At 39.7% G+C, this 51,317-nt stretch overlaps 1 protein-coding gene across 1 annotated transcript; it reads left to right on the top strand.

The window, feature by feature from the left end:
• Positions 1 to 401: 401 nt before the first annotated feature.
• Positions 402 to 30,920, top strand: LOC140467282 (uncharacterized). Its single transcript, XM_072563541.1, has 9 exons — positions 402 to 1,848; positions 7,970 to 8,010; positions 9,501 to 9,576; positions 14,781 to 14,857; positions 18,858 to 18,937; positions 19,973 to 20,118; positions 25,215 to 25,316; positions 26,116 to 26,218; positions 27,496 to 30,920. Exons 1-9 carry the CDS (start codon positions 414 to 416, stop codon positions 27,641 to 27,643), a joined length of 2,208 nt encoding a protein of 735 aa, XP_072419642.1. The 5' UTR covers positions 402 to 413; the 3' UTR covers positions 27,644 to 30,920.
• The last annotated feature ends 20,397 nt before the right edge of the window (positions 30,921 to 51,317 follow it).

Genomic DNA, 51,317 nt, shown 5'->3' with positions numbered 1-51,317 from the left:
CAATCATGGGTACAGTGAGTACAGTAGGGGGCTGAGTACATACCCCTGAGGGGGCTCCAGTGTTGAGTGTTGGTGAGGATGAAATATTATTCGCAATGTTCACTGTTTGTGGCCTATGGGTCAGGAAACTGGCGATCTAGTTGCAGAGTGGGGCTTGGTCCAAGATCACCACATTTTCCCCTAACAAGGATGTTCAGAGATGTTATTACACATCTCTGGAGCAGATTGACCTTGAACACGAGTCTCCTGGCCTAGAGGCAGAGCCATTACCACTTCACCACATTTGCCCTTTCAATATTTGATACAGATCTCTCACTAGGGGCTCAAGCCTCTTCCCCAGATTCTGAGTCTTTTGTCGAGTACGCATGCTCGGGGGCTGGAGTTGCGCCTGCGCACTGGTGACGAAGCTCAAAATGGCGACGACAATGAGCGACAGAGATTTGCGAAGCAAGCTGAAGGCCTTGGGCTTCGCGGCCGGCCCTATCACCGACAGCACCAGGTCCGTGTACCTGAAAAAATTACAACAACTGCAGTCCGAAAAGAATCAACAGGAAAAGAGCAGTCGGGCGCCGCGGGTTCGCCAGAGCCTCCGGCAACGGGAGGTTGAGTTCCCGGCCCCCGCCCCAGCCCCAGCCCCAGAGCAGCCAAGGAGGAGGCCGGCCGCTGTCTCCAACATGAGGGCCGAGTCCAGCCGCCAGCAGGCCGACGCTGTGTCTGACTCTACCACCACACATTATACAGGGACATCGGCTGCATACCTGACAGATAGAATCCATTCAGGGGATGACGAAGACGCGGAGGAATCTGACAGTCTGAGCTCGCATCGATACACGGGGACTTCCAGCAGCTTGCATTCGGATTCGTTTACCAGGAAAGCAGTCAACTCCTATTCAGATCGCTATACAGGAGCATCTGGCAGCCTTACTTCAGATCCATACACCACGAAATCTGTTAGCTCATATTCAGATCGCTATACAGGAGCATCTGGCAGCCTTACTTCAGATCCATACACCACGAAATCTGTTAGCTCATATTCAGATCGCTATACAGGAACATCTAGCAGCCTGACTTCAGATCCATATACCAGAAAACCTGTCAGTTCATATTCTGAGCGATATACAGGGATATCTGGCAGCCTGACTTCAGATCCGTATACCAGAAAACCTGTCAGTTCATATTCTGAGCGATATACAGGGATATCTGGCAGCCTGACTTCAGATCCGTACGCAGGGATATCGGGCGGCCTGACTTCAGAATCACACAGCAGGATAACTGACAGACTGTATTCAGATCGCTTCACTGGGGAGAATCTGAATTCAGATCCATATACAAAGAAATCTGACAGTTCATATTTGGATCCATACACAAGGAAATCTGACAGCCTGTATCCAGATACATATACGGAAAAATCTGACATCCTGAGTTCGGATCAATATGCAAGGAAATATCAGAGTCTAAAATCCAAGCCATACCCAAGGAAATCTGATAGCATATATTCAGATCAACATGCAGGGAAATCTGAGAGCCTAAGTTCAGATCTACATACAGGCAGATTTAGCAGCTTGTATTCTGATCAATTTTCAAGAAATTTGGGCAGCCTCCATTCTGATAGTCGTTACAGAGGAAAGTCTGACAGTTTGTTGAAAAGTGAACGCTACATACGAGGAACTGCTGCTGGGCTCCCTAAGAAGGGGGTGCAAAAACCCAAGAATCGTCTCGACAAATTTGAGTTTTACTTATCATGGTTTCTTTATGTTACTACAATTGTCCTGTGTCTCGTTCTGTTGGGGTTAATCTGCGTCAAAACCTTACAGTTGCTTGAAGAACCTGAAGACGTAGGTGAAAATAGTAAGTACATGTATATAGATTGGTTTTAGAAGTAACTCATCTTTGTTTACAACTTTTGGTTGGAGCACAAAATATAAATATCATGAAAAATACTGAGAAATACAATTTGCTGTACAGCAAGAGATGATTTGACTCAGTTGAGGTGTAAACATAAGTAGAAATGTGAGAATTTAGTGGCTTCAGGAATTGATAAAATATAGAAAATTGAATCCCCAGAAATTTCTCTAATCCTGCCATATGCCACAATGACTTTACAGCTAATTAGATATTCCCTAATCCCTCTCCTAAAAACTGAATGATAAAAGGGGATAAAATATTCAGTAAAATCATTTTCAACCCCCACCCCCTTATGCAATTAAAACTAGTTAGGAGACCACACAGACCTTGCGTTGTCCATTAATATGGATCAATAGATTTTTAGGTGTTGATGGACTGAGGATAGTGCAGGTAGGTGGAGATCAACTGTGACCTTTGGACTCTCAGGGCTGAATTACCTTCTAGACCTTATGTTATCTTAGCAATTATGCAATCTCTGCCTCAGTCTGCTTCTTCATTAAGGCATGTTGAGAGATAGTGTAAACCACTAGTCTGCAATGTATTCCAGAAGCACTCAGCTCTCTCTCAGTAGAGTTGCGAGTTTAAGAGGTACAGTCAGTAAGTTTGCAGATGACATATATCCAGTTTGTTTCACCCTTGGATCATTTCGCCTTTCTCCTGCTCTGGTCCAATATGTTTAACTGAAGTATATCAATGGGGATGCTGTCCAGGCTGATAATTATTTTATATATCAGTGAGCCTACCCTGCTGAAAACTAATTGGATCAAATCCATGAAGAGTAGCTGAGGTCTTTTGCAGTTAGGCATCATTCTTGTAGTTCTTCTCCGAGACTACTGTATCATTCACCCAAATTGGTAACATAAAGGTGGATAACTGCCCAGAACCTGATCAGTTTAATTTAAGTAAATGTGATGTGTTGCATTTTAGAAAGGCAAATCAGGGCAAGACTTATACACCATGAAGAACAGGGTTTTTTTATATTAATATGTGTAGCTGCAGTACACACAGTGCTTGACATTGCAAGCCTGACTGATGATCCTAAATTATTTATCAGTGTAATTCCTTGCACAATCAGAATATCCAACAAATGTTCAATTGCAAATGTTATCCAATTATCTAGTCGGTACTTTCCTTGTTTTGAACAGCCAAAAGGACATGATATTTGGTAGTATCTGCCAGTCTTTGGCTTTGTTGGGCTACATACCTGGCATCACATCACTGAACTCTTTACAATATACTCACCTGTGTGATTTTCAGAGGGTGGTGGTGAAGGAGACATGTGACCAGTGGAGTGCCACAAGGACCGATGATGGGTCCTCTACTTTTTGTCATTTACATAAATGGTTTGGTTGCGAGTTTAAGAGGTACAGTCAGTAAGTTTGCAGATGACATCAAAGTTAGAGGTATAGTGGACAGCAAAGAAGGTTACCTTAGATTAAAACAGGATCTTGATCAGATGGGCCAATGGGTGGAGAAGTGGCAGATGGAGTTTAATTCCGATAAATGCGAGGTGCTGGAGTTTGGGAAAGCAAATCTTAGCAGGACTTATACACTGAATGGTAAGGTCCTAGGGAGTGTTGCTGAACAAAGAGACCTTGGAGTGCAGGTTCATAGCTCCTAGAAAGTGGAGTCGCAGGTAGATAGGATAATGAAGAAGGCGTTTGGTATGCTTTCCTTTATTGGTCAGAGTATTGAATACAGGAGTTGGGAGGTCATGTTGCGGCTGTACAGGACATTGGTTAGGCCACTGTTGGAATATTGCATGCAATTCTGGTCTCCTTCCTATTGGAAAGATGTTGTGAAATCTGAAAGAGTTCAGAAAAGATTTACAAGGATGTTGCCAAGGTTGGAGGATTTGAGCTATGGGGAGAGACTGAACAGGCTGGGGCTGTTTTCCCTGGAGTGTCTGAGGCTGAGGGGTGACCTTATAGAGGTTTATAAAATCATGAGGGGCGTCAATAGGATAAATAGACAAAGTCTTTTTCCTGTGCTGGGGGAGTACAGAACTAGAGGGCATAGGTTTAGGGTGAGAAGGGAAAGATATAAAAGAGACCTACGGGGCAACTTTTTCACACAGAGGGTGGTACTTATATGGAATGAGCTGCCAGAAGAAGTGGTGGACACAAGTACAATTGCAACATTTAAAAAGTATCCAGATGGGTATATGAATAGGAAGGGTTGATGGGATATAGAGAAAGTGAGGACTGCAGATGCTGGAGATCAGAGCTGAAAATGTGTTGCTGGAAAAGCCCTTCAGGAAGAAGGGCTGATGCCCAAAACGTCAATTCTCCTGTTCCTTGGATGCTGCCTGACCTGCGCTTTTCCAGCAACACATTTTCAGCTTTGAAGGGATATGGGCCAGGTACTAGCAGGTGGGACTAGTTTGGGTTTGGATATCTGGTCGGCATGGTCAAGTTGGACCGAAGGGTCTGTGTCCTTGCTGTAAATCTCTATGTTTCTAGTGGCTGACACCCCTTTTGCTGCTACTGCATAGTAAGTGTTCACCTTTTGAGAAACCTTAACTTTGGGTAGATTGGACACTTTTCAGGACCAGGATGTTCGAATGGTTTGCATGATATATAGTGAGAAATAATCTGTTTTTGGTAGCTACTATCTTGCAGGATGGCTCTGATGTGCTTTAATTTAATGTCAAGTTTGCACGGCAGACAAATAGTTCAGGCTGTATTTACCAGGTTTTGGATAAGACCAGTCTTGTAGCAGAATGAACTGCACGTATTCCAAAGTGTATACGGGCCAGTGAGGATAGGTTTTGGTCAACAGACGTAGAAGACACAGTGGCTGCTGAATAAATAGTATGTTGAGGAAAGGGAGTCCATTGCACCATTTCCTTTCAAGTGTGAATTTCAGAGCAGGATGGAGCCCCTTAAGGTACGTAAGGAAATTCTTATATGCAGCTGCAGATTCACATAAACAAACACATCGACATATTCAAAGTATGCAAAGGCTAGGGGTCCTTCGAAGACAAGATTCCCTCAGAATCCAACAAAAATATTTGCATGTACTATTTGGTGTACATGCTGTCTGAGCAAGTTGTATAATTCTTAAGTGCAATTAATACTGATTCACACAATAATGGTGAACCAGGATCACTATAATATAGTATTGCAGCGTAGCTGTCTGTAGTTGCTTCAAGTGTTACATGGTGAATAGACTAGCAATGTCAAATGAGCACATGGACACTGCATTATCAGTCTGCAAGTCCTATCTGGTCTTCACAAATGTCAAGTACTCCTTCACTATGCAAATGGAGAACATACTCAACATTGGTTGAAGCAATTTATTAACTGCAAAGCCCAATTAATGTTGTGCAGAACTAGTTGTAGATAAGATAAAGAGGCATCAATTTTGTGTGTCCGTGCACACAAAGGAGCAATTAGCCTTGAAGAATTACCCTATTGTATGTTACCTGGCAGGTTCTTGCTCTTACATAAGTACAACAGTTTATCTTTTAGCTTGCTTTTGAGTCAGGCTGTCCCTTCATGCTGAGCAGAAGATCCAGTGGGCATATTTGGACTTGTCATAAAAAATGGTGTGCATTTTGTTAAAAATCACACTACTCCCAAGCTATAGTCCAACAGGTTTCTTTGGAAGCACAAGCTTTCAGAGTGCTGCTCCTTCGTCATGTAGCTAGTGGGGCTGGATCATTGGACACAATGTATAGTAAAAGATCAAAGTATCATTCAACTGATGCGATGCATTGAATAAACCTAGATTGCTGTTAAGTCTTTAATTACTTAGAACGGGGAAGCAGTTTTCGATTAATTCATATGTAAATTCCAGGACTTATTTCAAGTAACAGTCCCAAGATAACTTAATATTTTATATTTAAAAAGTGAGATCTCAGCTCGCACGGTGCATTAAAGGTATGAGGTGAGAGTCTGTCTGTATCGCAACCTTGAGACAGGCTGCTTCTATTTCCAAAGTGGGAATTCATAAAATGTAACATGGACTGACTGCCTACAGATTCTGTGCATTTTGAGCAAAATCGAATGTATCTGCAAATGAAAATTCATCTCATAGACTGATGTGTGTATGCATGTGTGTTGTGTGGGAGAGAGTATGCATTGTGCTTGCTTGGTAAAGTGTGTTAGAGTGTGACGGAGTATATGCCTCTGAGAGGTTGTGCACATGAGTGTGTGTCTGAGAGAGAGCATGTGATTGAGAGAGGATCTGTGTGGGTGTGATTATGTGTATAGTGTAGTGGGGTCACCTGTAGTGTGAGATGAGCTCAAGATCCTGATTGTGGCCATCCTCATGGGTACCAAACTTGGCTATTAGCTTCTGCTCAGCAACACTATATTGTTGTATTTTGTTGACGTAGATGACTTGTTAAGGATGACTATCCTGGTCCCTTTGGGGTTTACTGATTGTATGTCCATATTTGTCTTGAGGTCTTGCAATGCTATCAAGCTCTCACAATGAATGTGAAAATTGATTTATTATTTGGAAACTTGCAATATGCTTGGGTAGATCAGCTTGGCATGCCTTCAAGGATTTGCTGTCTTGAATGGAAACTGGTCTGTGGTGGGCTAGCTGGAAGTAGAGAAGTTCAAATTCAGCAAACATCTCTGCCTATTGTTTTGGGATGAACTCGCACCAAAGCAGAAAACTAAAGAACTGCAGATATTGGAAATCAGAAATACAAACAGAAATTGCAGGAAAAACTCTGCAGGTACCATCTGTGGAGAGAAGTCATGGTTAATGTTTCAGGTCTAGTGACCCTTCTTCAGAACCTTCTGACACCTAAGGCGAAACCAGATACAAGGGCGAACACATCACTTTCAGATAATGCATGGTCAGAAAGATTTATCATATGTTTGAAGAGAGAGTTAATTAGGTTGCCAAGCCATATCTGTTTAAGTGAGTTTATGGTGCAATTGTGCTTTACATAGGTAGTGTTTATGGTGTGGTTATCTATTGAAACAATACAGCAGCATAGATTGATGAAATGTTTAATTAATGTCTCCTATGTAAATGTCTAATGTCCTTTTAGGGGGAAGAAGTGTGCCATCCTTATCTTGTGTAGCTACATGTGACTGTAGACTGTAGACCCATAGTAAAATGGCTGACTCTGAATTGCTGTCTGAAGTGGCATACCAAGCCATTAAATTCAAGAGCAATTAGTGCTGAGCAAGAAGTGCTTGTCCAGCCAATGACAGCCACACTCCATGGATGAACTTTTTAATAAGAGGTTAAAAAAATCTATGTATTTAAAACTAAGTGCAGCATAGAACATGGTGTGAGCTAGTAACCCTGTTACCAGTCTGGTCACAAATGTGAACAACAGGTGAAGCTAACTGCTTCACATTGCTGCAGTGCAGTAGAAACACGAGTGGTGTGCTCAATTAACAGGATGCTGTCATCAAATGTAAAGATATGAGTGGTTTTGGCACATTGTGGAATATGCATTTCAGCACTGATATTATGCCAGATGTGTAGGCCATACATGCTATTACTGGTTGATCATATCAGACGGCAAGTCGCTTTGGCTGTACACAACAAGCAAGGCACTGACCATACTGACCAATTTGTACGTGTAAAAATTGCAACATTAAATGTGATTCTGCAATTGGACAATGTTGGCTTCATTACCCAATACAGCTTAAGTGCTGACTACTCTCTTCTAAAGACCTGCATCAATCTTATGGAAACTGGTTCTTACAATTTTTTTTTAATCATTGCATTTGAATGTGTTTTATACCACATTTCTGTGGCCACCATATCATATAATGAAGCTCAAACTCTGATATCCTACCCCACAAGTAAGGACAGTACCATTTTGCCACTTGACTGCAATCTTACTGCTTTAATATGTATTTGTAATTAATCTGTGCAGACACATTATGAAATATCTAAGGGACAAATGGGACTTGGGTCCAGACCTCTGGTCAAGTGGTAGGGACAGTACTTCTCAACAGCTCTCACTCACTATATGGATTCAGTTGAAATACCATTTGTAGCATTAGCTTGGCATATCAGATAGTTGTATTTAATTATCTCGTGATTCTATATATATATAATCTATGGTTTTCTTTCATTTTAGTTAAGATGCTGCCAGTGGATTGCAATGGGAAAACTGACGCAGTGAGTAACTGTTTTCTTCCCAGTTATAGTTAACACTTAGATGGTAAATTTTAAAGTGGAGAATGTTATAAAATTCACAGAAATCTAAGTTTGATATTCACTCCACTCCTTCACAATATTAAGAGGCATTGGCAATATTGCGAAGGTATAGTGGAAGTGCAAATTTTATGTAATCGAGCAAAGTTCTGTCTCCAGTCAACTCCTATATGCTTCACTGTATTAAAATAAATCTTATTTTTGCATTTATAAATGCCAATTTTTTTCCTGGATCTAATTGTTGCCAAAAATAACTATTACAAAGTGCCTGTAGGTGATAAATCAGTTGTAGAATTTCTCAACAGTGATCCTTGTGGAAATCTGTTTTCTTCCTTAGCACAGGAATAGTTTCTTTTTCAGAAAGAGCAGTTATCTTATTAGCAAGACTAATGTTGCATATCGAGTGTTTTCTGAACAGCCGTAGAACTAGTATATATGTCAAATAAGATTATTAATCAGTCTGTTTGGAAATGTTATGGCCACCTCTGGAACAGGTGGGCCTGAACCCAAACGTCCGCCTGGAGGAAAGGGAACTAACAGTTTGCCATGAGACTCTTTATAGACAGATTTTACTTTGACAACTTCGTTCTATTGTTGTTCAAATTATCTTAGACCATAAGACATAGGAGCGGAAGTAAACCATTCGGCCCATCGAGTCCACTCTCATCTTGTTGTAAATGAAGTCTATTAGACAGTTTAAAGCTAAAAACCTAAAATCATGAAAGCATTTGAATGAATAAGCAATGGATTTTAAGTGATTATGACTCCCTACCAGTGGCTGGCAGTTGCAGTATTATGTGGCAAATTCTGATCATCATTAATCTAAATTGAAGGCTTAGTTATCCATTTCACAGATCCACTAGACCCACAATGCTGTACTACTGACCAGATATCAATGATATGTGTATGCTGACTTGTACTGTGTACCTACATGATCAAAAATGTGAAGCCAAAACAGAAATTGCTGGAAAAACTCAGCAGGTCTGGCAGTATCTGCGGAGAGAAATCAGAGTTCACGTTTCGGGTCAGGTGACCCTCCCTCAGAATCTTCTCTTCTGTTTTGGTTTCTGATTTCCAGCATTCGCAGTTCATTCAGTTTTTAGGTTGTCCAAAGATCTGAACATCCACACACACAGGTTTTCCAATGCATTAATAACACACTAGAGGTCACTGTTCTGTACTCAATGTGTAGCACATAATACCAGATGGAGTAACTGGTAAAACGGTATTTGCAGTATAAAACAAAACTGAGGTATTATGCATTACTTTATTTGTTTCTGAAAAATGATAGGCTAGATTAAGTAATTTGTGACTGTAATCACACCAATATATGCTTGATAAAATACAACATATTTCATTAATTAGTTTAGCACTTCTTATTTTTGGATTATGGTACATTTCAAGCATTATTTTTATTATACTTTAATTTCATTTATCAACTCTTTTTTTTCTAGTATTGCCAAGCTGAAGAACGCAAAATCATAATGCTCATGTTGTCTGAAATGTATGAGTATTTGGCAGAAATAGCTGGTGAGTTGAAGGATAATCACAAAGGGGAACGTATTCTTACTGTAAATTACTAGCTACAAAAAATGTAAACAGCTAAGGAAAATATGAAAGATCCACAAAATTCAGTTTAACATGTACCATAATACTGCTTTCCAATAGGAGAATAAATTGTTTAATGTAATCAAAATTGTGGATAATGTATTGAACATTTTAAAGATTGCATTCAGTAGATTTTTGCCAAGTAAGGATTCTGCAAAAAGGCAGAAAAGGGGAGATGAGGTAGAAGATCAACTATGATCTTTTCAATAATTAAGCAAGCTTGAGGGATTGCATAATGTAACCTAGCTCATGATCTTTGCATTCAAATCAGCTTAATTCAAGAGAATATTTAAAGCATTCGTAATGAAGGTAAAGTGTATAAATAATTCTGGCATTATCAATGTTTTTATGTAAAATTCTTCTTTGATTCAATCACCCTGCATCTTTGTACTTCACCCTCTTAAACTCAGTCTGGTTTTAGTTTTTCAGCAATTTCAAATGCTATACTTACATCACGATAACCAAGAAATGTAAGCAGGCAGTGTATCACTGCGTTGCCTCTTGTCAGTCACAGGTAGCTTGAGAGTCAGAGTGATGACTTATGTTTCTCTATAGGAATAGAAGCAGCTGTTCAATTATTTTCTACGCCATTGCATGGATTGTAAAATCTCTAGGATTACATGCATTCGTGAGAAATTGAGGTTATTCTTCAGTCGCTACTCAGGAGAATAAAAAAACAACAAAAAAAAATCTGTTTTTTGGTTGAACCGTTTTGGTTATGAGTTCTGTAAGTGCTGAAGATAGTGTTAACTTCTGCTGTATTGAATGATTGGAGATGAGTGGTTATTTTGATCCAAAATCCAGGAAATGGTCAAGCAAAGTTTATTTTCCAAAACTTTTTTGATTTGGGGAAGGTTCCATTAGACTGGAATACACCAAATGTGATTATTTTATTCAGAAGGGGAGGAGACAGAAAACAGTAAGTTATAGACCAGTTTTTTTTTGATAGCTGTCATACGGAAAATGTTAGAAACTTTAACTAAAGACATTATAGCGAGGCACTTGGGTAAGGTCAATGTAATCAGGCAGAGTTAGTATGGTTTTGTGAACGGTAAATCATCTTTAACCAATCTATCAGCGTCTTTGAGGAAGTAACACATTCAGTGTATAAGGGTGACTTGAGTATATCGTGTACTTCAATTTAAAGAAATAATTTGATAAGGTGCCACAGAAAGTAGAAGCTCATGGTGTAGAAGGTAGCATGTTGGCATGGACAGAGGATTGGCTGGATATCAGGAAGTAGAGTGAAAGCAAAAATTGGTCATTTTCAGATTGACACGTTATGATGAGTGTTGTGCCACAGAAAGTGATGCTGGGATCTTTACTGCTTCCAATTTATTTCAATGACTTGGATGAAGAGATCGAAGATATAGTTGCTACATTTGCTGATATCAAGAAGACAGGTTGAAAAGTAAGTTACAAAGAGAACGTAAGGAGGCTATGAAAAGATATACGTTTAGGTAGTGGGCAAATGGAATATAACATGGGGGAAAAAATGAATGTACTTCCGCTTTGGCAGAAAGAATAAAAAGTAAGCATTTTGTCTAAATGATGAGAGATTGCAGAACTTTGCGATGCAGAGATAGCTTAATGTCCTGGTACATGAATTGCATAAGACGAGTGTGCATGAATATGTGAAACCTCATACAGTATTATTGTGTACAGTATTGGTCAACCTATTTAAGGGGGGGATATAAATGTTTTGGAAGCAGTTCAGAGAAGGTTTGCTAGTCTAATACCGGGAATGGCTACATTATGTTATGAGGAAATACTGGACAGGCTATGCTTACATCTACTGGAATTTAGAAGAAAAAGAGGTGACTTGATTAAGACATTAGATCCTGAGGGGTTTTTGACAAGGTGAATGTCAAGATGATGTTTCCTCTTAATGGAAAATCAAGAACTATGGTCACTGGTTAAAAATCAGAGATGAGATGAAATTTCTTCTACCAGTTTCACAAATCTGTGGAACACTCTTCCTGAGAAAGTGTTAGAAGAGGCATCCTTGAATATTTTAAAGACAGATGGATAGCTTCTTGTTAAGAAAGGTTATCTGGGATAGTGTGGATCTGGATTTGAGGTTATTAAATGGTAGAGAAGACCCCAGGAGCCTAGTGGCCTATTTCTGCTGTTCATACATTTACAACACAAAATGCAACTCACTTGAAAACTTGGGAGGCAGTAAACATGGGCTTTGCCTATCATGTTATGCCTGTTAAATGTGTTGTTCAAAGTAACTAATGGTACTGTTTAAATAATTTAAGCACAAATGTTTATGTAAAAGGATATGGGATAAGCTATTTGTGGGGCATTTTCCCTGGTGCTTCGAAGGATAGGGTGAATACCAAGGTCTTTTCTCTAGGGGAGTCCAAAACTAGAGGGCAGAGGTCTAAGGTGAGAGGGGAATGATTTAGAAGGGATATGAGGGGCAACTACTTCACGTAGAGAGTGGTGCGCATATGGAATGAGCAGCCAGAGGAAGTGGTGGAGGCTGGTACAATTACAACATTTAAAAGGCCTCTGGATGGGTACATAAATCGGGACGGTTTAGAGGGATTTAGGTCAAATGCTGGCAAATGGCACTCGATCAGTTTAGGATATCTGATCAGTGCAGGCCTGTTTCCATGCTGGATAACTCTCTGACTCTGACTGAGATGAGGAAAATTTTCTTGACTCAAAGGTTAGTGAACCTGTAGAATTCTCTACCACAGACGGACGTAGAGGCAAAGGCACTGAATACAGTAGTCCCCTGGTACCCGCAGGAGATGCGTTCAAAGACCTACCGCCGAAGCCCCAAACCATGGATAGGTGCAAACCCGTTCATTTAAATGGGAAATTTACCTTCTTGGCAGCTCCCTGGTCCCCGGTTCCGGAATGTTTCACGTAATTTACTGCGGGTCAAGGTAAAACACGGGTAACTGAAACCGCTGAAACTGATTCCACAGATAGGCAGTTGACCTGTATACTCAAGAAACAGCTTTTCTAGAAATTTTTGGATATTAAATATATCAAGGGATATCGGGAGAAAGCGGGATTATGGCCTTGAAATAACCATGACCATTTGAATGGCAGAGCAGGCTTGAAGGGACAAATGACCTTTTTCTGCTTCTTGTCTCTATGATTCTTCATCATTAATTTTAGGAAGTATTGAAGAATTATCTAAAATCACGTGCTTCTGGATTATAACCAGAAAATAATGTATATAAATGAATCTCTGATGTGTTGTCTTCTTGCACATAAAAGCACGTTCATCTTTACACTGAAAGCCTTCATTAATTACGGTCTTTTTGGATGGTGTTAATCTTGTCAGTTACCTGGTCACTCAAAATGTTGCAGGGTCTTTTATGTGATTGTAGAGGGACCTTTGTAGTTGGCAGTAACCAAGCATAATGTTTCTATCTTGCAGTGTTCTTCATGTCAATCTACTGGCATTTACCCAATTGCATTCTCTGTAACTGCAGCAATGTCATATACTGTGAAAATATAACCTGTTACTTTCCCTTTACACTGCTTGGGTAAAAAATGTAATTCTCTATTTGCAGCTATTTTAAAATCTGTCAACCCAACCTAATGTGCTAATAAATTGAATGCAGTTGGATTTATTCTTTTTCATTATGTCAATTAGAGCCTTTTGGTTTTTATCTATACGTTGTCATTGTCAACAGGAATACTGCCAGAAGACTGACGTGAGCAAATGTTGTCCCCCTTGTTCAAGAAAGGGAGTAGGGACAATCGTGGTAATTGACCCTTACTTTAGTTGTGGGTAAAGTGTTGGAAAGGATTACAAGAGATAGGATTTATAATCCTCTGGAAAGAAATCATTTGATTAGGGATAGTCAGCACGGTTTTGTGAAGGGTACATCGTACCTCACAAACCTTATTGAGTTCTTTGAGAAGGTGACCAAACAGGTAGATGAGGGTAAAGCTGTTGATGTGGTGTATATAGATTTCAAGGTAAGGCTATTGCATAAAATATGCATGGGATTGAGGGTGATTTAGTGATTTGGATCAGAAATTGACTAGCTGAAAGAAGACAGAAGGTGGTGGTTGATAGGAAATGTTCATGCTGGAGTTCATTTAGTTGTGGTATACCACAAGGATCTGTTTTGGGGCCACTACTATTTGTCATTTTTATAAATGACCTGGATGAGGGCGTAGAAGGATGAGTTAGTAAATTTGCAGATGATACTAAAGTTGGTGGAGTTGTGGACAGTGCGGAAGGATGTTGCAGGTTACAGAGGGAAATAGATAAGCCCGCAGAGCTGGGCTAGGAGGTGGCAAATGGAATTTAATACGGAAAAGTGTGAGGTGATTCACTTTGGAAGGAGTAACAGGAATACAGAGTACTGGGCTAATGGTAAAACCCTTGGTAGCCTGGATAAGCATGTAAATAGATCCCTGAAAGTTACCATCCAGGCTTATAGGGTTATTAAGAAGGTGTATGGTGTGTTAAGCTTTTATTGTTATAGGGATTAAGTTTCAGAGCCCTGTGGTCATGTTGCAGCTGTACAAAACTCTGGTGCGGCCGCCCTTTGTTATTACGTAACATTCTGGCTGCCGCATTACATGAAGGATGTGGAAGCATTGGAAAGGGTGCAGAGGAGAGTTACCAGGATTTTGCCTGGTATGGAGGAAAGGCTGAGGGACTTGAGGCTGTTTTCGTCAGAAGAAAGTTGAGAGGTGACTTAACAGAGACACATAAAATGATCAGAGGATTAGATAGGGTGGACAGTGAGAGCCTTTTTCCTCTGATGGTAATGGCTAGCACAAGGGGGCATAGCTTTAAATTGAGGTATGATAGTTAGAGGACAGAGGTCTGAGGTAGTTTCTCTAATCAGAGTAGTAGGAGTGTGGGACACACTGCCTGCAACTGTAGTAGACTTGCCAACTTTAAGAGCATTTAAATGTTCATTGGATAAATGTATGGATGATAATGGAATAGTGCCGCAGAGATGGGCTTCAGATTGATTTCACAGGTCGGTGCAACATCGAGGGCCGAAGGGCCTGTACTGCACTGTAATGTTCTATTAATGTGGAATGTTTGAATCTTCAATGTACTTGGAGATTCATTTTTAGTTACAAAGTGCATGATTGAAGTTAAACAATTTAATTTTTTTGACTTGTAGGTGAGTTTGAGTGTGGATCTGAATATCTGCTGAAGACCAAATGTGTGCCAGTCGCTGATGTACAGAGACATTTAGCAGTAAGTTATACATTTTAATGTAAAATATTTTTAATGTACATAAGATTAGTTAATGGTTATTTGTATCTTGTAAAATTAGAAGTTTTGGACTTCTGCTTGTGGAAATAAAGGAAACAGATGAAAATCAGCTATGTAATATTGCCATAGTGTTAAAACATTCGTTGAAGATTCCTTTGTTAACATTAACATGGTGTTCAGTAACTCTTGGAAAAAAAAATGGGTCAGTGAGATTTTTAAATACTGAACCAAAGAGTTCATAAAAAGGTGCTACAACTGGTGTATACTAATATTGTGCATAACAATTGCATTGCATTTAATGAATGCATTTAATGAAGAGAATTGACATTTAAATAGTGTACTGAACTATTGCTGAGGTGTGCAATGGAACGATAATAACTCGTCTACAATAACTCCTGCACAGTGGTCATCATTTTATCATTGGATTAGTTCCATTGGAGCTCTACCTCGGCAAGAGGTGAATTGGCCATGCTAAATTGCCCGTAGTGTTAGGTGAAGGGGTAAATCTAGGGGAATGGGTCTGGGTGGGTTGCGCTTCGGCGGGTTGGTTGGGTCGAAGGGCCTGTTTCCACACTGTAAGTAATCTAATAATCTAATAGAAAAAAAAGAAGCCAAAGAATATGTACTTTAAACAAATTGGTCTTATTGTTGTGTGCATTTATTTGCAAGATCACATGAGGTTTAGAGCTGGAAATATGTAACAGTGATACTTATTTTTACACAATCAAACTATATTTGCGACTTTTATATTCCTGGTACAAAGGGGTTAAAAATTTAGAGTTACTGATCATAGCTGCATGCATACCAGGAAATGGTACACTTAATGGCAGTGATTTTTCAGTCCATTAACTGTAATAGGTAAAAACATTGTGGGCTGAGAAAGCAAAATTTGCAATATATGCTCCAGGCTCACATGAAGGAGAGTGTTGTTGGAGCTGCACCCTCCATGCAAGTGAAAAGTATTACATCACAATCTTGACCTGCATTTTGAAGACTGGCATTGGAGAGAAGGAGGCAGGTTATTCACTGCAGGATTCTAGCCTTTGATCAACTCATTATACCACAGTATTTATAAGGCTGGGCCAGTTCAGTTTCTGGTTGATGTTAACCCCCAAGATGTTGAGAGTGGGGATTCAGCAATGGTCAGGGTACTGTAGGGTCTCTAGAGGAAGATGGTTAGATTCCTTTTTGTTTGAGATGGTCACTTGTACCACATTGTGCCAGGCAATATTATTTGCCAGTAGCCCAAATCTGGGTGTTGTCCATGTCTTTTTGTATATGAACATGGGCTACTTCAATATCTGAGGAAATGCAAATATTGCTGAGCATTGTCCGTTTGTTAGTCAATATTCCAAATCTGACCTTATGATGAGGAAAGGTCATTGAAGCAGCTGAAGCCAATTGAGCTTAGGAATTCCTGCAATTTCAATCATGAGCAAGCTTTCTGGCCTTATGATAGAAAATTAATGAAGCAGCTGAAGGTAGTTATGCCTAGCTTGAGGAGTTTGTGAGCCATGAGGCCTGAGTTCAAATCCCAAAGTTATGTAATACTGTGTTTGTGCAGATTGATTAGCACATATCTACCCTGAAGAATTAGGGTGCTTATGGTGTCATGGTAATGTCTCTGCCTATGGGCCTAGAGGCCTGGGTTCAAGTCCCACCTGCTTCAGAGTTTTTTTATATTCACTCATAGGACATGGGCATCACTGGCTGGCCAACATTTATTGCCTGTCTCTAGCTCCCCTTGACTGAGTGGCTTCTAGGCCATTTCAGAGGGCAGTTGAGAGTCAACCACAGTGCTGTGGCTCTGGAGTCAAATGTAGGCCAGACCAGGTAAGGATGGTAGACTTCCTTGCCTTAACATTTGTAAGCCATTGTTTCCCCCCCCAACAATCAGCAATGATTTCACGGCCATCAGTAGATTCTTAATTTCCAATTTTTTTTTTTTACTTATGTCAAATTCCACCATCTGCTGTGACAGGACTCAGACCTGGTCCCAGAACATTAGTTGTGTTTGTGATGTGTAATTATATCTCTGAATGGGTTAATTTAAAAAGAAATGCCCTGAGGAATTCTTACAGTGAGGTACTCGGTCTAAAATGAGTGACCTCAAAGAACAGCTGTCTTGCCTTGGAAAATGTGCATATTTTCTACTTCTCCTGTTCAGAGATGTTATAACCCCATTAGCAGGTGGAACTTGAGCCCAGGCTGTTTGATCTGGAGGTAGGGACACTACTGCTGCACCACAAGAGACCTTGCACAAAGTATAGTTATTTTCTAATCAACCTGTTCAGAAATGTTATTACCCGGACGTGTAACCTGGTCTCCTGGCTCAAGGGTGAGTACACTCCCACTTTACCACAGGAGCCCTTGTACATAGTATGTTTCTTTTTTTTTAGCCCATTTTCTAATCAACCTGCTCAGCAATGCTATTACACACTTTTAGAATAGATGGGATTGGAACCCAGGCCTCCGGACTCAAAGGTAGAGATACTACTTCTGTATCACAACAGCCCTCTTGCACAAAGTATGACTCCAATGAGTGGAGAGTTGTTGCCTGATTTGAATTTGCTTTGATTCTATACTCTATCACATACTGTCTTGAAATCAAGGTCACTCTCACCTCATCTCATCTCTGAAGTTCAATAGTTTTGTACATGTTTGAACCAAGGCTGTAATGGGTTCAGGACCCTAGTGGCTTTGACAGAATCTAAACTGAGCATCAGTGAGTAGGTTATTGTTAGTAAGCGCAGCTTGGAGCACTGTTGTTGTACCTTTTCATTACTTTGATTGAAAGCAATTGACTGATTTGGATTTGTTTTATTTTTCCCTTTGTAAACTGGGCATACTTAAGCAAATTTCAACATTTCCAGGTAGACGCCATTGTTGTAGCTGTATTAGAACACTTTGGCTAGGGATGTGGTTAGTTATACGAGCATAAGTCTCGAGTACCATTGCTAGATGTTATTTGGATCCATGCTTTGCAGTATCCAGTGTTTTCAGCCATTTCTTGATACCAAGTGGAGTGAATTAAAATGTTTGAAGGCTGATTCTAGAAACCCCTGGAGGTGGCTGAGATGGATCATCCACTTCTGGCTCAAGGTGCATGTAAATGCTTTTGCCTTCTCTTTGACACTGATGTGCTGCGTTCACCCATTATTGAGAATAGGGATATTTGTAGAGTCCTTTTCATTTGTTAATTGTTTAATGGTCCTCCACCATTTACAATGAATGTGGCAGGACTACAGAGCTTCTGTCAGATCAGTTAACTGTATGATTGCTTAGTCATGTTTGTCAAATGCTGATTTCATAACTTAGCATGTACATAGTCCTGTGTTCTTGCTTTACAAGTTTACATTTTATTTTTATCTATGACTGGAGCCACTTGTAGCATGCTTCCCTGCATTGAACAAAGAAGGGTTGGATCCCCCAGCTTAATAGTAAAGTGGGAGATCTGCCAGCCCATGATGTTCAGATTGTGGTTGAATGTAGTTCTGTTGTTGATGGCCTGCAGCACCTCATGAATGCCTAGTTTTGTTGGATGTTGGATATGTTTGAAATCCGTGTGCAGCCTAGATGGTGATTGTGCTCTAAAGCACGTGTAAAAGCTGATGTAAGAGTTTGATTGGTGGCTTTGGAGGCTTGGTTTATCAATCAATATTTACCTCTGCCATAGCATATGATTTCCCTATTCTGATAATGACGCATGACCACCAGCACATTTCACATACTGTTTTTCTTATTTTTATTAAATGTTGATTTTTGTTATTGAAATTGTAAGGTTCAGGAATAGGAATGTCTTGTCCTCAAATTGTTTCTAGATTTGAATCTTAAATACATTCTGAAATTTTCTCTTAAATTTCAGCACCATCTTGATGGTGGAAAAATGAAACTTGTGCAGTGATGTGAAGCATAATAGCTTGAATATTTTTTTAAAATGTCTTTATTTATATTTGTTTCCTCACTAATATTGCTTTCCCAGACTAATAATATACCTAATCTAGAAAAATTTAATGAGGCACTTCAATGGATCATTCAGAGTACTCGAGACTTTGGGATTAGGTGAGTTGTTTTCTTGTAAATTCTAGCTGAAATTAATGAACAGTATTTGAATGCATAAAGTAGAACATAACCTCCAGTCATTGTGCATGGAATTCTGTTACCTTCCTCTCACTGTGTTGTTGACAATTATTTAAAAGTTTAAAACAACAGGTACTTGAGACACAACTCTTGACCATTTCTTGACTAGATTTAAAATGGTACTTGCAATTTTTGAGAAGATTTGCGGCCTAGGTTGTGGTTCAGGTTGGAAGTTTATTAGCTGAGCTGGTAGATTTGTCCTCAGATATTCGTCACCATGTGAAGTAACATCATCAATGAGCCTCCATTGAAGTGCTGGTATTTTGTCCCATTTTCTATTTGTGTCTTGGTATGTTGTGGTAGGTTAAATCATTTCCGGTTATTTTTCTGGGAGGTTGGTAAATGAGGTCCTACATTGCCTCAATGGAGGCTCGCTGATGATGTTATCTCACGTAATGATGAAACGTCGGAGAACAAATTTACCAGCTCAGCTAGCAAACTTCCAACCTTAAAATGGCACGTCTATCTCATTCTTGGCTATTATTTTTCCTTCTTGAGAGGTCAACCAACTTCCCTTTTTGAAAGTAGATGTCAACTAATTTCTTGCCCTTCATTGCCAAGTAAGATCACCTTTTCATACACCAATTAATTTAAGAGCTGACTGGCAAATGTCTCAGCCAATCACAGTAGCAACATCCTGTTTTATCAGAAACTGCCAGCCAATTGGAGACTGGCAGCTTCTGAATCCTAAAAACCATATTTGTGTATTGATGAAGCTTCTGATTAAAATTACTTTCAAGTTACTTGATGGATAGCATAAACAGTGGGTTGGCTTCAACTGGACTTATAATTCATTCTCTTGTAATTATGGTGGTTATCCATAATAAAAATGTAAAATTTGAATAACAGACTTGAATCATTTTTAAGAGTTTTATACGATTTTAAAAAAATGATTGTTACAGACATTCCCTTGAAGAATGTTTATTTAATTTATCTTCTTTAAATATCTGCTTACAGGCTAGTTGGTGAAGATTCTGAAACATCAGTGACTTCAGTGGATCAAGTGATCTGTCTTGAATCCACTCGTCCAAAGATGAATTTATATTGTCGCCTCCGTCATGCTGTTTATACTATTCTTCACAGAATGTTAATCTTTATCTTGGGTAAGTCATTGATACTGTTAATATATCTATAACTTGATATACTGCTTTAGATTTGAAAATTATCAGCCACAGAGTAATTGATTTTTCCTTCGGATAAGGCCAGTGATAGATTTGGTAACAATTCTTAGAAAGGTAATTGTTGAAATAAATTGTCAAGAACAGCGCTCATGGTAATTTCTAACAAGAAACTAGCAGAAGTCACTCGCTGAATTTAAATCTCAATTTTATTGCATTATGGGTTTAATATGTGGGAAAATGTGATATATCTTTTGTAATTTTGTTATTTGTAGAAGATTATCTTCTGAATTGCTCAAATTATTTAATATTAGCAGTGTCCCAAGTACTTTAATACTTGAAACTAAAAATTATTCTTCTGTTGTTCATTACAACAAATATATTATTCTATCAAGTTATTTTAATTATACAATTTGATTAGTGGAGCAAAATACTCACATCATAATGTTGTAAAATATTTGCATTTTAGCAATAAAACTGGTAATCTAAATAATTAGTAAGTTTCTCACATGAGGTTACTAAAATTGATTGTACCTAGGTTCAGATGTCAGATGACCTTTTCAGCACAGTTGAACACAGTTGTGTTAATGTTACAGCAGACATTATGCAGTCATAGAGATGTACAGCATGGAAACAGACCCATCAGTCCAACTCGTCCATGCGATCAGATATCCCAACCCAATCTAGTCCCACCTGCCAGCACCCAGCCCACATCCCTCCAAACCCTTCCTATTCATATACCCGTCCAAATGCCTCTTAAATGTTGCAATTGTACCAGCCTCCACCACTTCCTCTGGCAGCTCATTCCATACATGTACCACCCTCTGAGTGAAAAAGTTGCCTTGTAGGTCTCTTTTATATCTTAACGCTCTCACCCTAAACCTATGCCCTCTAGTTCTGGACTCCCCCAGCACAGGGAAAAGACTTTGCCTATTTACCCTATCCATGCCCCTCATAATTTTGTAAACCTCGATAAGGTCACCCCTTAGCATCCGATGCTCCAGGGAAAACAGCCCCAGCCTGTTCAGCCTCTCCCTATAGCTCAAATCCTCCAACCCTGGTAAAATCCTTGTAAATCTTTTCTGAACCCTTTCAAGTTTCACAACATCTTTCTGATAGGAAGGAGACCAGAATTGCATGCAATATTCCAACAGTGGCCTAACTAATGTCCTGTACAGCTGCAACATGACCTCCCAACTCCTGTACTCAATACTCTGACTAATAAAAGAAAGCATACCAAGTGCCTTCTTCACTATCCTATCTACTGCGACTCCACTTTCAAGGAACTGTGAACCTACAATCCAAGCTTCTTTGTTCAGCAACATTCCCTAGGACCTTACCATTAAGTGTATAAGTCCTGCTAAAATTTGCTTTCCCAAACTGCAGCACCTCACGTTTATCTGAATTAAACTCCATCTGCCACCTCTCAACCCATTGGACCATCTGGTCAAGATCCTGTTTTAATCTGAGGTAACCCTCTTCGCTATCCACTACTCCTCCAATTTTGATGTCATCTGCAAACTTACTAAATGTACCTCTTATGCTCGCATCCGAATCATTTATGTAAATGACAAAAATTAGAGGACCCAGCACTGATCCTTGTGACACTCCACTGGTCACAGGCCTCCAGTCTGATAAACAACCCTCCACCACCACCCTCTGTCTTCTACCTTTGAGCCAATTCTGTATCCAAATGGCTAGTTCTCCCTGTATTCCGTGAGATCTAATCTTGTTAATCAGTGTCCCATGGGGAACCTTGTCAAATGCCTTACTGAAGTCCATACAGATCACATCTACTGCTCTGCCCTCATCAATCCTCTTTGTTACTTCTTCAAAAACCTCAATCAAGTTTGTGAGACATGATTTCCCATGCACAAACCCATGTTGACTATCTCTAATCAGTCCTTGCCTTTCCAAATACATGTACATCCTGTCCCTCAGGATTCCCTCCAACAACTTGCCCACCACCGACGTCTGTAGTTCCCTGGCTTGTCCTTATCACCCTGCTTAAACAGTGGCACCACATTAGCCAACCTCCAGTCTTCCGGCACTTCGCCTGTGACCATCGATGATACAAATATCTCAGCAAGAGGCCCAGCAGTCACTTCTCTAGCTTCCCACAGAGTTCTAGGGTACACCTGATCAGGTCCTGGGGATTTATCCACTTTTATGCATTTCAAGACATCCAGCACTTCCTCCTCAGTAATCTTGACATTTTGTAAGATGTCACCATCTATTCATATCTTCCATATCCTTTTCCACAATAAATACTGATGCAAAATACTCATTTAGTATCTTCCCCCATTTTCTGCGGCTCCACACAAAGGCTGCCTTGCTGATCTTTGAGGGGCCCTATTCTCTCCCTAGTTATCATTTGTCCTTCATGTATTTGTAAAAACCCTTCGGATTCTCCTTAATCCTATTTGCCAAAGCTGTCAGGGGTACCCTTGACAAGGATGGAGTTCCGGTTGAAGAGATCCTTGAAATGCTCCTTCTTGTGAGTGCTAACCACTTCTCTGTGCTGTACATGCGCCACTCCATTCTTGGCATTCAGTAGTGTAGCTTCTTAAGTGGTTGAGATGATCTTGACTATGCTGAAATATCCAAGCACGTCATGGCTCTCAACCAATTTCTGGATTTCCAGCATTCCTTTCACTTACCATCTGTTCTTTAGGTCACAGGCTATTTTTGGACCTTCGGCTTTTTGTTTGACCTTCCCCTTCAATTAGCAGGAGGGCTGAGAAAACATTACACTCTTGTCCTCATAGTTCCCAGAAAAACAAGCATCACCACCAACATATGGGACTCTGTAGCCTAAGACTCCAAAAATTAAAGAAGAAGCATTTGCAAAGGTGCCAGCCATTCTGAGCATCTCAGAAAGGCTCTGGTGTTATCAATCACAAAGCAGTGGAAGGAGCATGCAAAAGCCCCAGCATCTCATCCATCCATTTTTCTTCCATCATAAAGTTAGAATTGGGGATGTACAGTCATTAGCAAACAATGTTCAGCACCATTCGTGACGACTCAGATGCTGAAGCAGGCAATGTCTGAATGCAGCAAGCCTTGGAAGACATCCAAGTTTAGACTGAGAAGTGGCAAGTAACATTTGCGCTAAATAAATGCCAGACAATGACCATCACCAACAAGATAGAATCTAACTATCACCTCTTGACAAAATAAGGCAGGGCAAGTGACTAGGCATCAATGGGGGAGCACTTTGGGGGCCAGTGATCATAATTCTATTAGTTTTAAAATAGTGATGGATAAGGATTGATCAGATCTAAAAGTTGAAATTCGAAATTGGAGCATGGCCAATTTTGACAGTATTAGGCAAGAACTTTCAAAAGTTTATTGGGAGCAGATGTTCGCAGGTAAAGGGACAGCTGAAAAATGGGAAATGAGATAACGAGAGTCCAGAGACAGTATATTCCTGTTAGGGGGAAAGGCAAGACTGGCAGGTGTAACGAATGCTGGATGACTAGAGAAATTGGGGTTTTGGTCAAGAAAAAGAAGGAAGCAACTGTCAGGTTTACACAGCAGAGATCAAGTGAATTCTTAGAAGAGTATAAAGGCTGTAGAAGTATACTGAAGAGGCAAATCAGGAGGGCAAAAAGGAGACATGAGATAGCTTTGGCATATAGGATAGTGAAAAAGTTGTTTAATTTGACTTCCTTTATTGGTCAGAGCATTGAGTATAGGAGTTGGGAGGTCATGTTGCAGCTGTACAGGACATTGGTTATGCCACTTCTTGTGTGCAATTCTGGTCTTTCTCCTATAGAAAGGATGTTGTGAAACTTGAAAGGGTTCAAAAAAGATTTACAAGAATGTTGCCAGAGTTGGTGGATTTGAGCTATAGTCAGAGGCTGAATAGATTGGGGCTATTTTTCCTTGAGCGTCAGAGGCTGAGGGGTATATACCTTGTGGAAGTATATAAAATCATGATGGACATGGGTAGGGGAAATAGACAAGGTCTCTTCCCTGGGGTGGGGGAGTCCAGAACTAGAGGATATAGTTTTAGGGTGAGAGGGGGAAAAACTTTAAAGGGACCTAAGGGGCAAATTTATATGCAGAGGGTGGTGCGCGTATGGAATGAGATGCCAGAGGAAGTGGTGGAGGCTGGAACAATTGCAGCATTTAAAAGGCATCTGGATGGGTATATGAGTACGAAGTGTTTAAAGGAATATGGGCCAAGTACTGGCAAATGGGACTAGGTCAGTTTAGGATATCTGGTCGTCATGTACAAGTTGAACTGAAGGGTCTGTTCCTGTGCTGTACATCTCTGACTCTATTTACACATGATACCATTATAAATCCCCCACTGGCAAGGTCCTTGGGGCTGTTATTGACCACAAACTGAACTGATCTAACCGTATATATACTGTGGCTGCAAGAGCAACTCAGAAACCAGGAATCCTGAAGTAGTGGTTGTGTCCCTACCTCTAAACCAGGAGGCCCAGGTTCAACTCCCACCTGTTGCAGAAGTGAATAAAATATCTGGATAGGTTGATTAGAAAATACCTCTAATTACTGCATCACAGTACTGTACTGTCAATGTCCATATCATAGCTTTAACTTTCCCCAGTTGTGATTCTTTTCCCCTACCTCATTGTCATTAAAAACATCCTCATTACCCACTTCCAGATGAATGTCCAGTATCGAAGTCCCTAATGATATAAATCATAAATTACATTAGTCATAGATTAACCACTGCATGTAAAGTTCTAGATGTAACTCTGAGATCTTCTGTTCAATTGTGTAACAGTGCATAAATGAATAACATCTGTAACTCCAAGCAATAGCAGATATGATAACCACGCTTTTGGTGAAAGGAGACTTTGAGAAGGCTTTTGCAGTATCAAGAAATGAAAGATAGAGGGATTTAGTGACATACTTTTTGAGAGTAGAGACAGAACAGCTGAAGATTGTAATATCAGACAGCGAAGCACAGAGAGGAAGCAGGACACACAAAGCTAAGTTGAATATTAAATTAATTCCTAGGGTAGAACCCATAACAATTTACCTTATTACAAAAAGCCACCAAAAATAACTGAGTTGATGAGCTTCGATGTATTTTTCTAAAGTTTTAAGCCTTTTGTGGATCATGTTGCTACTTCTGAAATACCAGCTGAAGAAAATGAAGGACCGAGAGCAAGCCGTGTATGAAATGGTGAACAAAATTATAGGTACTGTACATTTATTATTTTCTTGTTCTGCATGACATGTTGCTAAAATCGTGAATTATGAAAGAGTGCTTATGTGTGCAAGTGTTCAAATGAATGCAACTTAGTAGGAGTTATGCTAGTTTTGGGATTAGCACTCAAGTACCCATGTTCCTTCTCTCATGTTTTCTGTTCCTTGCTCTTGTAATAGTAATGCCACATTTGAGTTATTGTGTCAAGTTAAAGTGGCTAGGATGCAGTTCCTTTCTGTTCAGTAGTTAGTGGCAAATTAGGCTCCTTGCAATGTAATTGTGAAACTTAGTACTCAGATATAATTTTTCTAACTCAATAACTCTCACACAGCTTATCCAAGCAATCTTACATGTTAGGAAAATGAAGTTAGTGAGAAGTACCTTATCTCACCCAGGTACCAACATAATCATTCCATTTGTAATCAAATCTTCAATGTTAGGATGGGATGGAATTGGCTACCATCTGAGAGAGCTCTCCTCAGTGGGCTAATACAAACATTCAGTAAGAATGTGATGTGGACTTGAGATTGATTGATTGTAGAAGAGTTGAACATCTTCCTAAACACCCGCTACGAAGTGTTTCACCTGCAAAGTCACCATTTGTTTCAGTGTTAAAGATTGATAAACAATGATATGGTTATCATTAATTAGTCATTATCAAAGAAACAAATTGTGTCTTTCAGTTAATATAGCAAAATAAATTTAATTGTGCTATTTGTCTTATGATTATGTACTATTATCAGATAATTTGCTTTGTAAATAAAGCTCAATCTGTTCTAATTTTAAAACAGCTGTCGTTCGTGCCCATAATCAAGACTGGGAAAAAGATTTAGAACTCATACCATATGTACCTGTCCCTCATGTCCGTGACACTCTGATTCAACCTGAGAACAGGTCTGTTTATTATTACAAAAAAACTTTGTACGATTATTCACTGGTATTTCTTTTTAATTTGCTGGCAAGGTGGCTCAGTGGTTAGCAATGCTGCCTCACAGCGCCAGGGACACAGGTTTGATTCTAGCCTCGGGCGATTGCCTGTGTGGAGTTTGCATATTCTCCTTTTGTCTGTGTGGGTTTCCTCCCACAATCCAAAGATATGCAGGTTAGGTGAATTGGCCGTGCTAGATTGCCCATAGTGTCAGGGATGTATTAGTTAGGGGTAAGTGTATAATAATTGGGTAGGGGAATGGATTTGGGTGGGATACTCTTTGGAGAGTCGGTGTGGATTGTTGGGTCGAAGGGCCTGTTTCCACACTCTAGGGATTCTATAAATAGATATATGGAGCATTTGCAGTTCCAACTTGTACTGTTTTTTTCTTCGGAAATCAACTGAACCTCATGTAGTTGTACGTTTTATTGTTATTAGGATTAATCGGCAGAAAGCAATGTGACTGCATTTATACACCAAAATCAAAGCTATTGCAACTATTCATGCAATCTTCCAAAAATTAAGTATTTTTTTTAAACTGAAAAAACACTGTATAAGGGTGCAAACAATATTTCCATGCTACCTTTTAAAATGTATTATGAGTTGTAGGTTTTGGAGGCTTTTCTTGCCCATCCATAATTGCCTTCATGTGGTGAGGTACCTCCTTGGTGTTACCACAATGCTATTAAGGAATATATTCTGGAATTTTGACCCAGTGACAGCGAAGGCACAATGACATATTTCCAAGTCAGGAAGTACCACTGGAAAACAGGCTATTACTGCGCAGTCCTCTATTTGCAACAGATAAGTGGCAGCCTCTGCTGTGACTTGTATCATTCTCAGCAGTTATACTGATCAAGAAAATAAAAACCTGGCATTTGTAGGTAAACATCACTGCCTTTCGTTTTCTGCTATTTTCAACTGGAAAATTATGCCTAAAGTTCCTTATTTTCTATACAAGAATTTTGCTTTTGACCTAGAGATAAGTTGGCCACTGTCTCTGCACATCAATCATTTAGTCAGCCATAAAAAAAATCAAAGCAATAACATGACGTTACAAAAATGAGAAAAAGAATTATAAGAGTAGAGTGTATGAAACCCTAAACTCCATATCTATTCTGCCTCATTAAAATTTATCTGAGCTACGCATCGCATTGTTTTTTAATGTATTTTATTTGGAACAGGTAGGTTTTAATGTTAGACTTTCAAATTTTATAGTTTGTAAACTTTTCTTTTACTTAAGGAAAAAGATGAAGATGATCTGGGAGAAGGCTGTTCAGTTTCTTGAAGCAAATGAGTCACGAATTCGTACAGAGACTCAGATAATAAATGGAGAAGATTTCATAGTCTGGAGGTGGACGCAGCCTTCGTCCCTCTGTGATTCAATGTGATAAATAACTAAATGTAATGAGCAAAGGGCAGTTAGGAGCCATATTGTTGATGCAGTGCTTTAGCATGCCAGCAAGCTTTACTATGCGGTGAACGCTTGTGTTTATGAAATTTTCACACAGCAGTTGATTTATTTGAGAGCAAGGGGTAAGCCACTACTGATGAAAAGGTAGAAGAATTGAGTGGATACCTGGGACATCTTGCAATGCTTGTTGACCGATTTTAAAAATATAATTATTCATTGTTGGGATTAAGGAATCACGAGCAAGGTCTAGATTTAATCTTCATCTCTAATATAACTGAGGGGCTTAATAGGTAACCAGAGAAAGCAGCTTAAAAACCTGTCATGTGTTGAGTGACTGAAGTTGTATAGAGTTTGACGAGTTTTGTAATAGATTTTTTTGACAGCAGTGCCAATCCAACAACCATCAATTACCACTTAAAGTTCAGTCCTCCTGATGAGATTTGACCTCTCAATTTCCTGAATAACTAGTTCAGACACTTAGATTATTAGTTCAATAAGAGAGACACCATACCATAACTATATTTATTGAAATTGTTAGAGATTCGAAACAAACGATTTTGTGTTTTTCCAAAGCCAGATAATATGCTAATATAGCCAAATAAAGCAGAAAGGTAATACTGTAAATCTGAGAACAATAAAATAATGTGTAACTTTGAACTAGGCCTTATATTTAGTGGACTTTAAATATAGTTGTCATAATTCTTAAACATAAAGATTTAAAGTCTTTGTTCAGATTCATATTGTGTGCTGCATAGTGTTTTAAATTTGCTTTTATGCACTGACTTTGTGAAAATAATTGTCTTTATGTCAGAAATTCTGTCTCCTGTGTATAAGTACTGCATTTGCTTTAAGTATTTTATACATTTTTTAATGATAAGTTTTTTGCAGTTTATGCAACAAAATCTATTTTATGAAGAGGGTACAACATCAGTTTTTCCTTTCTGCTGCATACAAATTTGATAGGAAATGTAATAATGCTGATTCTTCTGAACAGAGCCAAACATGCTGAAATCTATTAATTCCACTTAACTGACCTAGTATTCCTGACCCATATCTGTTCTATTTCTGTTTTCAATTGTCAACAGAAATATTAAAAAAATGAATTAACTCCACAAAGGCTGGTATCCCATCACCAAATCGCCCTTTTTTGACACATGCATAGCACTTAACACTGACCAGTCTTGCTCAGAACCAGTTCCGAGTGTGTTCAGAACCCCTGACACTTCTGTTTATATCTGTCAGCCAGGACTGCTGATTGGGGCTGTTATCCTAGTCCAATCAGGGAACTGGTATTCAATGAGGTCCACCTACCTGACCTTGTTCCAATCACTACAGAAAGCATATCTCCAAAGTATTTTAAAATATTTGTAAATGTATTTTGTTCCATAAGGGTAATTTTATTCCTTAAAATGCAGGTTATTTTCTTTTTAAAAGGGTGACAATAGCTTCTGTGTAAAGGGTAATTATGTAAAATAGTAGATCTTTATGACTTTAAAACTGACAGTTGAGCAGCAGCTTTATGACTTAAGAAATGTCTGATAATGTTTTTATGTGTGAAAGTTAAGTGGTTAACATATTCGATGAAGGCTAATTGGAAACAATTGGAAAGCTGTTTGGTAATGAAAATGCAGCAGGCGTGTGTTCAAGTTTCATAATGATACTTGCTTTACCGTGAATAAGTTGTTAAATTAGGATATATCTATCTCAAAGCATTGTGAATGAACTAAAAATATACAGTATAAAGTAAAACATTTTGTATTACGCAGTGCCTCATTGAATTGGCATAAAAGTGAATTATTGTTCTGTATTTTGTATATATCTTAGAGGGTATGTTTGTACAAACATAGGAATTGCCTCTTTGGGTTTGCTCTGCCATTTGATAAGGTCATGGGTGAGTTGATTGTGGCGCCAACTCTGGAATCCATAGAATCTCTGAAGTGTGGAAACAGGCTATTCGGCCCAACAAGTCCATGCTGACCCTCCAAAGAGCATCCCACCCAGGCCCATCATCTATCCTGTCCCTGTAACCTTGTTTCCCATGGCTAACACATTTAACTTATATATCCCTGTACACTAGCCAATCCACCTAACTTGCTCTTTCGATTGAGGAAAGAATCTGGAGCACCCGGAAGATACCCATGGAGACATGGGAGAATGTGCAAACACTACACAGACATTCGGGTGAGGATATAATTGAACCCAGGTCTCTGGCACTGAGAGGCAGCAGTGCGAACCACTAAGCCCCAAAACACTATTATTGTAGAATCCCCACGGTGCAGATAGAAGCTATTCAGTCCATCAAGTCCGCACCAACCCTCGAAAGAACATCCAACCCATCCATGTAACCCTGCATTAACCATGGCTAACCCACCTACCCTGCACCTACCTGGACACTATGAGGCAGTTTACCATGGGCAATCTACGTAACCTGCATATCTTTGGATGTGGGAAGAAACTGGAGCATGGAGCAGAAACCCACACAGACACAGGGACAACTGTCCATGCAGACAGTCACCCAAGGCTGGAATTGAACCCAGGGCCCTTGCAGTTGGAAGCAGCAGTGCTAACTACAGTGCCACCTTGCCGTTGTCTACTTTCCTACCTACCCCTATAACTCTGACTCCGTTGTTAGTCAAGAATCTATCTATCGCTGCCTTAAAGATATTCTTTGAGCCTGCCTCAACACTTTCTGTGGAAGAAAGTTTCAAATTAATTTCTCTTTTTCTTCAATGGGCAACCCCTTATTTTTAGGGCTGTGTCTCCTGACATCCCCAAAAGGTGCGCATTGCACATGCGGAAAGCTTTGCATATGCACACTTTGTGAAACACTGTGCCAGTCAAAAACATGGTGATACCCAAATAAACACACAAATACGAGAGTGAGGGACGTCATTAGCAGTTTTGCTCATGTGAGCTGAGAGCATTCATGAGGTGTCGGCAGACATTCTCTTTGTAAACTGTGTCACCTAGTTCTAGTGCCTGCTACAATGGGAAATATGTTTTTAGGATCCACCTTGACAAGGTCCCCACAAGTTCATATATGTTCACAGTACCTTTATATAATCACATGGTACTAATCTGCTATATGTTAGGAAGATAAAATTCTTGGGCTTCAGTTGCTGTTTTCAGTTCTACGATATATTGCATGTTTTTACTGATTTTACAGAATCATTAAACTCTTTAGTGATAAATGTTAATTCATATATTTTGACATTGACTTTTTTATGTGGATGTGGATTTTTAATCTTCTCTGTATTGAATTTCATATTTTTAGAAGTTTAATAAAATATTGAAACAATGCTTGTGAATTTATTAAATATTTGAATCTGATTAAACATCCAGCTAAATTAACAACTATACATAGCAGGACAGATTAAATGTCCCAATTTAAATTAAAATTATTTAAAAGTCATTATTAATAATTTAAATCAGTGGTGAATTGACATAGGGACTTAAAATACCTTTTTTTTGGTGATTGATCCATTTTCAGGTATGTTAATCAAATTCTTACCTAATTATTATTCATAAAGATGTTAATATATATTTTAATGCAATATATATCTAAAATAATTTGCATTTAAAACGCGAGGCAATGACACTGATTCATGCCAAAATTTGCTTTTGGTGACATGCATAACAGTCCTATTATAAAATACTATACTGTGTGATTCAACCGTGAAGAACAGCATGCTATTTAATTTATTAGAAGTGACAAGTCTGCATGTAGATGTTTTGTACTTTTACAATGAACTTGAAACACAACTTGGACTGAAGGGACTGTGCTGTATTGGTTCTATAACTTTAATTGTTGAGTTCTTCTGAGCATTTCCATTGTTGTTTGTGCTTTGGACTTCAACCAGTTCATGTACTAAAAATATTTTACCCATGTACTCGTGTTGATGAAGCAGGCAAAGGAATACTGAATTCAGTTTTTGGTTCAACTCCATTTTATTAAACAAATATTCCTTAGTAAAAACACCATATGAGCATTTTTCAAATTCCCACAATATTTACTCTACTTCTATCCCTCTTAGAAAGGATATAACCTGTAATGATCCACATGTCTGAGCTGGCCTGTTGAATCTTGCTCCCCTCTAAAGCTCTTTTTCACAAAAGTAGGTCAGGACAAATCTTCTCCTTGGTTTGCCACACTGTCTTACCTCCAGTGAAGACTCTCAGCAAGATTCAACACACACTGGACTGACAAGCAAGGAACTGGGAAAATTCTATAAAAGCAAATTTTGAAGAGGTTGGCTGACCTTGGGCCAAGACCAGACCTGAGAGATCTCCACAGATAGAGAAGGCTGGGGATGTGTCTAGATTTGGTCAAATATCTAATGATAATAGATGCCACTACACCTCCAATTTTGGTGTTATCTGCAAACTGACTAAACATAGCTCTTATGCTCACATCCAAATCATTTAATAAATGATGAAAAGTAGTGGACCCAGCACCGATCCTTGTGGCACTCCACTGGTCACAGGCCTCCAGTCTGAAAAACAACCCTCCACCACCAGCCTCTGTCTTCTATCCTTGAGCCAGTTCTGTATCCAAATGGCTAGTTCTCCCTGTATTCCATGAGATCTAACCTTGCTAACCAATCTCCCTTACTGAAGTCCATATAGATCATGTGCGCTGCTCTGCCCTCATCGATCCTCTTTATTACTTCAAAAAACTCAATCAAATCTGTGAGATGATTTCCCACACACAAAGCCTTGACTATCTCTAATCAGTCCTTGTCTTTCCAAATACATGTACATCCTGCCCCTCAGGATTCCCTCCAACAACTTGCCCACCACTGATGTCAGGCTCACTGGTGTATAGTTTCCTGGCTTGTCTTTACCAACCTTCTTAAACAATGGCACCACATTAGCCAACATCCAATATTCCGGCACCTCACCTGTGACTATCAATGATACAAATATCTCAGCAAGGGGCCCAGCAATCACCTTTTTAGCTTCCCACAGATTTTTAGGGTACACCTGATCAGGTCCTGGGGATTTATCTACTTTTATGTGTTTAAAGACATCCATGACTTCCTTCTCTAGTTTAGACATTTTTCAAGATGTCACCATCTATTTCCCTACGTTCTATATCTTCCATGTCCTTTTCCACAGTAAGCACTGATGCAAAATACTCATTTAGTATCTACCCATCTCCTGCGGCTCCACACAAAGGCCACCTTGCTGATCTTTGAGGGGCCCTATTCTCTCTCCCTAGTTACCCTTTTGTCCTTAATGTATTTATAAAAACCCTTTGGATTCTCCTTAACTTTATTTGCCAAAGTTATCTCATGTCCCCTTTTTGCCCTCCTGATTTCCCTCTTAACTATACTCCAACTGGCTTTATACTCTTAAGGATTCATTTGGTCTATCTTGTCTATATCTGACATATTCTTCCTTGCTTTTCTTAACCAAACCCTCACATACTTTAGTGATCCAGCATTCCCTACACCTACCAGTTTTTCCTTTCATTGTAACAGGAATATACTATCTCTGGACTCTCATTATCGCATTTCTAAAGTCTAGATTAGAGTGGTGCTGGAAAAGCACAGCACGTCAGGCAGCATCCGAGGAGCAGGAAAGTTGACGTTTCGGGCAAAAGCCCTTCATCAGGAATCACATTTCTAAAGGCTACCCACTTTCCAGCAGTCCCTTTACCTGTGAACATCTGTCCCCAATCAGCTTTTGAAAGTTCTTGCCTAATATCGTCAAATTAGTCTTACTCCAATTTAGAACTTCAACCTTTAGATCTGGTCTATCACTTTCCATCATTATTTTAAAACTAATAGAATTATGGTCGCTGACCCCAAAGTGCCACCCCCCCGCCCCCCCCCCCCCCCCCCCCCCCCCCCACCCCCACCCCCTGCCACCCCACTCTCACCTGCCCTGCCTTATTTCCCAAGAGTAGATCAAGTTTTCCATCTTCTCTAGTAGGTATATCCACACATTGAATCAGAAAATTGTTTTGTATAAACTTAACAAATTCCTCTGCAGCTAAACCCTCAACACTATGGCAGTCCCAGTCTAAGTTTGGAAAGTTAAAATCCCCTCCATAACCACCCTGTTACAGATAACTGAGATCTCCTTCCAAATTTGTTTCTCAATTTCCCGCTGAATATTAAGGGGTCTATAATACTATCCCAATAGGTGATCATCCCTTTCTTATTTCTCAGTTCCACCCAAATAACTTCCTGGAATGTATTTCTAGGAATATCCTCCCTCAGCACAGCTGTAATGCTATCCCTTATCAAAAACCCCACTCCCCCTCCTCTCTTGCCTCCCTTTCTGTCCTTCCTGTAGCATTTGTATCCTGAAACATTAAGCTGCCAGTCCTGTCCATTCCTGAGCCACGTTTCTGTTATTGCTATGATATCCCAGTCCCATGTTCCTAACCATGCCCTGAGTTCACCTGCCTTCTCTGTTAGGCCTTTTACATCGAAAATTAAACTGCACTTATTATCAGTCCTACCTTGTTCTCTGCTTTGTCCCTGTCTGCCCTGACTGCTTGACTTGCCTTTGTTCTCAACTGTACCAATTTCAGATTGATCTCTTTCCTCACTATCTCCCTAGGTCCCACCCCCCACCTTACTAGTTTAAATCCTCCTGAGCAGCTCTAGCAACTCTTCCTGTCAGTACAATAGTCCATTTCAAATTCAAGTGCAATCCATCCTTCCTGTACAGGTCACTTCTTGCCCAGAAAAGATTCCAATAATCCAAAAATGTGAATCCTTCTCCCATATACCAGCTCCTCAGCCATGCATATCCTCCTATTCCTACCCTCACTAGCTCGTAGCACTGGGAGTAATACAGATATTACTACTCTCAGGGATCTCCTTTTTAAATTCCTGCCTAACTCTCTTTATTCTCCCTTCAGAATCTCATCCTTTTCCCTTTCTATGTTATCAGTTCCAATGTGTTCAATGACCTCCTGCTGGGCCTTCTCCCCTTTGAGAACATTCTGCACCCTCTCTGAGACATCCTTGATCCTAGCACCAGGGAGGCAACACACTATTATGATGTTTCACTGCTGGCCATAGAGACTTCAGTCTGTGCCTTGGACTAAAGAGTCCCCTAACACAATTGATCTCTTAGAACCCAACATACCCCTCATTGCATTAAGGCCAGTCTCAATATCAGAAATTTGGCTGTTCATGCTACATTTCCCTGAGAACCCCTCACCCCTTACATTTTCCAAAACAGCATACTTGTTTGAAATGGGGATAATCACAGAATCACAGCACTACATGCCTACTTCTTTCACATTTCCCTGAGTTAATCCATCTATGTGACTAAATCTATGACTTTTCCCCTTCCTATAACTGCCTTCCATCACATTCCTTTGCTCTTGTAAATTCCTCTTTGCCTCTGACTGTCTCTCCAACTGATCCATGCAATCTGATAGGATTCGCAAGCAATGGCATTTATTGCAAATATAATCCTCAGTAACACGTAAACTCTCCCTAAACTCCCACACTCGACAAGAAGAGATACGACTCTACAAAATGCCATTTTTGCTTCTTACAATGTACAGACCCAGAAAATAATACAGTCTCATTCCTCAACAAAAGACTGCTGCAGGCTAACTTGATACTTACGGCTTATATTTTTAAGTTTAATCAAGGGACATATCTCAATAGAGTATATAATCATGAAAGAACCCACTCTACTCACTACTGCAGACTTACTGTAAGGCCACACTTAAAAATGTTCACTTATCTGTTTCTGTGCTGTGTACCTCTCCCAAACAGGTTCCTCCAAGATTAGTCGTGAATTTCACTGTGTTAATTTTCTCAGTTGCACTCCGATGTCCAGCAATACATGAATTCATACAGCAAAGGCAGTAACTGCACAAGTTCACAACTGTGTCAGTTAGCAGTGTGGGTTTCTCTCTGTCTGTCTGTCTGTCTGTCTCTCTGTCTCTCTCTCTCTCTGTTGTTTTGACATTTTGCTTTCCAAAGTTTCAAAACAATGCAACAGCATATAAAACAGTCATTGCTGCTTCTGGAATTCAAGGAAATCACCTCCAACACCTAAAATACCTCAAAAAAGGAGCAGCCTTCTCTTACATCCTGAACATTTTCCCATCCTTCATCTTTGATTACCCAGAATCCAGCTAAATAACAATGGGCTACCTCTCTTTGAGGTAGAAAATGTCAGTAAACAAAAGCAACTATGTGACCCTACCCCATGTATTCAAAACAGTGTGTGGATTTTAGACAAAAATTGTTCTAAATTATACCGTAAAGATCTGGAGTCTACACTCATGCCTCACCAGAGTAGTGGAAGGGGGAAAGGGAGAACACTACATCACATCATCATCCTTAATATCTGACCCATACAGACCCTTCATCTGTAACATCCAAAAAATCGACCTTTTGTATTAGGTCACATGTACCAGCTAGGATAGACCTAGTCAAGTTCCCAAAGTGTCCAAAACTTGGACAACTCCATCTGCAGAGTTTCCTGAGATCCTGCAGTGACCTGAGACTTTATTGACTTTGCGATCATTTTATTGTGTGTGTTTAAAGGAATAGAGCTACATTTTGGAATAATACATTATTCAGTATAAAATATAAGCACTCTTACCTACTCTTCTCAGCCCCACTATTATGTCTCAATCCAATTTTACAGTCATCATAGTTAAAATATTCTAATTATTTTTATTGCTCGTGTGCTCTTTCCAAGTGTCCTGCTTCATCTAGAAGCATTTTTCAGAACTTCCTAATCTATTTGGGATGTCTGATTTTTTTCCACATTTCTTCCACTTGCAACATGAATCTACAAATCACGGTCGTGGCAATTGCACTCTTTAGTGTTCTACTCACTCTAATGTCAACCATCCCCTTATATTTGGAAATTCATTTTTTACAATTGTTTTAGTCTGAACTTTTCATGGCAGCAGCAATCTTTTGGAAAGATAATTTCTAGACACAGAGAGGAAAATTAACAGAAGGAAAAATTGCATGAGAGAATAAATAAGACAGGATGAATAAATACTTAAAATGTTATATTCAAAATCTCCATTACCATTTAAAACCTGAAGGAATGAGACTGCATTTTTGTAGTCATTCATTTCAATGTCAGAGTGATTGATTGACATTTGTTTTTCTCTTTTAAATGGATACTTAGTCTGTAATGAAAGGGTTAAATTTCTTTTGAACATTTACTCAGGCAAATATATCTTTTTGATGCCATTGCACTGTTTATAAATACTGGGGGAGACTGTGATAGGAAAAAGTGGAGCAAATTTGTAAAATTGCATCTAACCATACATCTGTTCAAAGTTATTGTAGCATAAGCATGTAAATAATTGAATATTATTAATCCTCACCACAATTATAACTGCTAACTTTTAACCATTAATTGTAAATCAATGATTAAAACTTTCTATAAGCCCTGTAAGCAATTAGTCAAATTCAATTAGATTGACATATTATTTGTGCAACACCAAAGCTATTGTCTGTCTCTTCTGTAAAGGTTGTCCCACTGGAAGTCTCACAAAATATTACTTTAAAACAATAGAGTCATAGAGATGTACAGCATGGAAACAGACCTATCGGTCCAACTCGTCCATGCTGACCAGATATCCCAACCCAATCTAGTCCCACCTTCCAGCACCCGGCCCATATCCCTCCAAACCCTTCCTATTCATATACCCATCCAGATGCCTTTTAAATGTTGCAAATGTACTAGCCTCCACTACTTCCTCTGGCAGCTCATTCCATACATGTACCACCCTCTGCATGAAGAAGTTGCCCCTTAGGTCTCTTTTATATCTTTCCCCTCTCACCCTAAACCTATGCCCTCTAGCTCTGGACTTTCCCACCCCAGGGAACAGATTTTGTCTATTTACCCTATCCATGCCCCTCATAATTTTGTAAATCTCTATAAGGTCACCCCTCAGCCTCTGATACTCCAGGGAAAACAGCCCCAGCCTGTTCAGCCTCTCCCTATAGCTCAAATCCTCCAACCCTGGCAATATCCTTGTAAATCATTTCTGAACCCTTTCAAGTTTCACAACATCTTTCTGATAGGAAGGAGACCAGAATTGCATGCAATATTCCAACAGTGGCCTAACCAATGTCCTGTACAGCTGCAACATGACCTCCCAACTCCTGTACTCAATACTCTGACCAATAAAGGAAAGCATACCAAACGCCTTTTTCACTATCCTATCTACCTGTGACTCCACTTTCAAGGAGCTATGAACCTACGCTCCAAGGTCTCTTTGTTCAGCAATACTCCCCAGGACATACTTCATCAAAATACCATAAGTGTCATCTTACTTATGAAGAGCTTTTCTGTTGAGATTCTGAAATAATCAAAACTTCAAACCGAAAACATCTTTATGTGAGGACACTGCTCTTAATATATAGTATGTGTAAATAATTAGAACCATAGAAGGAAATATTAAGTCAGAGAATCAAAAGTTTACTCAAAAAGGCAGACTTTAAGAATTATCTTAAAGCAGACGGGGCACGGTGGGCGGCACGGTGGCACAGTGGTTAGCACTGCTGCCTCACAGCGCCAGAGACCCGGGTTCAATTCCCGCCTCAGGCGACTGACTGTGTGTAGTTTGCACGTTCTCCCCGTGTCTGCGTGGGTTTCCTCCGGGTGCTCCGGTTTCCTCCCACACTCCAAAGATGTGCAGGTCAGGTGAATTGGCCATGCTAAATTGCCCGTAGTGTTAGGTAAGGGGTAAATGTAGATGTAGGGGTACGGGTGGGTTACGCTTCGGCGGGGCGGTGTGGACTTGTTGGGCCGAAGGGCCTGTTTCCACACTGTAAGTAATCTAATCTAATCTAATCTAATCAGACAGAGAAGTCTCTGAAACTTAAGGTCTTACTAACTAAGGTGTACACATTGATGCTAAAGCAATTAAAATTGGAGGTGTTCAAGAGACAAGAATTAGAGGAGTCCTGCTGTCTTGACGGGAGCCATCAGAGATGGTTGGGGGCGGGGGTGTGGTGGGGGTAGTGGGGGGAGGAGGTAGGCATTAAGTCATGTACAGGTTTAGAAACAAGGATGAGAATGTTAAAATCAATGAAGACCAGTGAGCAGCCAGCTTTGGTGTGAGTTAAGTCACTGGCAGCAAAGATTTGGATGTCTGAAGTTTATAGAGGCGAGGATGTGGGAGACCAACAGGATTGAATTGTGGTCATGACTGAAAATGGCTTCAGTCTTTGTGATATTTAATACAACAAGATTTCTGTCAATCCAGTACTGAATGATGGATAAACAGGCTGATAACGTAACAATAATGGAGGAATTGAGAGAGGTGATGGTGAGGTAGAATGTGATGTTAGGTAAAAATAAGGACTGCAGATGCTGGAAACCAGATTCTAGATTAGAGTGGTGCTGGAAAAGCATAGCAGTTCAGGCAGCATCCGAGGAGCAGGCAAAAGCCCTTCATCTGGTTTCAGCTGATGCCACCATGGAGCAGCATGTTGATGAGAAATAGGATTCAAATCTTCTACGACTGTAATCTTCTCTTTCCATCCCACCCATCCCCACTATTGCTCTATTCCCTTCATACTTAATTATGTACCATGTTCCCCCTTCAGATGTGTTGATAATAATTGCATCAATCATGTGGCAATGAATTCTACATTGTCACTGCTGTTTGTGTGATGAAATTCCTCTTAAATTAGATACTTGATCTGTTGGTTTCTATATAATGTTGATCCACCATTTTTCTGAACCTGTTCTCTTCTCATTTGGTATATTGAAACCCACTGGTCCCCCAACCCAATAATCTGAAATTTCTGTCAGGTCTCCTTTCATCATGATAAATTAGATAGTTGTGTGCTCCAAATTAGGTTACCATTCCTTTATTTTGCCTCTTCTCTGATAGTTTAATATACCTCTAGTGTGGAAAGAGTGGCAAAGATTGAAGGCAATTTGCTGTGTGATAATCAGTGCTGGATCCATTGGATGTTAGCCAGGGAAAGCAACAACATGGTGAGTACATAGATGCACATCAGTTACATAATTAGTGCCCAAAAGTTACTGTAAAAATAATATCCTTTTCAACCTTTCCTCCTCGTAGTTATATTGCACAGAGAAATAACCAAAAAGAGTGTTACACCATCTTTTCTCTAAACTGGTGATTCAATCATTGAGATCCAGTCAAGAATTGCTCCATAGCATCACCCAGTGGTCAAACTGCATACAGATTGAAGAAAGGTTATTGAAACAACGTGTGTATGAAATAGCAGCACTGACATCATAAAACCATTAAGCCTTTCAGCCCATCGAATCTGCACTGACAAGACAACTACACTAAACCTACTCTAGTCCCACTTACCACCACTTGGCCCTCAGCCTTGAATGTTATGACATTTCAATGATGTAAAGGTGCCAGTGTTGGACCGGGATGGACAAGGTCAGAAGTCGGATGACACCTGGTTATCGTCGGACAGATTTATTTGACATCACAAGCTTTTGAAGTGTTGCCCCTTCTAATGCTCTGAAAGCTAGTGATGTCAAATAAACCTGTTGGAGTATAACCTGGTGTCGTCTAACTTCTGATCATGACATTTCAAGTGCTCGTCTAAGTACTTTTTGAAGATTGTGAGGTTTTCTGCTGCAACCTGGGGTTATATTCACAGATCTCTAAAGGCAGGAGGACAGATTAAGAGGTTAGCATAAGAGCAGGGAGGTCATGTTGGAGCTGTCTGCGACTATGGTTAGGCCGCGGCTGGAATATTGTGTTCAGTTCTGTTCTCCACACGAAAAGAAAGATGTGAATGCACTGGAGAAGGTGCAGAGGAGATACACCAGGATGTTGTCTGGAATGGAGGAACTTAGCTATGAAAAAAGGCTGAATAAGTTTGGGTTGTTTTCTTTAGAGCAGAGAAGAGCAAGAGGCGACCTGATTGAGCTGTATAAGATTATGAGGAGCATGGACAGAGCAGTTAGAAAACAGATTCGTGAAGAATCGATATCAAGGAGGCATAATATTAAGATGAAAGGCAAAAGGGTTTGAGGGGATTTGAGGAAAAGAAATTCATACAGAGGATAGTGGAAATCTGGATTCCTAACATCCTGCTATTCATTGAATATTCCCTTATCTTGTTGCTTCTTTTGGAAAGCCTTACCTCACATCTATCAGGTTTACATTTCATCTGCCATTGATCTGCCCATCTCACTAATCTGTCTATACCCTCCTGTAACCTAAGACCTTCTTCTTCACTGTCAACTACCTGTAGAAAGTGAGGACTGCAAAAGCTGGAGATCAGAGCAGGAGAATCAATGTTTCAGGCATAAGCCCATAGGTAGATGAGGGTGGGAGTGGAAGTGATAGGTTGGAGAGGAGGGTGGAGCGGATAGTTGGGAATGAAAATGGACAGGTAGGACCGGTCAAGAGGGCGGTGCCGAGTTGAAGGCTTGGGACTGGGATAAGGTGGGGAGGAGTGGGGGGGGAGAGGAATGAGGAAACTGGTGACATCTGCATTTATCCCATGTGATTGCAGGGTCCCAAGGCAGAAGATGAGACGTTCTTCCTCCAGGCATTGGGTGGTTAGGGTTTGGTGATGGAGAAGGCCCAGGATCTGCATGTCTTTGGTGGAGTGGGAGGGGGAGTTATAGTGTTCAGTTACAGGGCAGTGGGGTTGATTGATGCGAGTATCCCAGAGATGTTCGCTGAAACGATCCACAAGTTGGCATCCTGTCTCCCTGATGTAGAGGAGACCACATCAGGTGTAACGGATGCAGTAGATGATGTATGTGGAGGTACAGGTAAATTTCTGTCCAATGTGGAAGGATTCTTTGGGGCCTTGGATGGAGGTGAGGGGGGAGGAGTGGGTGCAGGTTTTGCACTTCCTGCGGTGGCAGGGGAAGGTGGCGGGGGTAGGGAGTGGGATGGTGGGAGTGTGTGGATCTGATGAGGGAGTTGTGGAGGGAATTGCCTCTCCAGAATGCAGGTAAGGGTGGGTTGGGAAATATATCCTTCGAGGTGGGGTCTGTTTGCAGGTGGTGGAAGTGGCGGAAGATAATGCAGCGGTCAGTGGGGTGGAAGAAGAGGACAAGGGGTTTCTGTCCCTGTTATGAATGGAGGGGTGGGGTTCAAGGGCAGAGGTGCAGGAAGTGGAAGAGATATACTGGAGAGCATCATCGAACAAGTGGGAAGGGAAATTGCAGTCTTTGAAGAAGAAGGCCATCTGAGATGTTCTGTAGTGAAATTGGTCATCCTGGGAGCAGATGCGGTGGAGATGGAGGAATTGGGAATAAGGGATAGCGTTTTTACAGGAGGCAGGGTGGAAAGAGTATAGTCCAGGTAGCTGTGTGAGTCGGTGGGTTTGATTAAATGTCCGTGTTTAGTTGGTCACCAGAGCTGGAGATGGAGAGGTCCAGGAAGGGGAGGGAGGTGTCCAAGATGGTCCAGGCAAATTTGAGGTCAGCATCCACTCCATCTTCCTCTCCGACCTATCACTTCCACCCCTACCTTCATCTACCAATCACATTTCCATCTACCTTCTCCCCAGCCCCATCCCCACTCCCATTTATTTCTCAGCCCCCGGGCCCAAAAGCCTCATTCCTGATGTAGGACTTATGCCCGAAATGTCGATTCTCCTGCTCTTTGGATGCTGTCTGACCTGCTGTGCTTTTTCTGCACCACATGCTCGACACTAGCCAACTTTGTGTCATTCTCAAATTTACTAATCAGCATTATCTTCCAGGAAAATATAATAGTCGCTGAATAATTCAATTTATAAGTTCTATAAATGTGAAAAATATCAGTTTTCATTCCCTGAATTTAAACTTTAAACAATGTACCGAGAAGGGAACCTGAAGTTATGCCAAGTTAAATTAATTTTCACTCTCATTTAGGTAGTACCACCAATGGCTCACTTTATCAATATGTTTAATTTTACGATTATTCAGTAAGTGCTGTGTTCATTGCCTTATATTCCCAAATTGAAATTCTGAGTATCAATGGGATAATGTCATATTTTGCAGTTAATTATCTAAATCAGTTTTATTCCTGAGATCATGATGACCCTTGCATACTTCTGGCTCCAGTTTAGTAGATAACTTCTTCCCAAAGAAACATTTTTCACTTTGAAGTTTAATTCCCCGTCAGCGATCCATGGTTCTACATTTACCTGAAGAATTCTTGTTTTCACTCGAGAAATACAAGGGAAAACTGTGATTTTAAAATTAAGTATGTAATTTAATTTCTTCACATTCAATCAAATTGAAAACCACATGAACATCAATTGAGGAGTGGAATGCAAGAAAACTGCAAGGTTGGTACAATGACAGCATTGAAAAGGCCTCTGGATGCGTATATGAATAGGAAGGGTTTAGAGGGATATGGGCCAAGTGCTGGCAAATGGGACTAGATTAGGTTAGGATATCTGGGCAGAATGGACGAGTTGGATCGTAGGGTCCGTTTCCATGCTGTATACCTCTACAACTCTATGACTATAAAGTCAGAAATTCCCTTTTCCCCTGTGTTGTCTGCAGTAGCACAGCATGACCATTCAGGGGCGGTATTTTGAATAATGCAGTTTTCAGTAACATGCATCTCCGAAGATCATCTTATGGATTGTGGTTTTAGTATTAAAGGTACTTGGCTGGATTATTGGTTTGCAGAGTAGTATGATGCCAACAGCATGGGTTTAATTCCCATCACCAGTTTGAAGTTACCATGAAGGACTTTCTATCTCAACCTCTTCCGTCACTAAGGTCTGTTGGCCTCAGGTTAAATCACCACCAGTCACTCCTCTCTAATAAGAGAGCAACCCTATGATCTGTTAAGACTATGGCGACACAACCGGTAACAACTTCACAGGAGCATGATGAATAAAATATGATGCTAAATCACTTTTGAAAGTGTGAGGATTGTACATAGAAGTGATTTTCAAGAAATGTTTCAAAGGAGGAAAGAAACAATATGTTAGGAGCTGTTTGGCCCCTCAAGCCTGCTCTATCATGCAAAAAGATTACAGTTGATCTAACAGAAGCCTCGAATTACTTTCCAGCGCTACTCAGAAATAATGGAGAGATTAAAACTGGGGGTGTTCAAAACCAGAATGAATGCAGATATCTTTGAGAGTTGTGGAGCTGGAGCAGATTAGAAATCATGTTCACCAGTTGCCTATGGAACTCATGGATGAAGGATCCTCAGAAGACCTCATCACTTCTGTGGCTTCACCATCACAGGATTCACTTCATCATGCACCAGCACACATACTTGTGTGACAGTAAGCCCAGCTAGACAAATAGTCAGATTTTTGCCTGTTAACTCATCTTTCACAAGTTAGCAAGAGGAGGTGGTGGTGACATAGGCGTCTTGTACAGAGTCCTCATCAGAAGGCACAGCCAACTCCAACTCTGTTCAACTGAACAGAGGTATTATAAAGTCAGGACTGTCAACAGACATGTACTGACACGCTTTTAAGAAAAAACAATCACAGTTGCTATGGGAATGAAACAAACCACTTCAAACACGTGATTTGATGTTATTGAACATTGCAATATATCTTGTTCTATGGCTATCTGCTTGGAATAGCAATTGGAATAATCAAATATGCTCAACTTGATCATGCAGTCTCTTGATACCAATATGTTTGGTTCCTTGAAAGAATCATCTTCAGACCATAAAAGGCATGATATTTCAGGAAAATGACTCAAAGATTTGCAAAAGCGGTCAAGAAATTGTCAAATTAAACAAAGTTTTAAAGATAAGAATGCATCCTGACTAAAACCATTGAAGCCAAAACTTTGAATATTTGATCTCTGATACGTGGTAATTTATTTCATCAGCCTCCAGTTTTCTTTTCCAAATATCCATCTCACCCTGGAAAAATGCCTTGTTTTTTTTTGACAGGAATAATTGGAACAGTGGAACTGATTATTGAAACATTCAACTCACTGGAATTCTGTTTTTTAAATGTCTATAAATCCATGCCGAATATTGGACTTTGTAAATTAACATCAAAGAGAATGTGAAAAGAGCTGTTAGTTTTGAGAAAACATGGAAGAGAAAAAAAGAAGTAAATGTAAGTTCAAGGGAAATAAAATGGAACACGGAAGGAAAAACAGAAAATGCTGGAAACAGTCAACAAGGAATAAAGAATCATTTTGAAAAGAATGAAAGATGCAACAACCTATAATAACATTAATTTGAAGAAAGGATTGCTTTAGAAAAACACAGGGATGATTGAGTAAAAAGAAACACAAAATAGAAAAAAAACCTTTAACATGTTCATCATCATCATCATCATTACCATTGGTGGTCCCTCACAGACAAGGATTATTCTCTTCCACTCTCAGGGTGAGTATGTACAGACCAATGTGGCTACCACAGGCTCTGTTACACTTGTGGCAGATTGTGATCATGGGAAGGGGTGGTTGGGGTGTTGGTGTGGCAGTGCTGTTTTCGCCTGGCTTCCATTTTTTCCCAATGGTAAGTTTCAAGGTTCTCAACGCTTTCCGCTTTGGATGGTCTTGGGTCAAGTTTGGTCAGTGCCTCAATGGTAGGAATTTTTGCCTGGTCGTACTCCGTGCAGTGGAGTGCCTCAGTGATTTGTACTGACCTTTGCTCATTTCCCATTTTCATCTTCATCTTAGTTAATGTATGAGAAGTGTCATTGCTCTCTTTTTTAATGTCCCACCCTCAGTGGAATAATCCATTTCTTATCAGGAAAGGGAATTGATTTGGTCAAAACTTGCCAAAGGTTACAAAGGTCAATGAAGATATAAAGGAATACAACACCAGCCACAGTCCCTAAGAATGTTATTTATCAATTTAGTTAGGCTCACATCAGTGTTGTGGAATAAGCCAGACACTTGATTGATGTGATCCAAGCAGGAAGGTGTGAGAGAAATCAAAATGGACATGAGAGGCTACAATGTTTTATGGATTTTGCAGAGGAAAGGCAAGTTAGAGTTGTGATGGCATTTTGCAAGAACAAAAGGAGTCAAGAGTTTTTCGAGCAGGGGTTTGATGGTAGTTTTGAATTGAAAAGGGCCAGTGCTTTAGGAGTGACAACAATTTAAATTGTCAGCTGTCGTAGGGAAGTTGAGTGGTCAGCAGGTCATTGGGACCAGGTCAAGGCAGTATAGGAGATAGGTTTAACAAATGATTTGGGCTGAGCAAAGTCATGGAAGAAGAAAGGGGGCTTGATATGTTTCAACCAGGTCTGAGTTTGGATGTTGGAACCATTTCTGCACCAGATAAACTCAAGAGTGTAAATGGTGGACATGAGGGCAGAAATTTGGGGTTCCTCATCATAGATTTGCTGGTGAAATGGGTGAATACCAGGTTAAGAAAATTGACAACTATAAGAGTGGCACAATCAACGGAGGTCAAAGACAAGACAGCTGAAAGTTTAACAATACATTTTTAAACTTCATGGGGAAGTTTTTTTCTAACTTTGGATGCAGGAAGAGGTGGATTTGGACGATGGACAGATGTAATTGATGAGGGGTACAAGGAAGTAATTTCTGATGGACCTGTTAATGAGTAAGACTATGCGAGTCAATAGACACAAGAATGACATGGTAGAGCATAAACATAAATAAGTTTATGACAAGAACAAAAAAAAAGTGCTGGAGAAATTCAGCAGGTCTGGCCACATGTGTGGAAAGAGAAACAGAGTTAAAGTTTCATGTCCAATGACTCTTCTTCAAAACTCAACTGTAGGAGGGTTTGTTTGTTGCAGATGGGACAGAACAGGAAGTTGTTGAATTCAAAGAAATAGGAAAGAGTAAGGTTAAGGAGTATTGCTTAGCCAGGGTCCAATATAGGTCAGCTGTATTTCTCATTCTGTCCCCAGTGATCCCCATTTCAACATCACTTGCTTCACTGGGAATAAGTGGAAGAGCCCAGTGAAATTGATAAATGCAAATCATTGAAACGCCAATAGCATTTTGATTCAATCTTGTGTGGGGGTCCACAGTGTGCCTCACCTCGCAGTAAGCCCGTTTGAATTTCATTGGCAGTCTTTAATAAGATACAGAACGCCAATGGATCCCACAATATAGGCTTAGGTTTCTCTCCCAAGTTTTGAGATCGCAACAATACCCCAGCCTCCTCCCTCCGTCTGACAGGCGAAGTTGATAAAAGAATGGAGTGCGATAGCCTCGTGGTATTTTTGCTGGACTGTTAAGCCAGAGATCCAGATAACATTCTGGGGACTTGGATTCAAATCCTGCCATGGCTGCTGGTGGAACTAGAATTCAATTTTAAAAATCTGGAATTAAGAAACCATTGTTAATTGTTGGAAAAATCGATCTGGTTCACTAATGTCCCTTAGTGGAAGGGATGAAAGGAAACTGCCATACTTACCTGATTTGGCTGACATGTGAATCCAGATCCACAATAATGTGATTGACTCTTAAATGTAAAAGAGGCAATTAGGGATGGGCAATTAATGCTGGCCTAGCCAGCAATGCCTTCATCCCATGAATGAACAATAAAATGTCAAGATCCGCAGGGCATCTATCAACTTCTCTCTGAACTTATCATTGATCAAGAGTAAAAGGAGACTCAGAACAGAAAGAGAGAATGGATATCGATGTAGCAACAAAGTTTTATTTAAGAAAAGATAGAAAAAGAGGGGATAGTAGAAGGGATGAGAATAATAAAGGATTGCAAGTTGGAAGAGGAGAAGAGAAACAAAATTGATTTTCAAGTGCTCTTTTAATGTGAGAAAATATATCAAAGCACTTCACAAGAATCAAACAAAATATGACTCTTAGGTTAGTTGACTGACCCAGATGGGGTTTTACAACAAGGTGTATCAAAGACACATGAGAGGTCAGACTGGTGTTGTGAGGAACATGCATATAGTTATGGTGCTGGGGAACAATCCAGAGATAGGGAGAAGCAAAGCCGCAAAGGCATTTGAAAAGAAGTAGAAATTTAAAAATGAAACAAGTATGGGAGTCAATATTAGTGATTGAGCACAGGGTTGATAAGCAAACAAGACTTGTTACAAAATCAGATACAGCAGACTTATGGATATTCTAAATTAAGGGAGCATGAATATTTGGAGGCTGGCCAGAGAAACAAAAGAATATTGTCTAATGGCAAGAAAGACGTACCTGAGAGTTTCAGCAGCACAGATTGGAATGTGTTCACAGGATATGAGGTCGCTGGCTATGCAGCATTTATTTTCTTTATTGCTGTCGCTTTTTAGTTTATTTTTAATAAACCATTTACAGCTTAATTTACATCAACATTAACTGTTTGCAGACCTTTGTAGGACATGATAGTGATTGTACAGCTCACTAGGGAGCCCACACCCTCATTTTGTTTTAGTTAAACGCACACGAATATGATATAGAATACTCCTTTTTGCCTTCAGCTCAAACAGCCCTTTTCAATTAATGTGGGCTTCAGGAATAACTATTTCCTTCATTGCAAATTTATGGATCTCCTTAATAGAAGAAGGAGCACAGGATTTATTGTATCTCTGCATGCCCTGGGGAAGCTGGTGGTGTGCTGCCTACTTGAATTGCAGGGATTCCCCAATGTTGTTGAGGAGAGAGTTCTAAGATTTTGACTCAGCTTGAGAATTTTGTAACAGATTTGAACTTTTTACTAAAGGTGCATTTTTCCAATACACTATGCAGTTGACCATAAGTAAAATTCTGGAGAAACATGTTTCTCATGAACATAAGTGTAAACATAAATATAAATTCATTCAAGTAAAATATGAAATTCATGTAAAAGTTAAAACTCATCCTGAATTCTATGGGACAAACGCTAGTATGCAAAACACAATAAGTGGAGGGAGGTGGAATTTGAAAATGTATCAAATTTCTTTGGTGAAAGAATAGTATGTTCCAGTGTTGATCTCTAAGTTCTGATGGGGTTTAAAACTGAGTTGGTTGCTCTCATGACAACATCTCTATTAAAGTTGAATCCGTTGTTTTCTCAGAATGGATGCTATAGCACTTTCAATTTCTTTTATTTTAATTTCTCTATCTTTGTGTTGCATTCCAACTTGTGACATAGACAGGGTCTAAACATGAAAATTGCTGTGAATGAGAGATTCAAATTCCAGGAAATGCAGACAAGGAGTATAAATGCATTTCATCAGTCTTCACAGTTAATGCAAACAATGCTTTTAGATATTCATTTTTTAATTCCCTGTGGAACTTGTCTAGTTTTCAGGTCAATTGACTTCTGCAGCCATTTTAAAACAGTTTGTCGAAAAGTGTTTTTTTTCAAACAAAAACCCAGGTATTAAGTCAGCTGATTTAAAATTATAATTAATCATCAACTGAATTAAAAATTAAATTGTCCATCTATTACTTCATGAGAGGGGACAGGAAAGGAAATTTCTGATCAATGGTTTCTGAGGAATAAGAATGAGGAATACATTAAATTCAAGTCAGCCATGCCCTTAGACCCACATGAGAAACAGAGCCTGTTTTTAATAGCAGGTTTATCATTTTGGCACAAGTAGATGCCTATAGGAATTAGGTGTTTCAAGACATTGGCTAGGTAGTAATTAAACATTACAAACAGACTCATGGCTAGCTGTGAGCAATACACAACAAATATATTAGATTTTTTAAAAAAAATTCTAAGTGTGAGGAATGTTTTTTTGGAAATCATTTCCTTTACGCATCAAAAGCATCATGAAACCTGTGAATGACCTCATTTCAAGGTTATATCTTACTCTGGGACCTTGAATAGGGGATTCATTAAATTTTGGCACCAGTGACCTTCAATTCATTTCTTGTTTAGGAAATAGGAAATGTGTAATGTTATTGTAGAAGTCTCAAGTTCAATTTAGTATTACTATCATTCTAGATCATATAGGAAGTGGTAGCCTGGAAAAAGTGCCATAATCTTTTTGATAGATTAGTTTGATGAAATAACAGCCCCCTTTATAATCTTTAGTGAACCCTGATGTGAGTTTTCTCTGATACTCTCATGCAGTTGCAAAGCATTATCCTAAAAGTTTACTTTCATATGAAGCCAGCAAAATATGAGAAATTCATGTTCACATTTGCTCACTGTAGATTTAATTGAGTTGACTATAACAATACTTGCTTATTTTCATGTTGATCTTGAAGTTGTAGTTAAGAAATATTAAAAAGGTAATTGGTTTCAAGGTAAGTTCTTCAGTTCTAAAAGTAGTTTGCAATGTTATTAACTGTGAACTGCTGTCTAAAGTATTTTGGCAAGCTACTCAATTATATTCAGGAGGATTGCACACCACCACCTTCCCAATTGTCATTTTTTCATCTGTTCAATTTTTCAGCAGCATTGCAAGGCTGCAACCACCTGTAAAAACAAGAGAGGCAGAACAAGAGAGGGCATTTGGAGCTGCAGATAGTTTGGAAATTATTTACTATTCTGACTTTATTATTTTTATCTATGCCATGCTAAGACTTTTGAGATTAAATTGTAAATATTCAAGGATAATTCTCACCTGAACATGTGAGAGATTGAGAAAATTGGGTGAGATTCCTTGATCAGTTCTTGGGTGTTACAATATCTGGGATCAGATTGCTCACAAATTCCCATTTTGTGATGGGATCACTCTTAATGACCAGCTGACCGACCAATAAGGGGTTCTGAATGTAAAGTGCAGAGTCACTTCTACTGGATGTGGTTAATGCTATTTTTCCATTAATGGATTTTTTTTGCAATATTTGCAGTGGAGAGGGTTGTTCTCCAGACATCAAAATACAGTGAAAATAGATAACTATGGACTTCATTGCCAGAAGTAAAGTTCTAAAGACATTGATGCAGTGTCACAAGAAGTCGATAATTATCTGCACATGGGTGGTTGAGGTCAATTTAAGCATTTCGCTTCAAATTTCCTTTTATTCTTTCTTGGGCTATGAGGATCACTAGCTAAGCCAACAATGTTTGTCCATGAAAAGCTGAGGAATAAAAGCCTTACCAATATCACCACTAATGTTAACCACTGCTCAAATCACTTTATGGCTCATCATTCACCTCCTCACAATTTCTAATCAGACCATGTTCCTAGTGTTTAACTGCTTCACCTTACCCTCACATCCCGAGCATTTCTTCAAACCCTGCTCCTACATCTCACGGCTTGAGCCAGTGATTCAACAATGGTGTACAAATCAGCCAGATGTGAAGGGTAGGTTTTTTACAGAGAGAGTGATAAGAGATGGTGGTAGAGGCAAATATAGTAGGGCCATTTAAGCAACTTTTAGATAAGCACAGGAATATACGAGGAATGGAGGGATATGGAGCAAGGGCAGGCAGAAGGGATTCATTTAATTCTGACAACATTGTGTTTTGCAGGGCCCGCTCCTGTGCTGTGCTGTTTTATATTATTGTCCAATGCTAATTCCAGCTCACATCCCATTTTTCCTCATCTCACACACTCTTTGGATTAACAAGCTGCAGATGATGTAAGCATGTTCGACTTTATTTCCCATTCCCCCCCAAAAAAACTCAGTGTTACCCTGGAGTTTGTTTGTTTCTTTAAGATATTCATGAGTTTCAAACAGGTCAGGTCATTCTAGAGGAAAACTACCAAGACAGTGACAATGAAAATACACCATTTTGACTTCACACTTGCAACCATCAGTTCAGATACAGACACTGCCAATATCCTAAGGAATAACTCGGAGGTGGCTGCCGTATTTGATGAGACATTGGGCAAAAGTGGCATGCAGCCATCTCTGTCACGAGG

This window comes from Chiloscyllium punctatum, chromosome 45 (assembly GCF_047496795.1).
Source record: "Chiloscyllium punctatum isolate Juve2018m chromosome 45, sChiPun1.3, whole genome shotgun sequence".
Taxonomy (NCBI): Eukaryota; Metazoa; Chordata; class Chondrichthyes; order Orectolobiformes; family Hemiscylliidae; genus Chiloscyllium; species Chiloscyllium punctatum.
Note: the sequence above shows the minus strand (reverse complement) of the source record. Positions and strands in the feature narration are given on the sequence as shown.

What these genes read in the sequence shown, in the direction of transcription:
- LOC140467282 (XM_072563541.1), top strand. Translation starts at nt 414, where the DNA reads ATGGCGACGACAATGAGCGACAGAGATTTGCGAAGCAAGCTGAAGGCC. An exon ending in TGAAGACGTAGGTGAAAATA is followed by an intron (nt 1,849 to 7,969) that starts GTAAGTACATGT and finishes CTTTCATTTTAG; the next exon opens with TTAAGATGCTGCCAGTGGAT. An exon ending in ATGTACAGAGACATTTAGCA is followed by an intron (nt 14,858 to 18,857) that starts GTAAGTTATACA and finishes TTGCTTTCCCAG; the next exon opens with ACTAATAATATACCTAATCT.